We start from the raw sequence: 61,094 nt of genomic DNA on the forward strand, positions 1-61,094 counted from the left end.
ATTACACAGCCCAAAAGGCATCCGACGATAAGCATCAGTTCCAAATGGACAGGTGAAAGTGGTTTTCTCTTGGTCTTCAGGGGCTATAGGGATCTGATTATAGCCAGAATAGCCATCTAAGAAACAGTAGTAGCTATGCCCAGCTAGTCTCTCTAACATCTGATCAATGAAAGGAAGAGGAAAATGGTCTTTCCTCGTGACCGTGTTCAATTTCCTGTAGTCAACACAAACACGCCACCCAGTGGTCATCCTGGTGGGTATTAACTCATTTGACTCGTTCTTGACTACAGTAATGCCTGATTTCTTGGGTACAGTTTGAACAGGACTGACCCAAGTACTATCTGAAATAGGGTATATGATACCCGCACCTAATAATTTCAGGACTTCAGCTCTAACTACCTCCTTCTGATGCACCCGAAAAGGTTGCACACCCAAGCGGAGGTATCAAGTAGTAATCCGGCAAAGCCGGGATCGATCCAAGGATAGGAAGGTAGTGTGGATATCGAAGGGTCTTATCCCTCTGTCTAGATATTAAGGGCTAACTTAGACTAAAAAGAAGAGAAACAAGGATAAATGGGGGTTTTTAATGAATAAGCAATAAGAGATTAAAGCAAACAAGTAAAATAAACTAAACTAAACAATATAAGTAAAACGGGCGAGAGAGATTCGAGAGAAGTATAGGAGGAACAAGAGTCGGGAGGCAACAAATAAATGAGAGAGGTGTCGAACCCGGGAATCCATAATGATAAACCTACGACTATATGTAGTCCGATCTAATGTTTCAAAGTATAATCGATGTTCGACTCCTAAGGTGATATCTATAAGCACTACGTATATCCGGAGATCATACGTAGTCAAACAAACATCATAATCGGTTAATCCCGAGTCAACGAAAGTGTTGTCTAGTCGCCTAACTATGTGAAGTGCATGACAAGACACATGAAATTATGACCTAGACTACGATCGATATCGAATACTTCGTTTCGCCTATTAACTATGCGAAGTGCTTGACAAGACACATGAAAATACGATCGAAACGATAATCGAGATAAATGAAAATCAATTTAGAATCAAAACGTCAAATCATATTAAACATAATCACGAATTCATCACATTTCATCTCATATAATCGACACACTAAGATTAGCTAAACATGGTGATTGAATAAGAAATGGAAAGAAAATGATGAAAGAATCCCCCTTTTTCAATGTGGTTCGAGGCTAGGATCGTCGGAAAATATAAGTTTTTAGTTGCAGCCGATCTCCCCTTAGCAATTTTCTTGGTTCCCCATAGCGACCACCATCATCTTCTCCATTTAGAACACAACCTCCATTAAAGCTAAACCCTAGCTTTCTCTCTCTACAATTTCTAGTCCAAAACCAAATCAAACCACATGGGTAGCTAGCCAACAACATGGGGAGTAAAAGCCCTAAGGTTTCCGGCCGAGAAAGTTGCTGGAAACCCTAGAAAAGTCCGGCCAAAGCACTAACACAAATCCGGCCAAATCATCAAAATCCGGCCAAGAGGTGCTGTCCCGTGCTAGATCCGGCAGTCCCGAGCATGAAGATGCGTCCCGTGCCTTCGTATGAGGTTTACCGAGCATGTCCCGTGAAGTCCGAGCAGGTTCCGTGAAGTCCGAGCAGGTCCCGTGAAGTCCGAGCAGGAGGTCGTCCGAGCTGCTGCTGGATGCGTCTGCAGCAGCTCCCGTGAAGAACAGCAGCTCCTGTGGAACGTGCTGCTGTTCCCGTGGAACGTGCTGCTGCTCCTTCCCGGCCGTGCAGCTGTTGTGCTTCCCGTGCCGGCGCGACTTGGCTGCTGCTGTTCCCCTGACTTTTCCGGCCAAGCTTTGGCCGGCCTTGATGGTGGCCGGCCTAGCTTGGTCGGCTCCTTCTCTCTTTCCCTCTTGCTATTTCAAAACCCTCTCTTTCAAGCTCTCTCTCTAGCAACCAAGAACACCAACCCTAAAAGCCTTCCTCCTCTTTTCTGTCTCTTACTTGGTGAAGAAGATGATGAATAGTCCCCCTTTTGATTTCTTTTTCTCACTTGTGTATGCACAACCCTAGACTTGACTTAGTCAAACTTGACTAAGTCTTAGGCCATTTTGACTTGGACCAAAAAGGTGCCCATAGAATCTCTATTATTATCTTCCTCCTTGGGCTCTTGGGTTGGACTTCTTTCTAAAGCAAGGGAGTGCCTTCATCGAATCGTTGTTTCAAGACCGAAGCTCGGCTTTTTTCCTTCACAACTTCTCCGTCCGAACTCCAAATCGACTTCCGTTTTCACCGTCGGACTCGTCATTGACTTCACTTGTTGTTTGACTTCTTATTTTGACCAAAATGACCAAAATACCCCTGGTGCAATTTTCTTCCCTTTTGCCGCATAAGATGAAAATGTGATAATTCGCTCTCTTTATTCCGAATTACACGCCAAACCCCAAATAAACTACCTAGCAATAAAAACACATAAATAATTAGAAATAAAACTCGAAAAGAACTAACTAATCAAAGTTAAGTGACCTAAATGTGGCATTTTCACGCCACATCAACTTCCCCAAACTTAGAATTTGCTAGTCCTCGAGCAAACAAACAAAACAAGACAATAAAGTAAACCTAACTCACTTTCGGAGGCATCCCGGTTGCATTTAGCTTATGCAACAAGCCTTTAAACCCTTAGGTTACCCCTAAAGGACGAGTTTTGTCTCGTGAGGGTTTCCAGTGAATACACCCACAAAGTTCAAGATTCCAAGAGATAAAAGAGTTGAACTATCGATGCAAATAAGGTAACGATCAACAAGTGAGAGACTTAAGTGTGTCAAACATATGAATCAAACCAATAAACACAAAAACATGCTAAGAGTCTCCTCACTAATAATTTCATACTTAAGTGCAAGTGTCCCATCATCATGAGCATCATCCAAGTCTAAAGTAACATAACTTTGTTTCCTATCATAGCACATTTCGCCTCGACTTTGGCCTCACGGTCATACGCTCTTAAACATGAAATCACTCAAAATGGAATTTAATGGTTCACTCTCATGTGTGAGCATGGAATAAAGTAAACTCAACACATACAAAAATTAAATGAGGATATCAAGTTCTAAAACGAAATGATCTCTTAGGAATGGAAACAACCACTAACGGAATGAGGAAGCTCACTCACCCTTCTCACCCACTCTACCCTCTAATAGTGTCTCCTAAAGGTAAACAGATACAAGTGATGGAATGGAAGATGATGGAATCCCGAGAATGTCGACGCTTTCAATGATAAAAGAATACTCAAACAACCTTTAAACTTGACTTTTTGCCTTGAATACTTTATTTTCATAACACTTACACAAACACAATATAACACATATAACCAAACTTTTTTTCTCTTTTTTTTTTCTTTTTCTCCTTTCTTTTCCCTTTTTCTTTTTTTTTTTCTTTCTTTTTCACTTTTTCTTTTATTTTTTTGCACACATATCCAAACACCAAAGTAAAAATACAACTAGTATTCTCAAAAGATCACCTTTACTTTCACATTTTGCTTTCGCATTCTTTCTTCTTTACTTTTCATGTCTTCATTCTCGAGAGTAGTATGATGAATGGATGGTGGAGTATCCGTTTCTCTAAAGTTTACACCATTATCGGGTTTCATGGACTACAAGAGTAAGGTTTATTCGCTATCCTGATGTCACTCCTAGTGGTTAAAGAAGTTGAGCTCATGAGATCGTCTAAGCTCTATTGAAACTTGCGAAGTTGAGTAGCTCTTCATTCTACTCGGAGTTAGCGCGGAAGAGTACACTCAAAGGCAATAAAAAGGCTCAGATATCTCACATGGGTTTAAGTCTCCACTAATGACTATTTTAGGTTACTTAGAAGTGTTCCTTCTTCCTTAAGATGATACTCACATGATAAAACACCAACACCAAAGGGCTCAACATTCTTGAAAAGACTAAGAGCATGCATAAGATTTATCGAGAAAGACACACATGCATCAACATACTTAAGAAAATCACTAGAATCATACCAAATCTACCCAAAAAATTTCATATTTGGTCGAATTTGTTGAACTCTCTTGTCTTTTGAAATCTAAGGTCATGATGTCATGCGACCAAAAAGTCGTATCCCCATCCCCAAACTTAAAACTACATTGTCCTCAATGTTCTAAGCATATACTCACCAAAAGATAAGAGGTACAATAAGTTAAAGAGAAGAGTGGAAGGATATTACCGTAGCCGGTGGAGATAAAAATTTATACTACCAAGACTTGTGTATTCGAGTTCCAAGTTGATGATAAGCCCATCGCCATCCCCAAACTTGGAACGAACCACGTCCCAAAGGTATATAAAGTGAGAAACACTCCTAAAACATCAATAAATAGAATAAGAATGAAGCATAAGCATGACCATATAAAAATAACCACTCACGCAGGATCACTTGATTGCATCGGACCATGCAATTAGTCATTGATTCTCTTGCTTTCACAAGAGCACGAGTTAGGTCTCGTGGAGGGTTTCCAGAGATGATACCCACAAACATCAAACCCATCTCAATAGACCAACCAATCATATAACAAAAGACGAAATATTTGGGGGTCTACCCATACGAAAGTTTTAACTGGTAAGAACCGTCTCACAATAATGTAAAGGTATGGGTTTATATGTGAGATGTCAAAAAATAAGAGGTAATCCCCAAACTTGGATGACGACAAGGCAACAAAGTTTGACATAATAACAGGGAGGACATGCATTTCACTAAAGGGATCTACGTATGTATGAGATATTGGTTTAGATGTCGAACTAAAACTTAAGGATTTGTCCATACGGCTCGGGACTAAGTCAGAAGTTTCCTTAAGTGAAGGTTCAACCAATCGTTTAAACATTATTCTCATCTCGATATCATACGTGTCCTTAGAGAAATCTATAGCTCCGCTCAAGAGGGCATCCACATCTAGTCCATCTTTATTAGCTACACAGGTCTTAGGTAACAAACTAGTCATGTCGTTATGGTTCTTCTGAGCACTAGTAGTATTGTCCCTCTTAACTATCAATGCAAGCATATTCATATCACGAGTAGGGAACAATTGTTTATGAAAAGTGGAATGAGGTTCATCAACTAGTTCAGACTCAGATTTCGACTTTAAAACCTCGTTATGTCCATCTCCTCTCTCGGAATTTGTAAGATCCTCGGGTATGTCTACCTTCATAGGAGTATCCAATCTAATCATTTCATCACTTCCAAGAATGAAGTTGGACTTAACATTAGCAGTAGGTGTATTACCCTCACCTATACCCTTGAGATCTGTTGGAGTTTGGGGTTGTGAAACCCTTTTCCCGATGTATTTTAATTTTTCCTCCATCTCTTTAAGGGCGTGCAAGGTGTTTTGGCTAATCTGAGTTTCTGCCTCATAAAATGATTTTGAAACATCTTCAAGATTCCTCTCATGATGAGACACATAAGTGAAACCGACTAAGGGCTCTTGAAGATTCTCATAATCATTTGTAAAGACATCACTCCTCGAACCTACGTGCTTCATATGAGTGTCTACGACATTTGTGCATCCTAGTGAGAAATCTCGACAAGGAGAAATAGTAGGGCATTCACCCGATAAGTGTTCTCGACTTGCACAAATGCTACAGACACTATCAATCACCAAATCACCATCATGCATATCTATAAATTCTTTCCGAGCCATGTAGGCAATTTTATCTTCTACTTCCCCGTTCTTCTTTAAAAAGCATATGCCTCCTTTTGAGTAATGGTTTCCTTCGGCTATATCTCCGTCACTCTTAACGGGTGTGTCCCAATCTTGGACTTTCTCCGCTAAGAGGTCGAGATACTCCCAAGCCTCATTAGGACTTTTACTCATAAACTCTCCGTTGCACATCACTTCCACGAAGTGTTTCATTTTGGAGGTCAAGCCATCGTAAAAGAACCCGATGACCCTCCATATTTCATAGTTATGATGTGGACATGCGAGAAAGAGGTCTTTAAATCTCTCCCAACACCCAAGGAAGGTCTCCTCTTTGTGTTGCTCAAAATTCATAATTCTCTTCTTAAGGTGTTGGTTCGATGGATTGGGAAAAACTTTTTCAAAAACGCCCTAGTCATCTCATCCCAACTTCTTATAGTCCTAGGCCTTAGAGAATGAAACCATATCTTCTACTTTTCTTTTAATGATAATGGAAATAGTTTGAGCTTAGCGACTTCCTCAAGTACTCCATTGATTGGGAGTATCGAGCAAATCTCATTGAACTCTCTCAAATGAAAATATGGATCTTCATTCTCTAGGCCTCGGAATATAGGAAGTAATGGAATAATCTCAGGGTCTATGTCTAAATCACACTCATTACTCGGAAATATGATGCATGAAGGTATGCTAGCCATATTAGGTTCAAGGTAGTCTCTAAGACTTTTAAGTGGTCGATGAACCTTATACCCATCATTCCAACTATCATTCCCATAAACATCCATTGAAGCACAATTAAAGCAAAATGCAAGCAATCACAAGTGTTCAATTCAACTACTACTATCAATAATAGACAAGATAAAAATGCACTTAAGCCGCTCAAATAGGTAAAGGTTAGGGAATGATACTAGAGGTGGTGTTTGTTACCACAATTGGATCCTTTTCCCTTTTCTTGTCTCTACCTTTTTATCCCCAAACTTGTTTGCTTTCGTCCTTTAAAGCTCCTTGGATAAGTACCTCAAAGAAAACAAGAATTAAAAGAAGCTAAAGAAAAAACAAAGAAAATAAACGTCCAAGTAAGCAAATAACACTAAACCTATCCCCGGCAGCGGCGCCAAAAACTTGATGCACCCGAAAAGGTTGCACACCCAAGCGGAGGTATCAAGTAGTAATCCGGCAAAGCCGGGATCGATCCAAGGATAGGAAGGTAGTGTGGATATCGAAGGGTCTTATCCCTCTGTCTAGATATTAAGGGCTAACTTAGACTAAAAAGAAGAGAAACAAGGATAAATGGGGGTTTTTAATGAATAAGCAATAAGAGATTAAAGCAAACAAGTAAAATAAACTAAACTAAACAATATAAGTAAAACGGGCGAGAGAGATTCGAGAGAAGTATAGGAGGAACAAGAGTCGGGAGGCAACATATAAATGAGAGAGGTGTCGAACCCGGGAATCCATAATGATAAACCTACGACTATATGTAGTCCGATCTAATGTTTCAAAGTATAATCGATGTTCGACTCCTAAGGTGATATCTATAAGCACAACGTATATCCGGAGATCATACGTAGTCAAACAAACATCATAATCGGTTAATCCCGAGTCAACGAAAGTGTTGTCTAGTCGCCTAACTATGTGAAGTGCATGACAAGACACATGAAATTATGACCTAGACTACGATCGATATCGAATACTTCGTTTCGTCTATTAACTATGCGAAGTGTTTGACAAGACACATGAAAATACGATCGAAACGATAATCGAGATAAATGAAAATCAATTTAGAATCAAAACATCAAATCATATTAAACATAATCACGAATTCATCACATTTCAGCTCATATAATCGACACACTAAGATTAGCTAAACATGGTGATTGAATAAGAAATGGAAAGAAAATGATGAAAGAATCCCCCTTTTTCAATGTGGTTCGAGGCTAGGATCGTCGGAAAATATAAGTTTTTAGTTGCAGCCGATCTCCCCTTAGCAATTTTCTTGGTTCCCCATAGCGACCACCATCATCTTCTCCATTTAGAACACAACCTCCATTAAAGCTAAACCCTAGCTTTCTCTCTCTACAATTTCTAGTCCAAAACCAAATCAAACCACATGGGTAGCTAGCCAACAACATGGGGAGTAAAAGCCCTAAGGTTTCCGGCCGAGAAAGTTGCCGGAAACCCTAGAAAAGTCCGGCCAAAGCACTAACACAAATCCGGCCAAATCATCAAAATCCGGCCAAGAGGTGCTGTCCCGTGCTAGATCCGGCAGTCCCGAGCATGAAGATGCGTCCCGTGCCTTCGTATGAGGTTTACCGAGCATGTCCCGTGAAGTCCGAGCAGGTTCCGTGAAGTCCGAGCAGGAGGCCGTCCGAGCTGCTGCTGGATGCGTCTGCAGCAGCTCCCGTGAAGAACAGCAGCTCCTGTGGAACGTGCTGCTGTTCCCGTGGAACGTGCTGCTGCTCCTTCCCGGCCGTGCAGCTGTTGTGCTTCCCGTGCCGGCGCGACTTGGCTGCTGCTGTTCCCGTGACTTGTCCGACCAAGCTTTGGCCGACCTTGATGATGGCCGGCCTAGCTTGGCCGGCTCCTTCTCTCTTTCCCTCTTGCTCTTTCAAAACCCTCTCTTTCAAGCTCTCTCTCTAGCAACCAAGAACACCAACCCTAAAAGCCTTCCTCCTCTTTTCTCTCTCGTACTTGGTGAAGAAGATGATGAATACTCCCCCTTTTGATTTCTTTTTCTCACTTGTGTATACACAACCCTAGACTTGACTTAGTCAAACTTGACTAAGTCTTAGGCCATTTTGACTTGGACCAAAAAGGTGCCCATAGAATCTCTATTATTATCTTCCTCCTTGGGCTCTTGGGTTGGGCTTCTTTCTAAAGAAAGGGAGTGCCTTCATCGAATCGTTGTTTCAAGACCGAACCTCGGCTTCTTTCCTTCACAACTTCTCCGTCCGAACTCTAAATCGACTTTCATTTTCACCGTCGGACTCGTCATTGACTTCACTTGTTGTTTGACTTCTGATTTTGACCAAAATGACCAGAATACCCCTGGTGCTCTTTTCTTCCCTTTTGCCCGCATAAGATGAAAATGTGATAATTCGCTCTCTTTATTCCGAATTACACGCCAAACCCCAAATAAACTACCTAGCAATAAAAACACATAAATAATTAGAAATAAAACTCGAAAAGAACTAACTAATCAAAGTTAAGTGACCTAAATGTGGCATTTTCACGCCACATCACCTTCATGTGAGGGTTAAGTCTACGTTGCATTTCCCTTGACGGTTTAGCATCTTCCTCTAGGTAGATATGGTGCATGCAAACAGAATGACTTATACCCTTTAAATCTGATATTGACCACCCTAAGGCCTCTTTTTGGTTTCTAAGGACATCTAACAGTCTACTCTCCTGTTCTTTTTCTAACTCAGAAGCAATAATGACAGGTAGAGTTTCAGATGGGCCTAGAAACGAATACTTTAAGTTGTCAGGCAAGGGTTTCAATTCTAAGGAAGGTGGTTTGTCTGTGGATGTAGACAACTCTTGGATACATGGACCACTGGACTCATTGGTTGATGATAGTTGATTTGTCTCTAAAGTTGGCGAGTCAATTGGCTTTGACAAAATGAGGGGTTCAACTTTCGCTTTCCACTTATCAGTATCCAGTAATGGGGTAGAATCCAGCAAAGCATTTACCTCATTGATACTTCCCTCCTCATCAAAGTCTAAGCCAAAATGAGCCAACAGTGTTTCTAAGGGATCCTCGGATAAAGTTTCAGGTAAAGAATCCTGAATAAACATATCTATCAGATTCAACTCGGTAAAATCCTCAACATCATCTGGAAAAAGGCCAGCTTTATAGATGTTCATCTCTACAGTCATGTTTCCAAAAGACAATTTTAAGAGTCCACTCCTACAATATATGACAGCATCAGATGTAGCTAAAAATGTTCGTCCTAAAATGACTGGAATCTGACTTTGGGTATCACGAACAGGGTCGGTATCCAAGATGATGAAATCTACAGGAAAGATGAATTCACCAACTTTTATTAAAACATCTTCCACTATTCCACGTGGTCGTCTAATAGACCGATCCGCCAACTGGAGAACTACAGGAGTGGGTTTTATTTCTCCTAAACCTAACTGTAAGTACACCGAGTAAGGAAGGAGGTTAACACTAGCACCTAGATCTAATAATGCTCGTTCGATCTCATGTTCTCCTATGGTGCATGGTAATGTAGGACTTCCTGGGTCTTTGTACTTAGATGGAAGGGTTTGTTGGATAATAAAACTCACTTGATTAGTCAAGAAGACTTTCTTATGCACGTTCATCTTACACTTTCTAGTACATATGTCTAAGGAACTTAGCGTAAGATGGGATCTGTTTAATGACATCTAATAATGGAATGTTAATACTAACCTGTTTGAACATTTCCATTATCTCCTCAAACTGAGATTTCTTCTTAGGTTCTACAGACGCTGAGGATAAGGGGCTCTAGGAACATATGGCTCAGGCATAATGGGTAGGTTTTCAGACTCAGGAGCCTTCACAGGCTCTTTACTAGGGGTACTAGTTGGTAAGGTTGGTGGTTCAGAGTTTGGTTCACTATCTTCGGGAACTCCTACCTAGTTGTCAATTGCCCTACCACTTCTAAGGGTGGTTACTGCATTGGCCTGGTCCATCGACATTTTACCCTTCGGATTTGGCTCTGGTTGACTAGGAAATATACCCTGTTCTCTCTGCCTAAGGGCTTCTGTAAGTTGACCTACCTCGGTTCTTAGACTAGATATAGTCTGGTTGGTCTGTTGTGCAAACTCCATTTGGGCCTTAGCTAGCTGCTTCATGGTTTTCTCTAAAGACTCCTTGTTCTGAGAAGGATATTGGGTACTAGATTGACCCTGGTTTTGAGCATAAGGATTCCTAGGAGCATTAAACCCAAGAGGGTTCATTGAACTACTAATCTGACCTTGACCCTGACCCTTTGACCAAGAAAAATTGGGGTGATTTCTCCAACCCGGATTATAAGTGTTCGAATAAGGATCATATTTCTGACGGTTATCTTGCCTAGAGTTTAGATAAAGAGCATTAGCATGCTCTTTCTCATCAGGAACAAAGAATAGGGTACACTTATTTCCAGTATGAGATGGGTCTCCACAGACCGAGCACGGATAAGAGATGGATTCATTTCCAACACTCATGGCTTGAGTGGGATCCTCCCTGAATGCTTTAGGCTGACCAAGTTCTAGGGCTTCTATCCTTCTCGTCATGGCGGCGAGTTTAAGATCTGACTCATCAACTCTATAGATGCCACCTTTATTCGGAGTAGGATTAGCCCTAGTAGGAGGTCCTCTAAAAGTTTCCCATTGCTGGGATTTCTCAGCCAACTCTTCTAGAAATGCCATACACTCATCGGCGGTTTTACTGATGAACCCGCCACTACAGAATGATTCTACCATGGATGTAGTTGGGTAATCTAGTCCGTCATAGAGAATCTGGACTAATCTTATTTTTTCAAAACCATGGTGTGGACACTGTAGTAAGATTTCTTTAAATCTCTCAAGATATTTAAAGAGAGATTCTCCTTCTTCCTGCACAAAACTGTTAAGACTTTGCCTTAAAGAGGTAGTTTTGTGTTTCAGGAAGAATTTCAGAAGTAATGCACTGCTCAACTCTTCCCATGTAGTAATGGAATGGGGTTGTAAGGCATACAACCAAGATTTTGCTATCTCCTTCAGTGAGAAAGGGAACAACCTAAGTCTTAATATTTCGTCAGGCATATTGGGGAAATTCATAGTCCCACAGATTTCTTCGAAATCCCTAACATGGTAGTAGGGATTCTCGTTCTCAACCCCACAGAAAACATGGAGCATTTGAATAGTGCTCGGTTTCAACTCGAATTGAGTCGTGCATTGGGGTAACTGTATGCATGACGGTTAACACGTTCTAGTGGGATTCATGTAATCCCTGAGTGTCATAGGCTGATTTCCATCCCTGGCTTGGTTTAGATTTTCACCCATAGTGTCACTCAAAGAGAGATTCGCTAAAAGATTACTTAAATGTGCTTCTCTACTGATGAAACGACCTCTCTTATCACGATATCTATTGGGCATAAACCAGAGCCCAACGACCAAGGATATTCGAACCAAAGAATCACTACGAGGAACCTATAGGAAAGCAAACACAATCAATCTGACTCCACCAAGCAACCTAAACAAAATCTAGACAATAGACAGGTTTGTCGGATTCACCCTACAAATCTAGATAGCTCCTACTTCGTAACGAAGCTTGAACTATAATGTTTATGAGGGTTACTCCGTCCAAGTACTACGATCAAACAACTCCTGAAGACGACCAACGATAAACGTTGTGATAGCCGTCCAACCTGGTAACGTTTCCTCTTCTCGATGCGACCTTATAAAGAGTTAATGAACTTTCCCTTTAGGAATGCCCAAATAAATATTAAGTCCCTGAATCGTTTCAAAGATCCTATGAGCTCGAGATCTTAGGGGCTAATGTCTAAATCAGATTTTAGCTTTTTAAGTGAGGTTTAGGATCGTGAATGTTGTTACCTATGTGGGCAAGAGAACGGTGATGAAATCCGTCTCCTATTTTGTGACTGGGTTAGTGCCCTTACTAGAATGATTACACTAAACAGTTCGGTCACAGCAATTAAGCACACGAATTCACACCAATACCCACTGACAGGAGATTCGTGGGTGTTCAAGAAATTTACCTCCCGTTCAAGACGGGCGATGACCTTTGTAGATGACCCGCGAGTGTTCCGACCCGAGGCTTCGTTTTGGTTTTCGGTTACAATTTAATTAAGCCCTCCAATTTAGGGTCAAAACTTTAAAACCAAAAAAAAAAAAGTCTCTCTCTCACCAAAAAAATAAAATAAAAAATAAAAATAACAAAAAATGTAAATTCTTCTTCTTGAGCTCCTCTCCTTGTTGCGCCTTCTCCTTTGCTCCTTAGTGTTTTTTCTACACCAAAAATGGAAAAGCAAGTAAAAGTGTCCAAAAATATAAACTTACCAAAAATAGAAATAAAATTAGATTAAATTTAAACTAAGTCCCCGGCAGCGGCGCCAAAAACTTGATGGGCCTAAAAGGTTACCCTAAAAGGTCTCCACCCGCAAGTATACGGGCGTCAAGTAATAGAACCGGTCTTACCGGAACTATTACTTGACGCCCGTATACTTGCGGGTGGAGACCTTTTAGGGTAACCTTTTAGGCCCATCACCAGGCATGCTGTGCCCCACGAATATTTGTGGACTTTAGACAAGTCCATGAAATACCGAAGATAGCAAACGGACACCTTTGAGCCGCTCTTATCACAAAAAAGATTAGATCCCATAAGGTGTAGAAGGTACCCTCTAGCAACAATGTCTTTTCTCTGATCCGAGTCCTTGTTAGTGCTTCCAGCACAATTCTCTCTCAACCACAACATCCGGACACTCCTCGACTTGTTAAGTTTCATTTCCCTCTGCTGCTTCTATCGTCACCTCTAACCATTCATTTAAAAGCTTAGCTTCATCAATATCGTTGCGTTTCATCGTCATAGATTTATCTTCGATTGGGAGTCCTGTAATGAAATGAACATCCTCTAAAGTGATCGACATCTCTCCAAAAGGTAGATGAAAGGTGTTGGTATCCTGGTGCCACCATTCGTTGAATGTCGTTATGAGAACGCGGTCGAGTTTGTGATAGGAGTACCGAGCAATTTGTAGAATTCCGGATTCCTCCACCCGCCGACGAACTTGACTACACTCAAGTTTTATATCCCAGACATGTTGCTTCTTAGTCTCTCGAATTGTTGCGTTTTGAAGGGCCCCAACTTGCACACCAGATGCATGGTTGTGTAATCTCAAAATTAAACGGTCCTGGACAAGATTACATATAAGCGAAAGAATAACAATAGCTAATTCAACAAAACATACATAGAACAACATAAAAAATAACAATTACCTCGCCGTTCCAAATTTTATAAGCTATGTGCTCCTCATAGTTGACGAGAAGTGTCCGGTCTATCGGCCCTCCTGGAAAAGGACCTGAATGCACCTTAGCAGTCCCTTTGCCGACATTAGTAGTCTGTCCAATTTCATTTGTTGACGGATCTTGCCTTTGTTTTTTACGAGTTTCCTCTCTTATTTTCTTCCTCCCGATGGGAGGTACACGGCTTGTCATGACTACAAAGTAACAAATTAACTAAGAGATTTAGAAATGTTAAGAATTAATCACAGAAAGTACAAGGAAGTATTCAACGTTTCATTCATTTGAATTATGTTTGATTTCAAATTTGAACAAAATAAAGAAGGAACTTTACTATAAATCATGTGATGCTACAAAAACAAAGTTTCAAATGACTTTATGCTTCTCTTTCACTCCTCAGTTGTGAACCTAGAAGATTAAAACAATAGAGATCTTGTTTCTTAAAATTCATGTTTCTTATGAGTCATTTCATCAAACACCTTAACTACATAATTAAAATTTGAACCAAATAAAGAAGAAACTATACTATAAATCCAATTCAAAGGTTGGATCAATTAAGCAACTAGAAACACACAAAAATTCAATCATTAAACAACTTGTAAATCATATTTAGACTCATACAAACATATACATACATAATTTAAGATCAATTAAGCAAAAGCAAAAGATTTTAGGGTTTTACCTTCAAATTGGGGATTTTCTTCTTCCTAATAATTGCTCAATTCCTAACTAAAATGGTCGTTATACAGGCTTCAATTAAGACTCCAAGCAATCCCACACAAAGAAATCAAGTTTTGGAAGCAAGATTTTACAGAAATTCGATTGTCCAAATTCTAGGGTTTATGGATAATCTATGGGTTTCTGGATAGAGAGAGATTTGAAGATTTGAAGAAGAAGAATATGGAGGTAAAACCCCTAATAGCCAATTGACAGAAAGAGAGATTCGAAATTCGAAGAAGTATGAGAGATTCACGAAGAGGAGACAAGGAAGGTTCTTTCTCCCTCTCAGTTTCTTTAGAACATTCAGTTTTTTTTTAGAATGGGAGGGATGACTTAAGTCAAAGTGTATTGACTTAACAGATGACCTAACGATGTCGTTAGGTCAAACATGGCCCGAACATTGCCTTGTATCTGTACATTGCCTCTAGCCAAATTAGGACTTGCCTTTAGCAACATTGCCTATAACAACTATGGGCATTGCCTTTAAAATTTCCCTAATTTTAATCTCCGAGGGCATAATCCCCATAGTGCAATTCATGTTTCATTTGACCCTATTTCACCAAATGTAATACTAAAAAAATCTCCAAAACCAAATGATTACGGAGTTTTTGGAACAAAAAAAGAAAGATCTCAATCAAATAAAAACATGATAGATTAACATACAAACCACATTTCCCCAAAAATAGATACAAACCATTCATTTAGCATCAACCTCTCTTCTTCCATCTGATTCTTTATCTTGTCTTTTGCTTTCTTCCCACAAGTATGTTTTATTTGAGTAGAGGGTGAGAAGATGAGGAGGGTAACTATACCTAATGTTCAGGTACTGCTTGACAAAACTAACTTAAACATAAATACAATAAATAGATGACATTGAATTGAATTCATTGTTTAAAGATTGAAACCAAAGTGCCTCATGAGAAGAAACTTACGAAGCCCAGAAGAATCACATATATATAATTCCATATAACACACTACCTTTAGATGGATTATGTCGAAGGAAGAAAGATAGATGGGTTTATCATAAGTTTAACTACCAAATGTATTTCTCCACATCTGCTCATTTGGGGTTTTTGCAGACTAAGATGACTTAACTTAGAATTTTACACCCACTACAAAAAAAGGGCCTATTTGGGACGGACAAAAACCGTCCCAAAAATGCCGAAACCGTCCCCAATAGTTTATTGGGGACGGTTTCTGTCTGTCGCTGAAACAGGCGTCCCAAATAGTATTTGGGACGGTTATGCCGACAGATGGCTTCTGCCCCCAATACTATTTTCGGGACGGTTTCTTTCTGTCCCTAAACTACCGATTGTCAGGGACAGTAGTTAACTGTCCCTAAAAGTTTGGCAAGAATTTCCTCTCTTTCGCATTTGGGACAATTATTATTTGTCCCTAAGAATTTGGCGGGAATTTCTATTGTTTATTTTTAGGGAAAATTAATAGGCACCGCTGTAAGATCGACAATGATTTTCTTTTGCTTGAATCTATAATAGTTAATAACCACCTCTACAGATGTGGCCGATTCAGTAATTAGTTCCACAAAAGAGAATTTTCCTTAAAATGATTTAAAACACAAAAATTTACATAAACATTTTTAGAGAAGTTTCCCAACGAAATTCACAATACTAGACGGAAAAGGTTCAACCCGAATAAGAGAATAGACTAATGACTCTTCCACAAGCAGATAAAATTCTATTAACATAAGCTACTCTAACTTCATCCGCCCATCTTTTTTTCATGTTGTAGGGGATAACATGAAAACACCATTAGCATATATCATCTCAGCAGAGCTCCATCTTATCTCCTGCGTCATAAACACAAAAAATAGAAGACAATGAAAGCTATTAGTTTATTACCTTTTTGGAAATTCAGGGCGCGACAAATATACAAACATGTCAAAACTTTTGTAAAATTGTTCAAAGAGCAAAATATTACACAGAAAATCCTCTTAAAAGCTATAGCTTCATAATTAGTTCGTGTTGCATTTAGAAGATAGTTCTTTTACAAAACAATGGTGTCTTATTAAACTATCACTAATTCGTAGTTGATTAACAGGAAGCTGGCCTATAGTTCTTATTATATCAACTACTTAGACAGGGATAGCAAGTAATTTAGCTGATGGATCATGTGTTTGTTTAGTTCTGGACCCTTTAAATCACTCATTTAGAAACAGGGATAGCAAGCAGCTGCAACTACAACCCCTTGGGCTGCTGCGACGCAGTAACAGCTGCACTGCAGCCTCATGACCTGCTGCAACGCAGCAACAACTACTTTTAGACTCTCAAAGTGTCCATTACCTGCAAGTTAAAGTAAAGATCAAGTAACTCAGAGCATGAGACGTTGAAACAACCAAACTATTTGGTGAGAGAAGGGACAGGAACATGTCTTTTGCTGGAAATGGCGGATAGGAAGTGTCAAGCATAATCAATCCCTAACTGCAATTTCCTTTAAAATCTTACCTTGCTCGTAGTTGATGCATTGTTTCCCCACAAACAATATCGAAGCTTGCCGCCCATGCAGTTACTAGATCGTAATCAAGTGTGTCAGGCTTTGCTCGTGTTTCTTTAGTTTCAAAGACAAGTTCAGAAATTCCTGTAGCAACATCAAGATCATTAAAACCAGCTGTTGCACTTAGATTATGCCGTGTACAATAAATGTTAATAAGTTCTGCACAGTTACATGAATAAAAACTATTAGTAACAAATTCATGTTACAAGAGTAAGCATGGAATATTAGTAACAGATGAAGCTAAATTTGGGAAAATCATGAATGAATTAAAGTAGGGTGGTGTTAAGTGCACTGAAAAGATAAGTCATGGAAAAAAATCTATATTGTTTGGTGAACTTCATTAAGGAAAAAGATAAGTGTATATGTCTGTTGTAAAGTAGGTTTGCAGTTCTACATACTCAAACTAGTTTCTTCCTCTCCAAAAATTTGGAGATTGGCATCACTCTCTCTTCATCTCTCTCGTGCACGTAACTAATGATCTAAAGTTTAAAACATAAGCAGTAGCAACTAATATTGGCATGCCACTTCGGTAATCACGTGATGGCTACATTTCTTGTTATCAACATTGTTGAACCATTCAACTTATGAATGCTCATTCCAGGATATGTAATTTAAGCCATATCTAATTAGCATATCAGAACATATATTTTACAGATGTATCCTTTTACAAAGCTAGATTAACTTCAAATCTATCTTATGTCTATTTCCAAAATCATACAAATTCGGGGTTACACTAAAGTCAGATTATTTATTTTGTCCGTATCACAAGGGTTTTAAACTACTCATATTTCTTCAACGAGTTACTAGGGAATCTTCTTCCTTAAGAAATAGAGATATCGAACTGTTTTCCAAAATCTTAATACTTTCTCCTAGTTCCATATAAGCAGTTCAAGATAACATATATTAAAATACCATAAATGGGCAGCAAATTTGATTAAATAATCTAGTCAAACTAATAGTAGGAGTGTAGGACATATATATGATGCACAAAGACTCGGGGGACCTGCAAGCTTTCCGTCCATAGGCACTGTTTCGCTCTCAAATGGAATCGTTTAAAGGAGAAAGCATGTGCAAGTGAAACAACAACTAGGAAGTATTTTCAATACACAAAGAAAGTTGTTTGTGTGGTTTTCCGAAGTTGGAGCAGGAGTCCAGTGACAATCATTGTAACCTTTGGCAAGAGAAGACTCAATAAAGATAAACCAATTTCATTGGTCAAATGGTCACTAAGAACAAATTGGGCCTGAAAGACATACTGCATATATGAAGATAATATCTCAAAATCGAAATTTTAAATGGGATTAACTCTAACCATGGCTTCTCTGCTTCTTATGACCCTTCATCATCTCATTATAACTTGCAGTATAAATTTGGGGTGAAGAACACATAGTAATAAAACTACACACTTTGATTTTCTTTAATAACCAAGGAAAACCCTAAATAAATTTCTATTTTATCCTAGAAATTTATGATTAGGAACCCTAATTAGTTTTAATGGATTGTTACTCGTGAATCATCGTGATAACTATGGTTAGGAACAGAAAAAACAATATGAAGAAGAAATTTAATCATACTGATACCTATAGAAGCAGCCGATTTCCCTGATTTTTTCAAGTCGATTTGTCCTTGCCAATTTCTTCTAGTCGACTTCACTGGAATCATTCGATCAATAATGTAAAAAATAGTGTGCAGCAGTAATAGTAGTATTAGAAGGAGAAGATTAGAAGAAGAAAAATAAAAACTAACCTGTTGGATGATGATTAACCTGTTGGATGATGATGATTAACCCTAGATTATTGAAGAAATAGTGGTCTTTCTTCAATAATCTGAAAAATAGTTTTAAGAAGAAGATGAAGTAGAAGATGAGAAGAGGAAGAATAAAAATCGAACCTGAATGAAGATTAGGAGATCGACACCATGGAGAAGAACTCCGCTGAAAGAGGGAAAACGATGAGGAGAGGGAAACGTGGAGAGAGAAAAAGGGTTTTCAGAAATCTGATTATACTAGGGATACATTTGGGCCAAATTTGGGTCAAAATCGCGGGAAGCATTTGCGCCTAAATTGAGCGCCTTTTCTTTTTTGGTTTCCCAACTACTCAAAAAAATCTCTCCCTCCCTAAAATGCATTTATTTGTCCCTATTCTGGTTTTATTAGGGACAAGTATTACAAAACCGTCCCTATTTTGAGTATATTAGGGACATACGTCAAAATGTCTGTCCCTATTAGGCATTTTTTTTGTAGTGACCAATGTCTATGGTATGATGAGAAAATTATAATAACTCAGAAGCTTACACCAAACTGTTCATTCATAGAATTTTTGCAGACATAACGAAGAGGTAGCGTTTCTCTAATGTTTTTTAAGAAAGCAAAGGTGAAACAAAATAAACTACATGTAACTTATAGTCATGGATGAGTCCCTCAAGACTAAAGTGAAACATGGAACTGAAAGAAACTAATTCACTTTATATAAAGTACAAACTAAAATAATTGGATGTAATATTAATAACTCGATAGTAATATTACCTTTCTACCATAGAGATGGAAGTAAAAAAGATCTGAGATATTGCCTGTACAAAAAACTAAACTCTTAAATGAAATTTTAAATTGTTACAATCTACCAAATATACCCTTTATTGACATCGGTAACAATTTATAGTCATGGATGAGTCCCTCGGACTAAAGTGATGTTACGAGAAAGATAGATATGAAAGATTGAGTTGTAAGAAAAAAAACTCAATTCAGAGAGATATAAGTATAATAAATCCCATCAACATAAATGTGCTTTTAAATACGAAAATAATAAAAGATAATATTTATGGAATATTGCCAGTATCGGTTGTCGCCAAGTCTAGGTTTAATAATCTAGCTTGTTGTACTTCCTACACAAATTACAGATGAAAGTTTTAGTTTACTGTCTTGAATATGGTGTTGAACTACCCCAAACAATTCATACCTACATCGTAAGAAGATACACCAAGAACCATATCTTGTTATCTACATCGTAAGAAATATGCAAAAATTCCAACAACAACAAAAACTAAAAGCATCATTCAAGGTGAATTGTTACCTGCTATTGAATTTGCTTGAACAAGGTACAAACGCGAAACTGGTTTAATAATATTTGAAGAATCTTGTCGTTACAGTGGACCTCGATAACCATGACAGACATGAAAGATGGTTTGTAGTTAGCAAAGTAGAAAATAAATACAAACACTAATCAGACACAAATAAATAATCGACGAAATATTAACAACTAAAATAATAATTACCCAAGTTGATTCGTCTTATTGTGTAACAAAATAGTCTACAAAGACATAAACAGATACCATTTGTTTGTATGAAGAACAAATATCATCAACTAAAACAAAAATTTGATAAATGAGCCAGAAGTAGGAATCCAATGGATTTATTTCCCCAAAATAACTTATGCCCTTAAAACGACCGACATAGGAAATGATTAAGAATAAAGAAACTCACCCCTTTTTGTTGATTAAGTAGAGAACCCCTTTCTGTTGTTGAAGTAGATGAAGTGAGGGAAGAAAATGACTCAACCTCAAGAATGATTAGATTTTCAGAGGAAAAAAATTTAACCTACAACCCCCAATTTTTTGCTCAAACAGTAACCCTTCTTTAGTTAGCTGCTAAAAAACTCAAACCCTTGAGCAATAGGAACAGTAACCCTTCTTTAGTTAGCTGCTAAAAAACTCAAACCCTTGAGCAATAAGAACAAAATAACCAACGCCATATAGAAAACAATGTAGAGAGAATGAACAGAAGAAGTGATCTGAAAGATAGAGAAGATGCAGATGCAGATTGCTGAACGAGCACCGTCGGGTAAGAATGATCCAATAAAATTGTAAATTCAATAAAGAGACATTGAATGAATGATTGTGCATGAGAGTGGAGGGGTTTTGCCCGTTCCGCTTATAGAGAAATGTATTTGGAGAGGAAGGGTTTTACCTAAGAGAAATATGACATTTATTTTGTCGTCATCCCTATTTATTTTGTCCTAGTCAGCAATATAAGTCCTGTTTTGTTATATAGATATTATCTTTAGATGTTGTAGAGTTTATTAAATTCATCTAAATCTAAATTTCTATTTATTTACTCCCTCTCTTTCCTGTTATATATAATAACAAAATTTACATTATCTAGATGGTGTAGGCTTATTAAGTTAACGAAAAACTATTGATGAAAACCTAATCTTTAATCCTAATTACTAGAAGCTTTAGAAGAATTGGTGGAGACAAGTGATGATTCAAAAACATTTCATGATGCTAAAAATATATTAGAACAAGACTTTGAAAATTTTGAATTCCTTTTGAGCATGGTTATTTGGCATAATATATTGTTTGCGGTAAACTCTGTTAGCAAAACACTTCAAACTCAAGATATAAATATTGATGTTGCATTAGAGAAATTGAACGGACTCATTCGTTATCTTGAAGATTATAGAGAAGTGGGGTTTGAAGAAGGCATGATTGAAGCTAAAGAGATTGCCATTAAGATGGGAGTTGAAGCAACATTTCGGAAAAACGTATTATTCGAAGAAAGAAACAGTTTGACGAGAATGTGTGTGAAGATCCATCAATGTCGTCTGCAGAAGCATTAGAGTTAATTATTTTATATACATATTAGATTATGCTCTTTGTTCATTTAAGAGCAGATTCGAGCAATTTCAGAAGTACAAAGAAATATTTGGTTTTCTGTTTGAGTTAAAAAAGTTAAACTCCCAAGATGATGATGATTCGAGATATTCATGTGTTCGCCTTGAAACCCTTTTCAAGCATAATGAGTCATATGACATAGACGGACTAGACTTATTTTCTGAACTGAAAGTGTTGAAGCGTCTTTTACCAAATGAGATCAAAAGACCAATTGAAGTGCTAGATTTTTTGAAAGATAAGAAAGGATGTTACCCGAACACATGAGTTTCTTATAGAAATATGTTGACTATACCAATTACCGTTGCCTCTGCAGGAAGGAGTTTTTCTAAGTTGAAGTTGATTAAGTCTTATATTCGATCTACTATGTCGCAAGAAAGGTTAAATGGGTTAGCTATATTATCAATTGAGAAGGATATGTCTGACAGTCTTGATTATTCGATGATTATTAGTGACTTTGCATCGAAAAATTTCAGAAGAACAAAATTTCAGTGATTGTAATCATCAAAAAAACTAATTTGTTTATAAATATGATGAAAATATTTTGCAGTACTTACGGTTTTCATGTAATACATTTTATAATTTGATAGAAAGGGCCACATTTTCAGACCTCACTTCGGGCCACCGAAAAGTCAGCGTCGGCCCTGGTTATTCGTTTGGGACATTTCAAATGTCTCACAATATTCGTTTAAGACATTTCAAATATCCTCTAGACCTCGTTTGGTTCTGTTTAAAATAAGCTAAAAGCTAATTTTTAGCTTATTTGAAGTGCTTATAGGAAATTGTTTGTGTTTGGATGAAATAAGTTGCGGCTAATTTTGATAATTTTATAAGTAAAAAAAGTTTTAAAAGTATATTTGACAAAAATGTCACTTATAAGTAAAAAAAAGTCAAAAAGTTAGTTTGGTAACTCAATTTACTTTTGACATTTTTATTTTTCTTTCTCATAGAGATACTTGATTTTAATTGAATTTGTTTATGATTTCCACGGTTACTCTCGTATTTGAAGTAGTGGTGATATTGGTGGTAGTGGTGGTGCGATGAAGGTATGGTTATGGGGTGTGGTGGTGGTTGAGGTTTGATGGTGGTGGTGGTAGAGGCATGATGGTGGCAGCGGTGGTGGTTGTGGTGAAGGTATGGGTGGTGGTGGAGGTATGATGGTGGCAATTGTGGTGGTGAAAGTATGGTGGTGGTGGAAGTACGGTGGTGGTGTTGGTGGAAATATGGTGGTGGTTGGGATACAGTCGTGGTGGCGATGGATAAGGTACATGAGTGATAGTGACGGATTTATGGTGGTGGTGGTATGGTGATGGTGGTAAAGGTGGTGGATAAGATATGTAGGTGGTAATGATAGAGGTATGGTGGTGGTGGGGATAAAGGTACCGTGGTGGTGAAGGTATGGTGGTGGTGGTGGTGGTGGTGAAGGTACCGTGGTGGTGGTGGAGCTACGAGGTGGTTGTTGTCGAAGTGTGGTGGTGTATGGTGGTGGTGGTAGTTGTTGAGTAGGGTGGCGGGGGAGGTGCAATGCTTGTTGTGGTGGTGGTGGGGGTAGAATGGTATGGTAGAAGTTTAGTTGTTGTAGTGGAGCGGAGATAGACAAAAAGAAATTCGTCAAGTAAAATTTATGAATGTCTCAAAAAAAGTTACTTTACTTTGAAGTCAAGAGCTAAAAATTTTAACTATAAAAGAAAGCCAAATTTTAACTTAAATGAAGTCGGTAATTGGAGAAGAAAGAGAGCTATATTGTTATTATAATATTTAGGGTTTAAGGAAGAATAGAAAAGAAAAATTACTATCAAGATTTTTAAAATTTTGAATTATATAGTTTTTTCTAATCCATCTATATTTCATTATTTAGTTTCAGATCCAGAAAAATAACTCCTAATACCAAATTGGTATAGGGAGCTGTAGTACAAAAAATTGATTTTGTACTACAACTCCCCAACAACAATCTCCAGCTCCCCTTACCAATCACCCTAGTATATAGTGTATAGTTGACTACTTGACTTGCGGTCGTCACAACCTCTTCAACATTTCTCCTTTCTAGCGTCACGCTCTATGAAGTAAGCGAGGTTATAGAGTGAGAAAAGTAAAGGTTTCTGCAACTCCCGTATCCAGAAGGCCAGAATCAAGAAAAGAAACAAAAACCCCTTTCTGAACAAGAATTGTTCATCAATGGCGGACGGGGAAGAAGAGCAGAGTAGGCGGAGGAGCGGGAAAAACCCTATGACGATAGCTAGAAAGTAAGATTTGGATTCATAGAGAGAGAAACCCTCTGATTTATTTCCAATTTTTTTTTTCTGGGGTTTCATAATAGTTCACTAATCTTGATGTTTTATTGATGATCAGGTATCAGATTGAACTGTGTGAGAAAGCAACAGAGGAAAATGTGATAGTTTATTTGGAGACTGGTTGTGGAAAGACTCACATCGCAGTGCTTCTCATCCACAAGCTCGGCCACTTAATCAGAAAACCTCAACGCAGTGTCTGTGTTTTCCTCGCTCCTACCATCCCGCTTGTTCAACAGGTTCTCTCTCTCTCTCTCTCTCTCTCTCTCTCTCTCTGTCTTTAATGTTTAATTTGATACAAATTTTCATCATCTAGAAGCACAATGATTGGGAGTTTGGTCTCTATTTAACTATGTTGAAGAGTCACATAAACATTTTTTAGAACATAATCATTTTTGGCTAAGAAAGTCTCTTCGCTTTCCCTTTTAATCGGAACTCGTTTTCCAGTACAACAAGGGTTATGTTACCATTGTTCTCTTTTTCTTGTACTCTTCCATTTATACTAAAGATAATTTGTGTTGCTTCTATAGCAAGCTACCGTAATTGAGGATTCCACTGACTTCAAAGTGGGGCGCTATTTTGGCCATTTGAAGCGTTTAAGCACGCACGAGGAATGGGAAAAGGAGATCGAAGAATACGAGGTTAGCTGTTATATTTATGTTTCATGCATGCAATCGATACTTTCTTTGGACTTGTGGGCTTTCATGCGTAAAGATATATGGAACATAGTTAGGGAGATAGCCAGGTGGTCTTATGCTTGCTCTACCACCCATCACGTCCCGAGTTCAAGTCCCCACTCATTCATTTCCAATTTTGATTTTTGTTTGTTAAAGTTAATTCCGAATTGGCCCTTATTTATATTGTATTTTAACTTTCAGTTTAAAGTTATACCCCCTACTTCTGAACCTAATTCTTTTTTAACCATTTTTTTTGTGTTAAGCCAAGTTTTACCCCCTTTTTAGGTGTCAGTCGAGTTATGTTTTAGTTACTTCTTTGTCCCCAAATTACTAATGATCGCATACATTATAAATTGTTACGATTAATTCTTCTTAAGTTCTTTATGTTTGAACCATTAAAGAAAGTTTACATATTCGGGAAAAAAAATTACTTTTTAAATACTACTTGTTAGTGCATAAACGTTAGAAATGAAATTTTTGCTCTCTAGACACTTTTAGGCTAGTTCGGGGTAACTTTAAATCCTGGCTCCGCCCTTGTTCATCGCTAAAGATGACAATGTAGCATGCCAAAGTTGGCTTAAATTATAGGGAGTGACAAATTGAATTTTGTAGATGTAAATTCACATAGTTCCTGAGTACTTTCTTGTTCCAATAACAATTAAATTTTTGCTGAGACTACTTGATTAGCTACGCATTGTCAAACTTGCAGATGTTTTTGACACATTATTGAGCGTTTCATGAAATTTTGTTCATTGTTAGTGTAGTATTCATCTGTTTTTGAAAGCAATGGTACAATTTCGTAATGTAATTTTGAGGCATGAGTTTCCAGAAACCCTATAAGAGCTCTAATTAATGACCACTTTGTTTTCGGTGTTTTTTTGAATCACAAGTTTTGGTTGGGAAACATGTTGAATATAATTTTGTAACCAAAATGATACGTGGATCCAAATTTTGGAAAAAAAATATGGATTTGTTCAGTTAACTAACAATGTCAACTGAATAAAGATTTGAATTTCTAATTTCTAAACTATGATGGTACTGTTACATAATATTATATTTTTGAAAGTTCTTTACTTTTTTTGAAACCTAGAATGAACGAATTAAGAAAACTGAAAAGTTCTTTACTTTTTTTGAGAGATTTGAATCTCTCACGATATCCAAGCCTCCCAATGAACAACTACATCCAAAAAGTTGACATTTTTAAACCCTTCAATTTCCTGATCCAAGAGTATAGAGTTCCTTTGATATCTTCAATGTCTACATTACTTGTAAGGTTCTTTTCCTTGAAGATCTTAGTGTTTCTATCTTTCTAAAGGTCCCGATAATGGATACCGGCACCAGCTGCCAAACCTCTTTTCTCTTTTTCTTTGTTCCATAGTCCATCCAATTGCACTATCATCTGATCAATAGTATTAGGTCTGCACCACTGAACTTTTAAAGATGAGGTCTTCTATATATTTATTCAAATTTTCAAAATAAAAAACTTTTAAAGATGAGGTGAAGAAATTCCAGAGCTCTGTTGCAACTTTATACTGAATGAACAAGTGATCGGTACTTTCCTCCTCTTCTTTGCATAGCACACATCTGTTAGGCATGTTGAATCCCCTTCTCTTTAAAGCATCCACCGTAGGCACTTTTTTTTGAGTAAAAAAGGTCATAAGAAGAAGCCAATTCTGGGGGGAATTGCTTGACGCCAAATGATACGTGTAAAACTTGGATCCAGAATCTGGCCATCTATATCTAATCTCTTATAACAATTGGAAGCTGATAGACTGTCCTTCTCATCGCCATACCTTTTTTTCTGAGTGTTCAATAGCCTAATAGGTTGAAGTCGAAGAAGCTCCATGATTTCAACATAGTGTTCCACTTCCCAGTCGTTTAAGTTCTCCTTAGGTTGATCTCCCGCACTTGGGATTCTTGCCTATAGGCGTTGCAGACCTTGAGTTTTTCTCTGTTGCTACGTTATAGATGTCAGTCAGGGTACCTCTCTTTGAGGGATATTGCCCCTATCCACACATCAGACCAAAAATTTATCCTCTGCCATTGCCCAATTCCCATTTAGTAATATTAAGAAAAGGTCTGAGATTGTTCACTTTCCTTTCCAAACACCACACGCAAAGCTATTTCTTCGACTGCTGCCTTCCCAATCCTCATACTCCTTACCATACTTACTCAGTATCACCCATTTCCATAAAGCCTCACTGTCTTGATCCGTTCTCCAAAGCCACTTCATTAACAGTGCTTGGTTCATGATCTTGAGTTTTTTTTATCCCTAGCCCTTCCTGTATTCTACTTGTGCGTATAGAGTTCAATGCTACCCAATGGAGACTTTTCTGGTCTTTGAAGGTGTTCCAAAGGAAAGAGCACATCTTTTTATCTATTTCCTAGAACACCCATTGGAATGGTGAACAGAGATAAGAAATACGTAGGTAAAGCTTGAAAAACTGATTTAATGAGAGTTATTATACCACCTTTCGAAAGCAAATGTCCTTTCCAAGCTATTAGCTTCTTGTTGATTCTTTCTGAGACCGGGTCCTGTAGCTTCTTCGATATGTATCTGTCCCCTAAAGGTAAACCGAGATAAGAGGTTGGACATTAGGAGGTGACCCACCTGATACCCGAAGTCTCTGATCATTTCCTGGTTCACGTTGTTCTTTCCTATACTGATTGCACTGTATATATAGGACTTTGCATATTCACTTTCAGCTCTGATGTAATTTCATACCACATTAGAATATCCCTTAATTTCTGAAGTTGAACTTGACTCCATCAATAAAAAACAGAGTATCATCAGCGAATTGTAAATGGTTTATGCTGTCTCTTGAGGGTGAAGCTTTAAAGCCTTGAATCCATCTCTTTTCCTCCGCTAATTGCATACATTGACTGAGAACTTCTCCCACTAGTAAGAATAGGAGGGGGGATAACAGATCACCCTGCCTAATCCCTCTAGAACTCTGTAAAACTACTGATGGCCTACCATTTATAAGAACTGAGAAAGTAGCCAAAGAAATACAAGAATGAACCCAACTCCTCCATTTGTAACCAAAACCCATTCTCTCCATTGCTTGGTATAAGAAAGTAGCCGAAGTCCTTTATTTTGTTATCCTTAGGCTAAGAATTTGGCATCTTCCTACTCTGGCTCTTTTGTTTCTGGGTTAATCTTGTCTAAGAATAATTTATTGCCAGTTGCCAATATTTGTACTTTGTTACAATAATTTATAATCTTAGTTTTATGATTAGTGGATCATTCTTTTTTATTCAGTACTCTCTCGTTAGCTGACGAGTATCGGTTACTCCTGATTGCACATTGTTGTTGCTTGTATTTTGCAGGTTCTTGTTATGACTCCACAAGTACTTCTACAGAATTTACATCACTGCTTCATCAGGATGGAGCTAATTGCTCTTTTGATATTCGATGAGTGCCATCATGCACAAATCCAAAGCAGTCATCCTTATGCACAAATTATGAAGGTTCATGTGCTCAAGCAACTAATTCATTATTCAATGTTCAAATGATACATTCTAATTGTACTGGTGTTTACTGCCATATTTCTGTATGCTGTTTACTGATATAGTGATATATCATGTAGGAGTTCTACAAAAGTGATAACTTGAAACACCCTCGTATATTTGGAATGACTGCATCTCCGATTGTAGGGAAAGGTAATAAGTTCTCACTCGCTTTTAGAGGTTGATCTGGCACACATTTCTAATTCTTTCACTAGAAATTAGATTTATGTTGTGAACCTATGCTATGCGTGCTAGCTGTTGATGGCATTTTAAAGAGTAAAGATTTATTTATTTATTTATTTTTTTAAATTTAAATTAAATATTTGATACTTTTTTTTTGAAACTTTGAAAGAATATATTAATGGGAAAAAAACTATATACAAGAAAAATATGGGAAGTGTTGGAATCTCTCACGACATCCACGCCTCCCAGGTCACTACTACATCAAGGAAAGTTACATCTTTGTATTTGTCTAGTTTCCTAATCCAAGAAAATAGAGTTCCTTTAACGTCTTCAATATCCACGTTACAGTTGAGGTTATTTTCCTTGAAGATTTTGTTGTTTCTGTCTCCCCAAATGTTCCAAAAGATGGCCGCTGGCACAAGCTGCCATACCTCTTTCCTATTCTTTCTTTTGAAAAGCCCGTCCCATTGAACAATCATATGATGAGCTGTGTTGGGGCAGGACCACTTGTTTGAGATGGACTTTGAGAAGAACTTCCAAAGACTTGCGGCCACTCTACAATGGAGAGAAAGATGGTCGGCTGTCTCCTCCTCTTCCTTGATAAGTATGCATCTGTTGGGGAGGTGGAAACCTCTTCTCTTGAGGGCATCCACAGTTGGGATTTTCCGAAGAAGCAGAGCCCAGATGAAGAATCCAACTCTAGGAGGCAGTGGCTTAGTCCAAACACTTTTAGAGACACAAGACTCAAGTATCTCAATATCCCGATCCAACCTTTTATAACAGTTGGAAACTGTCATTGGTTCCTTCTCCTCTGAAACACAAGACTTAAATATTTGGTACTTACTCTTCACAAGAAGCATGGACAGCGGTACACTTCATTAAATATAGATAAATTCTCAATTGAGATTTGCTTTTTTACTCTCAAGTTTAAACTAAAAAAATATATATATTCGGTAGCAGCTAAAGAATAAAATTGTGCAATGAGCTCGTGATATAGAAAATTCCTTTTTTCAATATATTCATTCAAAGTTTCAAAAAAAAAAAAAAGAAAATTCCACGAAAGAGATTCCAAAATGGACCACAACTCCTACTACACGATGCTACCAAGAATAAGTATTAACCTTGGCGGCTCTCTTTAGACATAAGTCAACTAAAAATAGCAAGTTACGACTTCCTGATATACCCTCTTAAACTATTGCGAAATAGTACCTAATTCTAACTAAGAAACCAAATATCTAGTTATTGATAGAGATAAATGGCAGCAACTGTTTAAGGCATATGGGAGACGTCAAAAGAAGGATTGCCAGACCCAAATTCTGATTTGGCGTGTCTTGCATGAATGGCCTACTTAAAACCTTGAATAATGCGGGCCTGATCCACATGTCTTTGTGGAGATTTTACTAGTTTCTAAGTATTAGGATGGTTAAGTGTCTTTAATGTCTTTTAGTGTCTCTTTAACGTCTTTAATGTCATCTAGTGTCTCTTTAATGTCTTTTATGTCCTAGGAGTTTAGAAGTTTAAAAGTCTAGAAGTATGGGATATTAAGGGTCAGTTTTAGGCTATATATAAGGGTTGTATTCTGCTGTTTGAGGACAGACAAAGAGTATTCCAGCAGCTAGTTAAGCTTTATGTGTTTGTGTGATGCAAATACCCCAAAGGTGTGATGCCTAAGGGCTCTAGGAGTGATTCCTAGTTTGTACTGGTGTAATACTAGTGCGTTATATAATATAATCAAGTTACTTTCTTCCTTATTTCCAACTTCCCATTTCTGTCCTACATCAGTTTGGTATCAGAGCGAGGTTACATGATGGCAACTAGATCCGGACTTAGGAGAAGATTAACTGAGAATGAACGAGACGATATCATTTTTGAAATTACAGAACGACTCAAAGACGTGCAAACCAGACTAGCTAAGATGGAAACTCGAACACACCATCTTGCTAAACATCCTGAAACTGCAAAAGGAGATGAGCAAGCCGGAAATAATGAAGAGAAAGCTCTAGAAAATGAAACTTTATTTGATTATGGAATCTATGAGTATAATGACCTAGAGGAGGAAGAAAATAGTTCCCATGTATCTGTTGTTGGACTCGTTACCACATCTCTAACAGTGGAAAACGAAGAAACTAAAGACATTGTTGATCATCAAAGTGTTTCTATCGAGGTGGATTCCCATCAAGGATATTGGATTAATTGGAAGGGGCACCCACTTACTGACTATACAAGGATTAGATATGATGAGTTCAAAGTACTTGACGAAGACCTTTATGCATTTAACTCGCCAGAGTCGATCTTTCTCAAACCCGGGAGAATTGATAGAGATGATGAGTCCAAAGTACTTGACCAGGATCTTGATGAGAAATTTTATGCATTTAACTCGTCGGGGTCGAGTTTTCTCAAGCCCGGGAGAATTGATAGAGATGAATGACAACAACTGTTTAAGGCATATGGGAGACGTCAAAAGAAGGATTGCCAGACCCAAATTCTGATTTGGCGTGTCTTGCATGAATGGCCCACTTAGAACCTTGAATAATGCGGGCCTGATCCACATGTCTTCGTGGAGATTTTACTAGTTTCTAAGTATTAGGATGGTTAAGTGTCTTTAATGTCTTTTAGTGTCTCTTTAACGTCTTTAATGTCATCTAGTGTCTCTTTAATGTCTTTTATGTCCTAGGAGTTTAGAAGTTTAAAAGTCTAGAAGTATGGGATATTAAGGGTCAGTTTTAGGCTATATATAAGGGTTGTATTCTGCTGTTTGAGGACAGACAGAGAATATTCCAGCAGCTAGTTAAGCTTTATGTGTTTGTGTGATACAAATACCCCAAATGTGTGATGCCTAAGGGCTTTAGGAGTGATTCCTAGTTTGTACTGGTGTGATACTAGTGCGTTATTTCTTATATCTATAATATAATCAAATTGTTTTCTTCCTTATTTCCAACTTCCCATTTCTGTCCTACATCAGTTATAGAGGAGACTTGATAAGCAAGTATTTCTAACCGCATGCCTTTAGTTTAGGGCACAACTACAAACCAAATAAAGATAGCAGATAAATAAACTAAAAAAGAGATACGTCTTTCAGTTGGGACTGTTAACATTGGTGTCTGCATCGAGCTTCTCTAATTTGCTTGTGGCTTTATTTTTTCACCTCCTTAGTTTTTTTTTGAAACTCTGAATGAATTTTTATTGAAAAGAATTAAAGAAATAAGATATGTACAAAGTTATGGAAAAGACTGGGAGTATTCATGAAACCCAAGCCTCCCAATTGACCACTACATCAATGAAAGGTACATTTTTTAAAGCATCTAGCTTCCTAGCCCATAAGAAAATGGATCCTTTGATGTGTTCAATAGTTTTTTTTTTTTGAAAATTTGAATTAATATTAGAGAGAGAAAGAACTATAGAAAGAGGATGGGGAGGGCGTGGGATCTCTCACGAAATCCACGTCTCCCAATTGCCCACCACGTCTACATAGGACGCGTGCTTAAACTTAGCAATACAACTAATTGAGTTATAAATTGTTCCTTTTACATCATCCACATCTAAATTAGAGTTTGCATTGGAGTCCTTGAAGATTTTATCATTGCGGTCCTTCCAAAAGTTCCAAATTATCGCAACTGGGACTAAGTGCCATATTTCCTTTTTTGATTTTGGCTTGGGTATCTCCTCCCATTGCTCGAACAAATCGTTTATGGTATTTTGCCTACACCATTGAGTCTTCAGAGATCTTATGAAATAGGACCATAGATTTCAGCAACACTGCAGCGGAGGAAGAGATGGTTTATGTTTTCCTCGTCTGACTTACAAAGGACACACCGATTAGCTATGCAGAAGCCTCTTCTCTTCATCAGGTCCACCGAGGGGATTCTTCCAATGAAAGTAGCCCACAACAAGAATCCGACTCTGGGGGGCATGTGTTTTCGTCTAAGAGCTTTGACTAAATTGGGAGGCAAAACTTGATCATCTGATTCTAGCATCAAGTAACAATCCTTGACTGTCATCTTCTTACTTTCCTCAGATTTCCAGACCCTCTTGTCTAACATTGCGTTTAAATTAACACCTTGAAGCGCCTCTAGAAGCTCGGAGAATTGCTGGATCTCCCAATCATTTAGGTTCCTTTTAGTATTGATTTCCCAGGCGTGGAGTTCCTTGTTAAACATGTTGCTGACAGAAGCCTTTTGGTCCACTGAGATTGCGTAGATAAAGGGAAAACGATCTTTCAACTTGCTGTCCTCCAACCATACTTCTGACCAGAACTGAATGAATGCCCATAGGAGCTGCAAACATGTTGCTGACAGAAGCCTTTTGGTCCACTGAGATTGCGTAGATAAAGGGAAAACGATCTTTCAACTTGCTGTCCTCCAACCATACTTCTGACCAGAACTGAATGAATGCCCATAGGAGCTGCAAAGAGAGAGAGGTAATAAACCGGAAGGGCTTGGAGAACTGATTTGATGAGAGTTACTTTACCCCCTTTTGAGAGTAGGGTGGACTTCCACGCAGCCAACTTCTTATTGATTCTTTCAATGACTGGGTTCCTAAGTGTTTAGCTTTGTACTGTTCCCCCAAAGGTAACCCCAAATACGATGTTGGCAGAGTCCCCTCTTGACCAACTCATGATTGGTATTATTATCCCCAACCTTAGCTACCCTGAAGGTGTAAGTTTTATCCATGTTGACCTTTAGTCCAAAAGCTATTTCATACCAGATTAGGATGTCCCTCAACCTTCTAACTTGAGAGATGTCTTCTTCAATGAAAACAGAGTATCATCCGCGAATTGCAAGTGGTTAATGCTCTGACCTGAATTAGAGACCTTGAATCCTTTCAACCAACTACTATTCTCAGCTTTTTGAAGACATTGACTCAACACTTCACCCAGCAACAAGAACAGGAGAGGTGATAAGAGATCTCCTTGCCTAATCCATCTGGAACTTTGAAAGACAGATGAGGGTCTACCTTTCAGCAAAATGGAGAAAGTGGCAGTAGAGATGCAAGAATAAATCCAACTTCTCCATTTATAGCCAAAGCCCGTCCGTTCCATAGCTTGATAGAGGAAGCCCCACTGTCCCAGTTAATCCTATCATAAGCCTTTTCTAGGTTGGCCTTAATAATCAGACCCTTTCCACCCTCTTTTCTTCTAGAATCTATCAACTCATTAGCAATCAGGACTCCATCAAGGGTCTACCTTCCCACCACGAAAGCTCCTTGAAAGGGAGAGATGAGAGACTCCAAACACATTGCAAGCCTCGAAGCCAGGACTTCGGTAAGGATTTTATAAGGACTTCCAACCAAACTTATAGGCCTGAATTCCGAAAACTTAGAGCTTTTAACTTTCTTCGGGATAAGGACAATAAACGTGTATTCTTATGTTGATTTTGTGTCGAACTGGGGGAGTATCTTTGGGTGAGATTTCCCGAGTACCCCCCCTATCTCTTCCCTTCTGTTTGTAAATTCTTTTCCCCTTTCTTAATTCAATCAACTTTTCAAAAAAAAAGGACAATAAACGTATGGTTTAGCCTCCATTGAAATGAAGCTGTGTTAAAAAACTCCTGGTACATATTCATCATATCCTCCTTTATTATATCCCAGCAATTTCTGAAGAAAGGAATTGGGAAACCATCCGGCCCAGGAGCCTTGTCACTGGCCAAATGCTGCAAGGCCTCAATAATCTCTTCCACCGAAAAGTCCTTCTCCAAAGATTCAGCTGCTGCTAAAGGAATAGAGGGGAGGTGCATACCTTCAGTCCCTGGTCTCCACTGCCTTGGCTCGCAATACAGATCGCTCAAATACCTAATGGCTTCAGCAGCTATATCCCCGTCTTCAGCCAGCATTTCGTCCTCTTTCATTATGATGCTGATTCTATTTTGCCGGTTTCGGCACTTTAGAATTTTATGAAAGTAGGTTGAATTCCTATCACCTGCCTTTAGCCATTGGGTTCGCGACTTCTGCCTCATGCTAACCTCTTCAAGATGCAAAAGCTTCTCCAGTTCTACTTTCAAATTTCTTCTGCTATTGAACTCTAACCACCGAACACATTGATTTACTTAGACTTATTTCCTTTGCTTCTCCCAGATTCACCAGGGTGATAGTTATGAGGCAAGTACCTGGGCTGCGAATAGTTCGTTCATATTCTTTACCTCTGTTTCATATTAATGAAATTTCCCTTTTAACAAGTTTAGTGGGGACACTTCCATTTGTATAGTCTTGCTCCCTAAAAAAATATACAACATCTAGTGGAGGTGTTTTCCAATAGTCTTTCTTTTCATTATTAATTCAAATCTTTCAAGAAAACACTTCAACTTATGGGAGAATTAGTGTTTTGTAAGCCCGTTTTGTTGATTTCATTTCATGTATTATTATGTATATTCATCACCCATGACCATATCATATGATGCACAACTATAAGAATATGAAACTTACAGCCCTGATCTGTAGCATTTAGACTAAAATCTTGTACTTGGAAACCATGAAAAGTCACCATTAATCTTTGTTGAGCGTTTTTTTGCTTTCTCTATTTTCTTTTATAGTTTTGTCTAGTCTTTTTGTCATTAATGTTTATATCTGTTTTCTGTTATCTGCTTTAATCTCTTATAAAACATCTCGTGGCTTCAGGTGGGTCTAATGAGGAAAACTTAGCGAAGGGCATCAACAGTCTTGAGAAGATACTCGATGCAAAGGTGGGAATGGAGACTATACTAGGTTTGGTAACTCCTTCCCTCTCTTGGGAAAAAAGAACCCTAAACCCTAAACCAGGCATGAATATTTTTTTGGTTGCTTAAGCGTGGCTCTCTCTCTCTCTCTCTCTCTCTCTCTCTCTCTCTCTCTCTCTTCTCTCTCTCTCTCTCTCTCTCTCTCTCTCTCTCTCTCTCTCTCTCTCCCTCCCTCTATCTCTCTATCATAGGAACACAACTATTAAGATATGCGAGTGACGCACACAGTAAATAGGCCATCATTACTAAGTATCGGGATGTAGTAATGCTACTGATTCATCAATATATTTTCCAAATCTCATAGGTTTATTCTGTTCAAGACAAGGGTGAATTGGCAAGTTTTGTGGCATCTCCAACCTTGAAATTCTCTTATTATAGTCATGGTGCAAATGCCACACACACAGATCACAATTATTGTGGGAAAAAGCTTGGGGATATCAGAGATGAGGTATTCAGTAAGAGTGTTTGATGTTGTGCGTTTTAGTTGATCTAGCTTTCACTTGTTGAAGCTCCTATTGTGTGAAAACAGCTTATATCAATGCTGAGAAAAACGACAGATGACCTATCTGGTATTCGGAACAATGTAAGGAACCTTCAGAGGCTTCATGATAATCTAATTTTCAGTTTGCATCATCTTGGTCTACATGGAGCACAACAGGTAAGAAATTACTGTATCAAGTGACTCACTGCATGCAATTTGATTTCTTTAGTTTGTTCATGGCCTTCTGGTTTGTTTTTCTTTCAAGACATTGAATATTATCTTCTCGCGTCTCACCGCACGCAATTTTATATTGTCATTCAGCAATAAAAAAACTACTCCATAGGTTGTACTAGAATATAGAGGAATTATTTCTGGCGTGATACTCATCTATTCTAAATTTAAGAGGAGAACCTTCAAATGCAACTCTTAACCAATGAACGTGCGGCAACCCATTATTTCAATTCATAACTCATGTGAAGTTTGTACTTTGTATTCAAGGAATTAAACTGATGTTACGGTCGAGCTGTCTCAAGGAATAGGAACTACATGGCCTCATTTGAAGTCCAACCAACGGTTGGGGACGAATCTATCTCAAGTAGAGAGCACAAGAACAACCAAGCTGGAGAGCTTTCTAAATACTGACATTTCATGTTTGGGGCGTGTTAAATAAGTGTCATTTTAAAGTTGATCGTCATTAGAGTCTCCCTAGAATCAAGATGTTTCCATTTCTAAGCTGACCGAGATATAAACCAAAGCGAAGTTTAGTACCTTGGGTTGCAGTATTTTCTATTTTTTTGAACAAAAGAAATAATCATATATATTTTTTTTGAAAATGTGAATTAGTATATCTCGGTAGACTATGTACAACTATGTTGAAATCGTTGGCAATGGGGACTAGTCGACGGACCCGGGACTGGGCTTAGTCGCTAATAGTCGTATTTACACGGGACTAGTCGTATAATATAAATATAAAATTTATTTTGTATAAGTACTTATGTATAAGTATAAATATAAACATTTGAGATAGATATGAATAAATGCAGACCAACCAAAGTATTCTAAAATCATACTAGATGAAACACTATGAAATCATTCAACAATCACGGATATATTTAAACCCTACTAACTTTATTCCAATTATTAACATGCTTTCAACATTAAAAGATTAAAAAATCAGTCAAAAAAGGACTGTATTGTTTCAAATCAACCAAAAAAGCAACAAAATCAGCTCATGATATGAAATATAAAACATTGATGATCAAAATAGACTTACTTATTTGTGTTAGTAGAGAAAAGTCACCAAAGTCAGTATAAAAATGATAAAATCAGTTTATAATGAAGTATAAAACACAAAAAATTCAACCCTAACAATCCAAATCTAATTATCAACAAGTTCTACAACATTAATAAGGTATGAAACACTAAAACTTAACAGTAATTTGTGTTTTTATAGAAAAACAACATGTGGTCTCTAGAGAGATGAGTGAAGAAGTCATAGCTTCAAACCCTACAAAAGCCTTTTCGTTGGAAAATAGAAGAAAAAAAACTGTTGTCCCTTACAAGTCCCGACTAGGCGGATTAATCAACTCGACCTAGTCGGGGCTTTAGGCCCGACTAGAGCTTTCAACTCTAGGCGAGTCGGCAAAGTGGGGATTGAGGAGTAGTCGGGGACTAGCAGGGGACTAGTCTCGACTTTTCAACATAGATGTACAAGGACCCCATAGACCCGTGTAAGATAAAATTGTTAAATAATAATAAATAATTAAACATTGCCTCCCAAGTAATCATAAAATCTCTATATGAAATCAAGTCTTTCCAGCTCTTCTTGTTTGCCCAGCAAAATATTAAGGATAGGACTGATAGTTAAACCCATTCAACGAGATCTTTTACCCTTTGAAGATCGCTTTGTTTCTTGCCCTCCATATACCCCAATTGCTGTATGTAGAGTTAAGCTTTAAAGTTGTTTCATCTCCTTCCCCATGACACTTCTTCCCCACGTCTCTAAAAGGCCTTTAATATCATTTGGACAGACCTGGGAGATACCCTTTGCATTAAAAAACATGTTCCGAATTCTTTAAGTGGTATGACAGTGTATTAGCAAGTGATTGGCGGACTCCTCATTTCTTACTTTTTCTTTTCATATATTTATTTGCTTTCCCACATTCTAGTTGATAATTCATTACTTGCCATGGTTAAATACCTTCTCTCTTCTGTTGAAAGGTTATTCGCATCCTCCTAAGTGGCGATGAATTTGAGATAAGTGGAATGATAGATACAAAGGGAAGTTCTGGTGACAATTCTTTAGCAGAGCAGTTTCTAGTCCGCGCTGCCCCAGTTCTTGGTTGTAATCTTGCAAAGGGTATATTATGTAATTTTCTTGTTGAAGTATTTGTCATTTTCACCTACTTGATATCATCGTTAGTTGTTTATCATCTCCAACTGCAGCTTGAGCATCGTATGGGTGTTTTTCTGCCCATGGTCTAATGCCCAAAACATGACTATCAGACGATGACTCAGTCTACGTGAATGAAGGATATCAGTGAGATTAATAAGTAGGAGTAATTAGCATAATAATCCAAATGTGGTTATAGTTATGTTCGCTTCTAATTGTGTTTAATCTTACTATCAGTCAGATGCGAGAGGCTAACATGTTATTTTCTTTTATATTTTGCTGACTGTCTATTTTCCATGTTTTTTCTTTAGATGATGCGAGATTTAATTTATCCATATCAGAGGCACTCGAGGAACCATCCTTCTCGAGCAAGTTTCGAGCTCTTATTCAACTTCTTCATAATTATAGGTTGGCGCCGGATCTGTTGATTACCATCTTTAATTAGATAATGGAAACTCATTTTAATATATATCTTGCGACTTTTGTTATTTGGATAATGTAATAAATAACTTTAATGGATCTATTTTCTATTGATTTGAACTATCAACTTCTCACCTTATAGAAGGAGCTACGTGGAACACCATGCGTGGTACTTTTAGCCCAGCATTTTTTCATGACGAGTTTAAATAAGTTCGCGTGCTAGTTTTATGCTTGGAGGTTTTTCATACTACGAAATTGAATATTTAGTTCACCAATTCCTCTCACAATAATGTAAAGGTTCCGTTTTTCCCTTCTGTCTCTGACCAGCACAATAGGAAATTACTTTTAGAAACGTATTGTCGGGATAAGAAATTGCATCTGATTTTATAATGTGAAGAGGGTTGGGCGCCCAATGAACAGTTTGGTTAGAAATCAAACTAGTTAAATGTTTTCTCTGTAGACATTTTTTTTTGAAAATTTGAATGAAATATATTAAAAGAAAAAACTATAAACAAGAGTTCATTATTTTATTTAGTAAGGAATCTGATTTACAGTTATTTCTTCTATACCTCGTTAATTTGTTTGCCAAATTGTCCTTTTGCAGGGAAAAACTAGATAAGAAATGCATAATTTTTGTTGATAGGATCATTGTTGCGAGGTGTTTGTCACATATACTCGGGAACTTGAAGTGTCTAGAATTTTGGAACTGTCATTTCCTTGTAGGATTTCATTCTGGATTGAAGAATATATCGCGGAAATCCATGAATGCCATCGTTGAGAAATTCCGCAGTGGAAAGGTATTGCTTCGCCTTACCATATTATATATGGTTGCTGAAACTCTTTTGTTTAGATTAGGTTATTCTTTAAGAGATGATTAGCATCTAATAAAATCTAAAACTAAGAAAAAACATAAACTAAAGGAAAAGGGAGGAATACGAAGGGAAGTAATTTTCTCTGTTTTATTTTTGAGCAGATTAATCTTCTGGTTGCAACTAAAATAGGAGAAGAAGGGCTTGATATTCAAACGTGCTGCCTTGTGATACGTTTTGATCTACCCCAAACTGTTGCTAGTTTTATACAGTCTAGAGGCCGTGCACGGATGACACAATCCGAATATGTTTTCTTGGTCGACAGGTCGTATAAATAATTATTATATGCGTCCAACAGTTTGGTTTGGAAATTAGTTTTGTAACGCCCATCATTTTGTTTCTAACATTGCAGGGAAAACCAGAATGAATTAAACTTGATTGAAGATTTTATATCTGAGGAAGATCGTATGAACAAGGAAATTTCATGCAGAACATCCAGAGAGACATTCGAGGACACTGGGGAAACAACCTATACTGTTAGTTCAACAGGCGCCTCAATCAGTGAAGGATATAGTGTTCAGCTACTTTACCATTACTGTTCGAAACTCCCAAGAGACGAGTATGATTCAATCTAGTTTCTTTTTTACTTTGATTTCATTAATTTCAGTATTATTTGTTTGAAATAAGGTGAATCGTTCCTGCAAATTCACAAGTACTTGTTGGCGACTGAGATTTCTCTCTCTCTCTCTGCAGATATTTCATTCCTAAACCAGAGTTCTTTTATATTGATGACGTAAATGAGACAGTGTGCCGCTTGACTCTTCCTCCAAATTCTCCAATTCATCAGGTTGTAAGTCTACCCAAGCCTTCAAAAGAAAATGCGAAGAAAAATGTTTGCTTGAGAGCATGTAAGGAATTGCATCAACTGGGTGCCCTTAGTGACTACCTTTTGCCTGGTCAGGACTGTGTTGTGGAAGACGAAGTGGCAGAGTTTGAAATCTCTGAAGGTTACATTTTAATAATTTTTTTTTATTACATACCTCCTTTGCATTTCACCTTGAGACTACAGTTATCAGTTCCATTATTGTTTCAGATGAAAATTTGGCAGAACTTCACGAGATGTTGAGACCTTCTGCTCTTCAAGTACCATGGAATCACTCTGAGGATCCTGTTCTTCTGAACTCCTATTATATAAGATTCATTCCTATTCCAAAGGATAGGGTGTACCAACAATTTGGTTTATTTGTCAGAGCACCTCTTCCAAGAGAAGCTGAAAAAGTGCAACTTGACCTTCACCTTGCTCGTGGTAGAATTGTGAAAACAGATCTTGTCCCGTTAGGGACAATTGAATTTGATAAAGGAGAGGTTAGTGAAATACACAAGATAATACAGGCTGAAGTGATACACTAAACCAATGTTTTCCATATTAGTAACTTCTTTCTATGTTGTGCAGATTAAACAAGCGCAAAATTTTCAAGAAATGTTTCTCAAGATTATTCTTGATCAGTCAGAATTCTTTTCAGATTTTGTTCCTTTGGGGAGTAACGATGAAGCAAGTTCACCTACCTATTACTTGTTACTTCCGGTGAAGCAGAATGGGCAGAAAGACCGGCCTTCTGTTGATTGGAAGATTATCAGAAACTGTTTATCTTCAGTAGTTTTCAGAAGTCAAAAAGATGCTTTAGTTGGTGATCCTGTTCCTGCACATGACTCCTTGAGACTTGCCAATGGCTACTCACCCGTAAAGGATCTTGTGAATAGTTTAGTGTTCTGTCCACACAGCGAAGTATTTTACTTTGTTGATGATGTCCTTCATGAAGTAGATGCAGAGAGCTCATTTACAAGCCAAAGTCATTCAAGCTACATGGAGTACTACATTAAAAAGTGGGTAAAGTAGCTACCTATTTTCTTTTATTAGTATTTTCGTTTATGTTATCATTTCTGTGTTCAATTGCCCCAAGCCCCCAATGCTTAATTTCTTTGATGAAAATCATTTGGCACAAGATATAATAAGACTTAAAAATATTCTGACTCCATCTTCACTAGGTCCTACTCCTAGAGAGTTCAATACAACTTGCAGGTTTACAATTTTAAAGTCTGTTTCATTGGTCCCGAAATTTGCCTTGGGCTAGTAGTTTTACTTTCTTGGATTTTATCTTGAATTGGAATGAGATTATGTTGTAGCCTGTTCTTCACAAACTCTTTCCAATTCCTTTGTATTCTTTCACTTTCTCAATAAAGATCGATTCAAACTTTAAAAAAATAATAATAATTAAGCATCCTACATGTAGACCATCACTATGGCTTGACTCAAATATGTAGTGTTTGTTAATGCCCTTGAAAACTATTTCCTTTTGTTTCGCTGGATAGAGTAACCCATTGTATTAAGATAACATAACCAGGTTAAGGAACAAGAGAAAAACTTTAAATATAAAAACCCTAGAAATCCAATTTGTCTTCCCACAAGAAACAATGGTATTAGATTAATGGGTAAAGCATGGACCACTATAATGCTGCATTCAACCTTAAGGAAGTTAAAGACTTCCCCATATCATCCCCATAAGGCCGCCTCTAGCCCCACTCTTCAAACGGAAGAGATGTTTTCGAGAATTACTTTATATTTATTAATTTTTCTTTCTTCTTTTCGTTGAAGTATTATATTCTGATTTATCGATTAAGTTTATGTTTTAGAATGAAGTGTCTGTTGCCACTTTTTAGAATAAAGTCTATCTTTCTCTACTCTTTAATGACTGTTAGTACCTTCTTCCTATCCTGCATATAGGTTTGGCATCCATCTTTCATATCCCAAACAACCTCTTCTGAAGGCAAAGCAGCTTTTTGGCTTGCACAATTTACTGTGCAACCGAGTTTCGCAGAGTAAAGGTACATACATACCTATCTTAATGGATTGAGTAGAGATAGTGTATAAGAGAATCTTGTACTTTACTTTTGGGCTAATCCTATTTTAGCCCCTAGTTTATGACCTCTAGCCTTTTTGACCACTTATTATCTCTAGTGCAACTTTGACCCTTTTTTCTAATGGTTCCATCCAAATTCTGTTAGGGTTATCTATTTTTACCCCTATCACCCTTATGATTTTAATGGTTTCATCAATCTTTTGCTGGATTTGTGAAACTGTTTTTTTCCTGGAAATGCAAAAGCAGAGGCACGTGAACTGGAGGAGCACTTTGTGGAATTACCTCCAGAACTTTGTGTGATGAAGATAATGGGCTTCTCTAAGGTGATTGGGAGTTCATTGTCCCTATTACCATCTCTAATGCATCGGCTGGAAAACCTGCTTGTGGCAATTGAGTTGAAGGACATTTTTTCGGCTTCATTTGAGGAGGGCTCGGAGGTCACTGCGTATCGTGTAAGACCTCTGCACATGTTTTTTTGATGACTTATGTTATAAAATCATGAGAATCAAATGTTTTGATGTATAGGTAAAACCTAAATGCTATTAAAATTTTCATCGCAGATCCTAGAGGCACTAACTTCAGAGAAATGCTTAGAGCGGTTTTCACTAGAAAGGCTTGAAGTACTGGGTGATGCTTTTCTTAAGTATGCAGTTGGCAGGCACCTTTTTCTTTTGTACGACACTCTTGATGAGGGGGTGCTGACCAGGAAGCGTTCTATTGCTGTAAATAATTCCAATTTATACAACCTCGCTATAAAAAAAAATCTTCAGGTAATTCATCAATCTCATTCCGTGCATTGGCTTTTGAGTTCAAATAATTGCAATATATACAATCTGTTGTAAGAAGAAGAAAAGTTGGTATGACAACTCTAGCCATAAACACCCTCTGATGTATATGTATATGTAATATGTGGTAGCTCCGATTACTATCTGCATGCGTACATATCAAATTTATAAATTACAACTAAAGATTAAGACTCCGTGACACAAAAATTTGTAATTTTTTGATTGACTGACACAATTCAAAAACAAAAAATGAGTTCTGAAATGAAATAGAGTTAATTCCTATATGGCCCCCTACTTTGTGACTAGCTTCAAATATGGCCCCCAAAATTCTGTAAATTCAAATATGGCCCCCTTTTTTGATGTAATTGTCCTAACTACCCTTCCTTTAAATCCTTTTTCAAAATTATTAATAAAAATAAAAATAAAATTTTCATTCCACCTCATTTCCCTCTCCACCACACATCTCTCTCTATGTCAACTCTCTCTCCACATCACCTCTCTTTCCAACTCACCTCTCTTTCCGACTCACCTCTCTCTCTCTCCAACTCACCCCTCTCTCTCTCCAACTCACCCCTCTCTCTCTCCAACTCACCTTCATCTTCTCCGATTGAAGTCGCCGGCCGGAAAATTTTCCAGCCGGCGACCTCCCAAATTTTTTTTTCTCTCATCCCTCTCTCTCTAAAAATCCGGCGAAGGGGGTTTCCCTTCGCCGGAGCCGTGAACAGACCTTTGAAGGTCTGCCGTGAACAGACCAGATCGGTCTGTTCACGGCTCCGGCGAAGGGAAACCCCCTTCGCCGGAGTTTTTACAGAGAGAGAGACGAGAGAAATTTTTTTTTTTTTGAGGTCGCCGGCCGGAAAGAGAGGTGAGTTGGAGAGAGAGAGGGGTGAGTTGGAGAGTGGAGTGAGTTGGAGAGAGAGAGAGAGAGGTGAGTTGGAAAGAGAGATGTTGTGGAGAGAGAGGTGTTGTGGAGAGAGAGAGAGTTGACATGGAGAGAGATGTGTGGTGGAGAGGGAAATGAGGTGGAATTATGATTTTATTTTTATTTTTAATTTTGAAAAAAGATTTAAAGGAAGGGTAGTTAGGACATTAACTTAAAAATAGGGGGCCATATTTGAATTTACAGAATTTTGGGGGCCATATTTGAAGCTGGTCACAAAGTAGGGGCCATATAGGAATTAACTCAATGAAATAAAGGTCACTCTGATCATACAAATGAAAGTTATGTAACTTCCATGCAGCGTTATGAACTCCCACCTAGTACATAGCCAACCTTTTCGAATACTTTTGTTCACCTTGTAACCTCCAAGTCATCCTGACCTCGCCAATGATGTGGCACGACACCTCTGTGTCCCAACATACGAGCAAAGCTCATGCTGTGACATACGAAGCTTGCTTGAGTCCTAGACTCTCGCCCATCATAAAGGATACTAGCAATAGTCCTAAGCACACCAAGTCAACTGTAGAATCTTGTCATCTAGTCATAAGTTGCGGACTCATACGCATCTCAACTACGATCCGGACATGGGCATATGAGCTTCCGGCTCATACGCTATCGCCAGGTACTGTCCTAAGCCATGCCCTCTGACAAGAGAACCTGTTCAACATGCCTTTCTGACATATGCTAGGCCGGCTTTAGGGGTTGCGCCATAGAATTGCTCACTTTCGTGCACACTTGCTAAGATGGATGAAGTGATGAACGCCCATCCACGAGGCCGAAGACATATGCACAAGGCACATGTAAAAAGGGAGACTACCCCTCCTAAAATTTCCCGTATTCGTTATTTCGACAGGAAAACATCAATCTTTCAACCATGTACACTTGTTTGCATAAATGATGCCTATGTCCATGTTCCAGTCATAAATGCAACGACCCCTACCATCGAATGCCAAACATGGCTGGCCTATAAGCTTGTACTTGCAATCCTAGCACTTGTGACGACAACAACTTCTTCAAGCTAAGAGGTTGTGACAGACCTCCCCACTAGGTAAATCAAATGCTCTCATCGACAAACTTCAGAGTACGTCTCCAATCTTCTGCCGTCCACTCCTATTCTACCACAACACCTTCGTCGCCTTTGGAATAACAACTCCATGCTCCACTACACAACCTCATCGTGTAGAAACTCAATTACGCAGTCTCGTCGTGTATTCTTTTTCCTGTTATATTAATTCAAAGTATTTAAAAAAGAAATTGTCAGTAGCAACCTCGAAGTAGATGACATCTTCGGCCTTCTTTTCCATTGGAGTAGGAATATGTGCTGGGCTAAGGATATGTCATTTTGATTTTGTTGCGAATTGGGATGAACTGATGAAGTAACAATGTTGTTTACTTCTCTTTATCCCTTTTCATCCACCTTGTAATTACTAATATTCTTTCAATATTAATTCAAATTTTTCAAAAAAAAAAAAAAAATGGCCGGGAACCTTGCTTTTAGGCTGATAGTATGACACCAGACATCCTGCCAGAACATGATAGCCTTCCCATTTCATAAACTCCACTAGAGACCAGGCATTATTACATCTTATTGTTCAGAATTTAAGGTGTATTAACGAATTTCTGCAGGCAGAATTTTATATAAAATACCACAGGTTTTTATAGTATTATTTTGAATCAACTGTAGGCTGTTTGTGTATGTTTTCAGGTATACATACGTGACGCGACATTTGATCCTAGTCAGTTCTTTGCTTTTGGGCGTCCTTGTGAGCTTATATGCAATGAAGACACAGAACGAACTATTCATTCTCAGAAAGAAGCAGGCACACAAGGCAATAGAGATAAACCTAATGTTAATTGTAGCAAGGGGCATCAATGGCTATACAAGAAAACTATTGCAGATGTCGTGGAGGCCTTAGTTGGAGCCTTCCTAGTTGATAGCGGGTTCAAAGCTGCCATTGCATTTCTGAAGTGGATAGGTATACAAGTGGAATTTAATGCTTCTGATACTACTAAAGCATGTGATGCTAGCAAGAGCTACATGTCGTTCAGTGAGATGGTAGACACGGCTCAGTTGGAAAATTTATTACAATACAAGTTTCTGCACAAGGGTTTACTTCTCCAGGCAACTGTGCACCCATCTTACAACAAACATCTAGGAGGCTGTTATCAGGTATGGAATTTCATATTGGATGTTTAATTGCTTGATTCTATCATATCCGAGTTTTAAGACTCTGCAGGCCAATTTTCTAGCCAAGGCATTTTTTGTTGCATCAACGACCCTGTCTTCCTGAAGTTCCATAGTTTCGTGAACAATCCAAACATTGTTTTCGATCTCTTCAACTATGTTGCCAAATGCCAATAAAATATTTTTGGATGTTAGATAAGAAGGATCTTTCTCATTAATAATTTAAACCATTTTTCACGGAAGTATTATGTAACACTTTCCATTGTTTTCACCAGAGACTGGAGTTTCTTGGAGATGCTGTCTTGGATTACTTAATAACGTCGTATCTGTATTCAGTTTATCCAAAGCTGAAGCCGGGCCAGTTGACTGATTTGAGATCAGCAGTTGTAAATAATAGTTCCTTAGCTAAGATAGCCGTACGCAAGTTGCTGCATAAGCATCTTGTCTGTGATTCAGATAGCCTCTCTAAGGCGATAAGTGAGTATGAAAAGTCTCTTCAGGCGCTTGCTTCAATGAATGCGCACCAACTACAGGAGCCAAAATGTCCCAAGGTACTGATACATCCTGTCTTCGGAATCACAAGTTAACTTAATATGCACTATTTTTGTTACTTCATTTCCCATTTTAAGAAACTGAAAGGTGTCGTGAATTGTTTGATTGGAAAAATCATGAAAAATTGTCAGTTATTTTACTCTTACAAATTTGTAGCAAGAGTCTCTCTGCTTCTGGAATGAAAACTTTGAAAAAGCTTAAGTTGCCAGAAAAAGGAAATAACAAATGATGTGTCACAGAAATCTTGACAGACAAATAAAAGCATACCATGACAGTAGAATGTATATGTGACAGTTTGTGATGCATGACTTTGCACAAAAAGCTTGAAATCTTCGCTATTTGGCTGATGAATGAAACCCTTGATGTGATTAGATATGTGGACTGGATGTTTCTCGTGATTAAGTAACATGTGAAACTTAGAGAGTTTAAAGCATTTTACAATCTCCTACCACAATGTGGAATGCTTGAGCGGGAGAACAAAAAGGTTTGACCAGTATTATGATTATGAGACCCTAGTAGAGTAAGAATGTGATGGAAGTCCAGGCATTTCAAGTTTAACAAGATGAGATTAAAGACATATCTAGTGTCACGGAATGACATCCCTAGTTATTGCTATGAATAACTCAAGGAAGGCTTGCTTTTAAGAGAGGATAAGAAAACTTTCCAAGCTACAGTTAGGGACGAGTTTCTTCTTTGCGGGAGCGTATGATGGAGGCGAGCTAGATCAACTGAGCCATTTAATAGGGGTGTGCCCCAAATATGTTCTTATTAGTTTATGATGGTTTTAGTGAATAAGGGAAGTTATTGTTTCTAATTATTTAAACTGAAGTTATTAGAGTTTCTAAATGTTGAAGTAATAGAGCGTATTGAATTTCCAAATGGTAAAGAAGTAGACTCAAATTGCGACAAATCTTAAGGAGTTAGCCAACCTTAGAAGGAGCTAGAGGCAGGAGTTTATGGAGTAAGTTGCAGTATCTTAAGGATAAACTAAACTACGGTCAAGAACCAAATTTCGAAGCTTCAACGATAAATTGCGACAATCTAAGAGGAGATATCAGGGTGGGATAATGCGGGGGAATTCAACAGCTTATCGAGGTATAATTTCTTAACAAGAAAAGGAAAAAAACTGTTGCAGAAGATGCCGAACATAGAAGAAATAAGTTTATGTCATAAATGCAGAGTCCAATGGCTGGAAGCAGGAGATAGAAATTCAACTTATTTCCACAAAATCATCAATTGTAGAGCAACAACCAATAGGCTGAGCATGATAGTGAAGGACAGAGCTGCCTTGGTGGAAGAACAGGAAATCCAGAAGGTGTCGCGACCAGATACTTCAGGGAGTTATAATTCTGGAGACTTGGCATAGACAACATGGCACTTCCTTCAATGGCTAACAAAACCAACACCTTCCTTAAAGCTGATTGTTCAGAGAAGGAGGTTTGGAGGGCAAAGGACTAGCTAAGGATAAAGCACCAGGGCCCCGCGCATTTCCTTTCTCTTTCTTCGGAAAGGCCAGGGATATAACTAAGTTAGATTTTATGGGCTACAACAATGATACATTAGATGCTAAACCAAACGTTTATTGTATTAATTTTGAAGAAGTACAAGGCGGAGTTTCTTTCGGACTTCAGACTGATGAGCCTGGTCCACCGCCTCTACAAGATAGTTACAAAGAGGCTGCCAAATAGACTGTCTTTAGCTCTGAATGGTGTGATATCTCCTTTCCAAGAGGCTTTTGTGTGTGGGGTGGAGTGGGGGGGGGGGGGGGTGTACGCACTCTTCACGGTGCCCTCATTGGTAACGAACTTATTGATTCAAGACTAAAGAAAGGAAAACGTGGGCTCCTTGTCAAAGTAGACTTAGAAAAAGCTTATAATAGGGTAAGTGGGGAATTCTTGTACCAAATTTGGTTGATCTTTCTATCAAGAAGAGTAAGCTTTTTAGATAAATCTCCCATTTGTTCAAGTAGAGAGAGAAAGAAAAGTATGAAAGAAGAATTGAAGAAGAGGCCGGGGCAGCGGGGGTGGCGCCAACAAAGGTAGGCCCCTACAGCAATTCGAGGAGGCGCCTACAGAGGCACCCATCTGGTTTTTGAAAAAAATAATCAAAAGCTCTTGACTTGGAAGGCTAAGACCCCATCCAGGGGAGGTAAGCGAACTCTCATAAAGGCAGTACTATCCAACCTTCCCTAATACTACCTTTCTTTCTTCTCAATTCCGATCGCCTTTCTGAACACCAGAAAAATGTGTGATTTTCTTTGGGATGACAAGGAAGAGAATAGGAGGATGCAGTCATTGGGCTTGGCGCATCATCTGCCAAGACTTAAAACATGGAGGTTTGGGGGTCAAGAATCTTTGAAGCATGAATGATGCATTGCTTTCAAAATGGATATGGAGGTTTGCGAAAGAGAATACAGCTCTATGGCCGAAAATCATATGTGAAAAGTATTGAGAAGGTAAGGGAAGATGGGTAAATCAGACAATTACTTGACCATATGGGTGTGGGATTTGGAGAAGCATTCAGAACAAAATGGAAAGTCAGGCTAACAAAGTGGAAACTAGGAAACGGAAAACACATCCAATTCTGGACCGATACGTGGTGTCACACTATTAGCCTAAAAGAGAGACTCCCAGCTGTTTACCACATTGCCACCATGAAGGAGGCAACACTTCACCAGGCATATAATAACATCGTAGGTTCTTGGAACATAAGGATGAGAAGAAACCTGAGTGACTGGGGAATCCCAATTTTTTGTGCAGCTTCTAAATACCACAGAAGCTATCCAGCCAAAAGACGAAGAGGACCCAAGAGTGTGGAGAGGAGAAGACGATGATTTTTCGGTATAACAGTGCTATTGCAGGGTGGCCCTCACAGAGTACTCCAAAAGAATAGAATCCATAAGCTGACAGGGAAGCAGGATATTCTGCCAAGGTTAATTTCACTATTTATGCGGTGTGTCTACACAGACTCCCAACTCTAGGTAGGATGAAGAAGAAGAGGGGTTTTAGAAAGCAGATGCATTGTGTGCAAGGAGGAGGAATCATTAGAACACTTACTCCGCCACTGCAAAGTGGCTGCTACTCTGTGGAACAATTTGATCAAGACATGTAACGGTGAATGATGTCCTCCTAACTTGGTAGACCAAACTATTTACCAGTGGCAGGCTTTGAAATCACAAAGACAAAGAGAAGTCTTTATAATTTGATTCCCATAGCTATTGTATGGGGCCTATGGAAGGATAAGAACGAGAAGATCTTTAAAGACTCAAACTTAAGCAGCACCATAGAAGTCGAAGATATAAAAGGATTTTTATTTTAGTGGAGTAGAAATATGCCCTGGGACAAAACTGAATCTTTCAATGGTTTTGTAAACAATTGGGAGGCTATGATGATGTAACGTAGCCTCAGTTTCGTCTTTAGTGTAAATAAGTATTAATTCAAAGTTAAAAAAGATCGACTTAAATTAGAATAGTTTAAGAATTTAACAAATTATTTAGTTGCTCATCTTTAGGGTCAGGCAATTCCTATTGAAGGAGGTCTTCTGTTTCCGTTTATTGATCAATTAATATAAAAACTCTTGGTTGCAATTATCTTATGTTCTTATTGCTTTCTTTTATTTGTTTCCAGTATAATGCTAGAATACTTCTAGTTATTTGCAAGTTTTATGACCTAAAATAGTTAGTTGAATCTTGTGTTCTGCTGTTCGACATCATGTAGATTTAGAAGCTTATTTTCAGTATAGTAAGTTCATTTTCTGCCGGTTTTGTTATCTGTGCAATTAGAGAGCATAAGCACTCAAATCTTTCTATGTACTTTTTTTACTATACATATAGATATTTTCTTTTTTCATTCTGCATCCTGGTCTCTTAGATTTTAGGCATAATGAATAGTTGATTCTGTTATTAGTTCAATGTCTTGTTCATATTTGTCTTGTATATTACTGATTCAGGTTCTAGGTGACTTGGTGGAATCGTGTATTGGAGCCATTCTTCTCGACAGTGGGTTCAATTTAAACTGTGTGTGGAAATTCATGCTCTCCTTCTTTGATACCAAAATGAGCCTCTCTAGCTTGCAGATCAATCCTGTCAGAGAGCTAATTGAACTTTGCCAGTATCATAAATGGGACCTGCAGTTTCCGAGTTCAAGGAAAGGAGGTGCTTTCTTAGTCGAAACACAAGTGAGTGGGACAGATTTTCAACTAATTGGTTCTGTGACCAACCTCAGTAAAAAAGCTGCTACAAGAACAGGGGCTCAAGAAGTCTTATCAAAATTGCAAGTAAGATCTGCCTGTCACATACTGTTATTGCACTCCCTCCACCCACTTGTTTTCGTTAATAACGATTCATCCTGTTTTTCCTGTTTCTAGTGAAACCAACGATCATGGTACTTAAAGTTCATATACTATTTCCCTGTGTATATGTTGCCATCCAAATAGAGATGTATTTAGATGATCAATATGTTTCGGCCGGAATTTGGACAAAAGAGTAAAGTCCAACGTATTGGATTCCACTTAAAATTAATGCGGAAACACAATGAAATAAATATTTTCCCCTGAATAATTCAATTAAGAGAGAAATTGCGAATAATCATAACCCGAATAGATCTAGGAGGTAATGACAATTAGGATTGATGTTCCAGCATATTCCATTTTTAGTTTGTACTCTATGACAAGGTTATTTCAGTTTAACTTCCTTTTTTTTTCAAAAAAAAAACATGGAGGTGGTAAGGACCTGATGACATTCGCTCAATGACATTAACATATATTCCATTTCTTGTTCGTAAGTTTTTCGCCAATTTGGAGATTGTTGTCGGATTGGGTCAAAACTGACTCAATCCTTGTTTAATATCTTTTTACTATGGGCAACACCTTTTATATAAAATTGAGACTGGTTTATTGTTAGAACATGAGAGACTTTTGTGAGGGTTCAGAGAGGATAAAGAAATAATCAAGAGGGCAAGAGTGAGAGTTTTTTTTCCCTCTTCTAGGGCAATAAAGTGAGTGATTAGATCCATTGTATTTGTAGGAGGGGGATACTCAAGGATAAAGGTATATACCTCGTATCAAGTTGTTAAAATTCTCAGTGCCTTTGCTCGTGAATGTATCCAGATTTTGGGCGAACCACATAAATTGTTATTGTGGTTTGTGTGTAAATTTACTTCATTACTACATATCTCTTGTTGCTTGATTTTTCGTTGTTAATTTATTTGAAAGGTTGATGCTTGAAACCTTGGGCAAACATCTCAAGCAATCGCCTCGGAATTTTCTGCTCATGAGGTGTTTGATAAAATGACCAAGTGAGGACATATTGCTGTTTTACACTCGCACTTTTGGTATCCGAACCCATAGCTACCAAAATTTCAGGCCACTTGTGGTGGGGGAAGATAGTTCTCCAAGCCCAATTTGTGAAGGGAAAGATTGTTCGATCTGGTGCCATATTGGTTGTGGCGGGGGGAGGAGGGTGGTTGGGTTCATCGGGTTTTTATATACTGATAGTAATATTAATTTGTTGCTTTAAACAACTGATAATTTTCTAATAATAATTTCTAGGAAACAATTTTCCCATTTGAAGTGTCATCTGGTTTTTATATACTGATTCTTAAATGATACTTACCTAGGTGCTAGGTTCTATATGTCTCCAAGTGTATCCATACAATATAAGATTATAAAAATCAGTTTCTGAGTTGTTGCGACAAGTAACACATTGTCATCCCCTAATCTTTGTTTATTCTAAGCGTAATCTATTGATAAGAAAAGCGAATATTATGATCGTTATGCTAAAACAATAAATATATTGGTCTCTCTTCCTTTTTTTTTTGAAAACTTAGAATGAATATATTATTGAAATAAAATAGCTATGTACATAGGGGGGGGAGGCTATAGATGATCTTTCACGACATCCAAGCCTCCCAACTAACTACTACATCCAAATAGGTAACATACTTAAACTTATCAATTCTCCTAATCCAGGAATAGATAACACCCTTAACATCTTCACTGTCAACCAAAGAGTTCAGATTCTTTTCCTTTAAATTCATGCAATTCGTTGTCTGTCAGCTAGTGCAGATTGGCTCTATTCCTGAAAGTTTTTTATTTGTTTTTACACAGGCCCGAGGTTATAAGCTCAAAAATAAATCGTTGGAAGACATTCTAAAGTCAAGTCACAAAGAAGCAGCTAGACTTATTGGATACAACGAAACACCCATCAAAGTTTCATCTATGAATTCCATTGTCGAAAACTTCAAACAACTGCATGTCTCTTCAACATCAAGCGAGTCTAACCCTGAGGCTGAGGCCACTGGTAAAGAGGGTACAAACATATCTTCCCAATACCCAAATTCATCTGAACTTGTATTAACAGAAAGGGATCAAGGTGCAGGCAGCGTAGAGGGCAACAATGGTAATTCCTCCGTTATCACTGTATTATTTCCTGAATATTGTATGATGCAGAAAGTGGAAAACACTTCATCAATTCAGTAGGGTGTTTTAATCTCAAACTTGCTTATTAAATTCTGTTCATTACCTTGTCCAACTCTTTCTCTCGATATTGGCTGTAGGAACTCCAACGTCTTCTAGGATGACAGCAAAGTCTCGCTTGTATGAGGCCTGTACGGCGAACTATTGGAATCCGCCTGTGTTTGAATGTTGTACTGAAGAAGGACCACCCCACTTAAAATTGTAAGTTTGCGACTAACCCTTTTATTTTATTTTTGAAAATTTTGAATTAATATAAGAAAAGGGAGGCTATGCAGCAAAAAGGGGGAATCACAGCGACACTGTTACATCATGATGGTCCACCCAATTCGAAATAAAATCAAAATATGTGAAGTTAATGGCCCATCCTAAATTCTGCTCCAGTGGAATAATAATCCAAGGACGTCTTCCACCTCCACCACAAGGTGTCTAGGGGAGTCATTGAAATTCCATCATTCCTTGCACCAAACCAAACTTTTCCATAATGATGTTTCTCCACAGAGCCGTATCCTCATTAGCTAGCCTCCATAACCATTTTGACAGAAGAGCTTTGTTCATGTCCTTTAAGTTCTTGATGCCTAGACCCCCTTCCTCCAAATCTCTACAAATTAAGTTCCAAGCCACCCAATGAAGCCTCTTAGAATCTTCTTTGTCATCCCTAAGGAAATCACACTTATCTTCAGGCTACCCGAAGGCAGTGGCTAAGAGATTCTGCTACTAGGAGAAAGAGTAATGGAGAGAGGGGATCCCCTTGCCTGATGCCTCTTGAACTTTGGAAGGGTTTAGTTGGGTTCCATTCACCATGATGGAGAAGTAAGCCGAGCTAATACAACCATAGATCCAAGACCTCCATTTATACCCGAATCCCATCCTATCTATTACCTGGTAAAGGAAATCCCAAGCCACTCTATCATTTTCCCAAATCCACTTAACTATAAGACCTTGATTATCCTTCCTTCTTCTCGAATCAATAAGCTCATTTAGCTATAAGAACCCCATCTAATTTTTGCCTTCCTGCTACAAAGGCTCCTTGGAAGGGGGAAATAATCTCATCCAAAACAATCTTAAGCCTAGAAGCCAAGGCTTTAGAAATAATCTTGTAAATTCCACTCACTAGACTAATAGGCCTGAATTAAGACAAATTAGCAGCATTCTCCTTTTTAGTCAACAGAACTATAAATGTGTGATTCAATTTCCAGTCCATCCTAGTTGTCTTTGCAAATTCCTGAACTGTCATCATGAACTCGACTTTGATAGTCTTCCAACATTTGATGAAAAACCTAATAGGAAGCCCATCTGGCCCTGGAGCTTTATCTCCAGCAAGGTCCTTCATGGGTTGTGAAATCTCATCTTCATTGATATCTGCCTCCAGCATCCTGTTCTTCTCAGGGTTAATAGTGAGGAGGGGCATGTTGTCAATAGGAGGTCTCCAGAAGCTGCTCTCAGTGTATAACTCGCTGAAGTGTTCGACAGCAGTTGCCTTGATGGTGGGGAGGGGCATGTTGTCAATAGGGGGTATCTAGAGGCTACCATTTAATAAGACTGAAAATGTTGCTGAAGATATACATGAATGAACCCCAAGACCTCCATTTGTACCCGAAATCCATTCTTTCCTTAATTTGGTATAGGAAATCCCAATTGATACGATCATAGGCTTTTTTAAGGTTTGCCTTGACAATAAGACCCTTTTGGCCCTCTTTCCTTCTGGAATCTATTCGCTCATTAGCAATCATAACGCCATCTGGGATTTGTCTTACACTAACGAAAGCACCTTGGAATAGAGATTTAAGTTTGTCCATTACTCTGCCGCTCTGTGAAGCTAACACCTTCGTTATGATTTTATAAGGGCCTCCAACCAGGCTAATAGGTCTGTAATCAGAGAAAGAAAAGTTGTTCTTCTTCTTAGGGGTTAAGACTATAAACGTTTGATTTAACCTCCACTGAAGAGACACTGTCCTCGAGAACTCTAATATCATATCCATCATTGAATCCTTTATGATACCCCAACACTTGCTATAGAAAGAAATGGGTAGACTCTCCGGCCCGGGGGCCTTATCCTTCGCCAATTCAGATATGGCTAATTTTACATCGTCCTCAAAATCTGCTTAAGATATTCTAAGAAGAACAATGTTGTGAATACCCGGTCGTATCTTGGCTCGCATTACAAGTTACTGAAATGATCCACAACTTTCTCTTGCAATATCTTCTTCCGCAGTAATGATTCATTCCTCCTGAGTGATTATGCTTATTCGATTTTGGCGAGCTCTGCACTTAAGAATTCTATGGAAATAAGAAGTGTTTTTGTCCCCTGCCTCAAGCCAAATTGTTCTAAGTTTTTGCCTCATACTGATTTCCTCCAGTCCCATTAACCTTTTAAGAGTGGCTTTCATCTCCTTGCGAGAGTTCAACTCCGCAGAAGACAGACTTTGAGATTCTTCTTTGACATCTAATTAGTAATGTCTGATTGGAGTTTAGAGCACTCACGGTTGAACTTTTCCCTAGACCAAGGCTTTAGCTTTTCTTTGATATATTGAAGCTTCTTCCATAGTGTATGACCTGCTGAAACTCCCAATGGAGCTTCTTGCCACCAAGCCGAAATATTAAGAATGAAGTCGTCTTCAAACATCCATCTATCCTCCAGCCTGAAAAGTGGAGTGTTTGAGGAGTCAACCTTTGTTCTCAAAAGGATGGGAGCGTGATCTGAGATGGGTCTAGGAAGGATAATTTGTTCAACTTTAGATACTTATCCTCCCATAATCTATTGATGAGGAGCCTGTCTAGAATATTAAGAACTAGATTTATTTGATTATTGATCCAAGAGAATTCCATGCCATGTATGGGAAGGTCCATAAAGTTGTTGCAGTCCACCCAGTCTCCAAAGTCTCATACTTAAATGTTATCTTCTACCATTTTTCTTCTCATGTAGAAAGAATCACATTTAAATCTCCACCTATGCACCATGGATGCTGCCATTTAGAAGCTATCATGTCCAGTTCCACCCATAGATCTTTTCTTTTACTTTTCGAGCAGGGGCCATAGACACCTGCAAAAATCCAAGAAAAGTTGTCTGATTTGTTCTTGAAAAGGATAGATAAACAAACGGAACTTTTGAAAAGTTCAATAGCTTCCATTACATTAACATCCCAAGAACACAAAATACCCCCTGAACTCCCATCAGCTGGGATAGCTTCCCAGTCACACAGACCCTTACCCCAAACACTTCTAATTACAGACTCCAGAAACTCCACACACTTGGTTTCTTGAAGACAAAAAACAGAAACATTGAAATCTACCACCTTGCTAACTGCAAGTTTCTTTGCTGGACTGCCTATCCGCTGATGTTCCAACTAATAAGGTTTACTGACATTGTTTCTAAACCTCCCCCAAGATTTGGAGCCGAGCTAACCTTCTTCATGGAAGATGGAGTGTTTTACATAGCCCAGTCCAGATTCTTCATTTCTCTAATTAACTCTGTTGATCGATTCTTCTTGATGCAACCTTTAAAAATAATTTTTTGAGTGTGTAACCCGACCTGACATATCCATCTGACCTATTTTGTCCCCAGCGATCCAACCTCTCACCTATTTTTTCCTAATTTTTCTGTTCTCGTCTCTTGATTGCATTGCATTTATTCTGCATTTCTCCATTCCTTCTTCAGAATGCTATCTTTGCTTTCCCTAAGCTAAAGAACTTAAGATGAACAAAATTATGCAGATTCACTTTCAAGGTCACTGTCGAAGTAAGGGGAGCCTCAAATACAGTTTTGGAGTGCTTTGGTGAACCTCGAGATAAGAAGAAAGCTGCAGCAGAACACGCAGCGGAAGGGGCCTTATGGTTCTTACAACAAGAGGGCTACCTACGTAAGTACGAGTAAGTCTTATGCTGCAGAGAGAGAATGTTATAATGTATTTGTATAGCACATGGCTAAAATCAATACAGTTAGCATGTGAAGGAGACAGAACATACATGTACGAGCGCCCACACACATATATAGGTACTGATATACGCTTACATATACATTGCCGTTATAGCATCAGCTTAGACACTTCAGGCAACATTTTGCAAATAGCGAACACAAATCTGTGTAAGTTTGAGGAGGCAGTCTAAATGTGAATAAGTTATTAGCATGTCGTCATAACAAACACCAACATTGGGTGCTTGACCCAATTTCCTTTTCGAGCAATGTTCGCTAATTTGAATCTTGTTCTTTCTTAGATGGTTTCCCGTCATTCTTGGCTCAACCAAAGCCGAACCAACTAACAGATCGACTAATTCGTGGTCTAGTTCAAATTAATCTAGTTTCCTTTGATTACTCTGTCAATGCAGGGTTTGAATTTAGGAACGAAATCAACAAATTCCCATTCACAGATTGAGCTTTTGATCTCTGAGGTAGATCTTTCTTGTGATTTTGCCTAGTCTTGAACCACCACTCCCGTCTAGGGGTGGGAAACGGGCGCGTACGTTCGGGCTCGGGCAGTCAATATGAGTGTACATTAGGGCGTGCGGACATATTCGGGCCGGGCTTATTACTAGTAACTGATGCACAGTGCCCGTCCACAAACACGAGATTGTTCGGGCTTCGCGGGCTTCTGGTGTTTCGAGCATCGGGCAAATCCAACACGAGGATCAGACTTTCCCAGACAAGCCATGGAGATCATCAAAATCTCACCACCACCATGATGGCATCCATAGAAATCTGATCTTCATTTAACCAAGGCAATACTCAATTAACATTCAATAATCTCACAAAACAAACCAAAACTTTATAATATACGATTATAAAATTTAATGATGATGAATTTGTGTTTCTAGCTTTTCTAGGTATGGGTTGGTAATGATGAGAATTTGTGTTTCTACCTTTGACATTTCAAGTGGATCTGTGAGAGTTGGATATTTAAGTCAGAGTGAACAAGACGACACAGATTGGAGAAAGAGGTGAGAGAAGAGGAGATGATGGAAAGAGGCGAGTTCGGTTGTTCTGAGGTCCATTATAGACATAAAGAAGCTTGTAGGGTAAAATCCAATGGATGAGATATAACATTGAAACCGTTGGATTATTATATAGGTCGGGTTATAAGCAAAGGGTTAATCGGGCTCCTAGGGGTTTCGGGTCGGGTGACGGGTGGGAGAGCCTACCCGTCCCCCGCCTATGAGAGCCCGACTTATCGGGCCGGGTCTCTGGTGCCCATTTTACTCTTTCGCACCGGGTTTGAACGTGCGGGCCTCGGCCTCTTGGGCCGTTTCCCAGCCCTACTCCCATCCAAATACACAATAAGATGACAGATTGTAATTCATGACTTTTGTAATTGGCTTGCTGTCTCGTATGATTCATAGAAGGTCAGTTTTACCGGGAATAAAGTTTCCAGGGTGTAAAGTTTTCGGTGGAAACAAAAAAAATGTGTAATTTTTTGTTTCCTCCAAACACCAGACCCTTATATTTTTCAGCTTCGTCTTTGCTCTTCTTCTTTTCCCACTACAACCATTAACTCCGGCGACCTTCAATCCAAATTTCGGCTACACCTCCAACTCCAACAACATTTTTTTCTCATCTCTCTATCTCCGGCGAAGGGGAGGAGCCCCTTCGCCGCAGCTCTGGTTTCCAGATGAAACCAGACCAGACGAGATCAGATCTCGTCTAGTTTCAAACCAGACGTCCGGAGGCGGGGTTCTTCCTCTTCGCCAAAGATAGTGAGAGAAGAGAAAGAGAGAGAGTGAGAGAGAGAGTGAGAGAGTGAGAGAGTGAGAGAGAGTAAAGAGAGAGAAGAGAGAAGGAGAGAAGACAGAGAAGTGGATAAATAAATCTCTGGCGAGTTCACCGGTCGACGACTATGTCGGTGAGATAAAACAGAGGGTGCGTTTGGGGTAACTATTTTAGTTTTACGCCTTTGATATTTTATTCTCCGTAAGCTTTTCTTATTTTCCTAAAACATCGACCTTTACAGAATTAAATCACATTTTTCCGTCAATAAGCCAACCACTTTCATATTATCCGAACAAAAAAAATTTCGGGGACACAAAACTTCAAATGAAGATTTTAAATTTTAACAAATTTCCTGGGGTGTAAAATTTTCAAGGGAAATAAGATGTTTTCTTCCTCATCTCCTACCATCGACTCTGGCCACAGCTAGCTCCGACCACCACCACGAACATTGGCCACCACTACCACTACCATTTTTCTCCTCGTCTTCTTCTCCTTTTTTTTTTCTCTCTCGCCACTACCACCTTCTTTATTTATCCTTCTTTTCTCTTTCTCCCTCTCTTTCTTTTCCCTTTCTTCTTCCATCTCTCTCCTCAATCCTAACTTTCTCTCTATTTAATCTTGCAAAAGGAATACTCCTTTTGTCGGAAAACCGATCTGGTTTGGAAGAAATCCCCCGAACCAGATGGCCTACTGGTTCGAGGTATCTCCCAAACCAGTATGAACTGGTTAGATATTTCACTCAACCGATTCGTTCTGTTTTGGAGGAGCTCGAAACCAGTGTCGTTTTCCGACGAATGAGATTTATCACTTCGCCGGAACAGGTAATGAGAGAAGAGCAGGAGAGAGAGAGAAACAATGGGCGATGATAGTGGACGGAGGGAAATAATAAAAAAAAATTAAAGGTCGTCGGTAATGGCCGTTTGTCGGCGACCATTACTGGAGTGGGAAAAAAATGCTAGTCGTGTTTTGGGAAACAAAAAGAGAAGGCCGGTCTATATTCACTGGAACTTTTTTTCATATGATAATTTGATAATCAATTGGTTAACTAAAGTTGATAAATTTTTGATAAAATTTTTGCACTCCAAAAAAACATTCTTGTTTCCCCAAAGTATTAGAACGTATATGACATTTTTTTTAGTGCAGAGATGTCCCTCCTTCCTCAAACCCTGCGGTGCTCAAGAGCCCTAAGCAAAAGTTACATTTTAACTTAATAAATATTTAACTTGACTTAGTTGTTTTTTAGATGTTCAACAAAAAAAGAAAAATTGGTTTTTAGATGAATGATCAGATTGACCGTGAAACCTTTTAACAGAAAAAAGAAGAAGATTGTCAGTGAAACCAGTTTATTCTTTCTCCAAACCTTGTAAGTATATCTTCCTATACTTCTTTTCCACATCATTGAAGGTATGCTAAAAAAAGAATAGCATAAATTAAATATGGTCGGTGCTATTTACAGAGCTATTAAGTGCTATTTACAGGTCTGGCTCTTTGTAGATCTACTTTTTACTATTTTTTTTTATGAGAGTACTTTTTACTATTTACAAATCTTTTTATTTTATAACAACTTATTAGTTATTTAGAATAAAACCCCTATTTTAGAGATAGGTCCTTCCTCTCCATCTAAAATGCTGAAAAAATAAACATCAGACCCACCGAAAATATTGAAAAATAAACATCAAATTGACCGAAAATGTTGAAAAATTAAACATCAAAATGACCGAAATTAAGAAAAAGTTAAACATCAAAAATCAAGTTTCTTCACAAAAGTATTTTCACAAAAAATTTCTTCGCACAAAATTTCGTCACCGAAATTACTTGATAAAAACGTCACCGGAATTTGTTGGTAAAAACGTCACCGAAATTTATTGGTAAGAACGTCACCGAAAATGTTCATGGTTGTAAGCATTATTTCACCGAAAATTTTGGTCGTTCACTTACAATGTTGACCTAGAAATCTAATTTTTTTTCAGAATAATCACCACAAATTAGTTTATCTTACCTCTAAAGTTATGTCTTCACTGAGAATGTTGTTATATGAGTCCAATGAAGAGTTGTAGTTGAGTTCATCAATATCAAACTCTTCCATTAATGAAGTCTCTTGACCACCAAGCTCCTCCATTAATGTACCTTCTTCATGGTTTGGTTCTTCCATTACTAATGTTTCTACTAGGTGAATGTGAGTTGATTGTTCATAGTTGTGGTTGTGATTGTTGGGGTGGCGAAAGGAGTTGGTGGTGGGGTTTAGGAATGAAGGAAATAAAATATCTTCTACTCTATAATCAATATTTTTCTTTCAGTTTGATCCTTATCAAATTTGATTTTAATCCCTATGTGCTCTGTAAATAGCAAAACCTTATTTACAGAGAAAGTTAAAAGATTTCAACTTTTGGGCTTTGTAAATAGCCAAAGTAGCTCTGTAAATATTTTGCCATTAAATATATAATAATTTGCACTTATTGAGTAGGTCTTCTTTTTTTTGTTGAAGCCCTTACTGAGTAGTTGAGAAACAGCAGAAATAAA

General features: G+C 38.2%; 2 protein-coding genes and 1 long non-coding RNA gene across 7 annotated transcripts in view; 1 reads left to right on the forward strand and 2 right to left on the reverse strand.

Moving 5' to 3' along the window:
- Positions 1-12,719, reverse strand: part of LOC147530995 (uncharacterized) — a 19,900-nt gene extending 7,181 nt beyond the window's left edge. The window contains exons 1-2 of the mRNA XM_086649713.1: positions 8,914-12,719; positions 1-402 (exon numbers count right to left, since the gene is read on the reverse strand). The exon at positions 1-402 is cut by the window's left edge and continues 294 nt beyond it. Of these exons, the coding sequence (XP_086505839.1) occupies positions 1-402; positions 8,914-10,062 (1,551 nt within the window). The 5' untranslated portion in view covers positions 10,063-12,719. The remainder of the gene's footprint in view (positions 403-8,913) is intronic.
- Positions 12,720-16,046: 3,327 nt separating this feature from the next.
- On the reverse strand, positions 16,047-18,543 carry LOC147530996 (uncharacterized). The gene is made up of 3 exons (XR_015227412.1): positions 18,471-18,543; positions 16,842-16,974; positions 16,047-16,186 (listed from the first exon to the last, which is right to left on the reverse strand). It is a non-coding gene; the product is annotated as an uncharacterized LOC147530996 (long non-coding RNA).
- Positions 18,544-23,407: 4,864 nt separating this feature from the next.
- DCL4 (dicer-like 4) lies at positions 23,408-57,087 on the forward strand. 5 transcript variants are annotated; one of them, XM_086648933.1, is made up of 25 exons: positions 23,408-23,798; positions 23,905-24,082; positions 24,374-24,484; positions 27,851-27,991; positions 28,111-28,183; positions 34,823-34,887; positions 35,225-35,368; positions 35,450-35,578; positions 37,622-37,760; positions 38,105-38,201; positions 38,818-39,010; positions 39,187-39,347; positions 39,435-39,641; positions 39,776-40,029; positions 40,116-40,387; positions 40,476-40,906; positions 41,805-41,905; positions 42,187-42,392; positions 42,501-42,710; positions 45,371-45,835; positions 46,126-46,401; positions 50,351-50,677; positions 52,508-52,799; positions 52,957-53,077; positions 56,588-57,087. In XM_086648933.1, the coding sequence occupies exons 1-25, from the start codon at positions 23,731-23,733 to the stop codon at positions 56,745-56,747; spliced, it is 4,821 nt and encodes a 1,606-aa protein (XP_086505059.1). In that variant the 5' UTR covers positions 23,408-23,730; the 3' UTR covers positions 56,748-57,087. The 5 variants fall into 5 exon arrangements, 4 of the variants coding, with proteins under 4 accessions (XP_086505059.1, XP_086505056.1, XP_086505057.1 ...); XR_015227855.1 differs by having other exon boundaries at positions 23,532-23,798; positions 37,622-37,769; positions 50,351-51,448; XM_086648930.1 differs by having other exon boundaries at positions 23,532-23,798; positions 37,622-37,769; positions 42,184-42,392.
- Positions 57,088-61,094: the final 4,007 nt, after the last annotated feature.

Source organism: Eschscholzia californica, unplaced genomic scaffold (genome assembly GCF_041429995.1).
Source record: "Eschscholzia californica isolate CP2 unplaced genomic scaffold, dmEscCali1.0.p SCAF_6, whole genome shotgun sequence".
NCBI lineage: Eukaryota > Viridiplantae > Streptophyta > Magnoliopsida > Ranunculales > Papaveraceae > Eschscholzia > Eschscholzia californica.

Coding starts and splice junctions, on each gene's coding strand:
- DCL4 (XM_086648930.1), top strand. CDS start 23,731: ATGGCGGACGGGGAAGAAGAGCAGAGTAGGCGGAGGAGCGGGAAAAAC. Junction 24,083..24,373: donor CCATCCCGCTTGTTCAACAG/GTTCTCTCTCTC, acceptor TTGCTTCTATAG/CAAGCTACCGTAATTGAGGA. Junction 35,369..35,449: donor TTGGGGATATCAGAGATGAG/GTATTCAGTAAG, acceptor GTGTGAAAACAG/CTTATATCAATGCTGAGAAA.